At 45.8% G+C, this 72,089-nt stretch overlaps 2 protein-coding genes across 6 annotated transcripts in view; one reads left to right on the top strand and one right to left on the bottom strand.

The window, feature by feature from the left end:
* Positions 1-23,001: 23,001 nt before the first annotated feature.
* LOC139562297 (putative ATP-dependent RNA helicase DHX57) lies at positions 23,002-45,080 on the bottom strand. 2 transcript variants are annotated; one of them, XM_071379874.1, is made up of 24 exons: positions 44,995-45,080; positions 44,301-44,369; positions 43,915-44,148; positions 43,407-43,739; positions 42,820-43,011; positions 41,468-42,632; positions 41,083-41,204; positions 40,659-40,854; positions 30,686-30,810; positions 30,384-30,517; positions 27,884-27,938; positions 27,564-27,781; positions 27,323-27,439; positions 27,045-27,141; positions 26,726-26,899; positions 26,261-26,461; positions 25,702-25,978; positions 25,334-25,429; positions 24,981-25,064; positions 24,743-24,880; positions 24,546-24,620; positions 24,329-24,463; positions 24,011-24,211; positions 23,002-23,822 (listed from the first exon to the last, which is right to left on the bottom strand). In XM_071379874.1, exons 3-24 carry the CDS (start codon positions 44,109-44,111, stop codon positions 23,679-23,681), a joined length of 4,476 nt encoding a protein of 1,491 aa, XP_071235975.1. In that variant the 5' UTR covers positions 44,112-44,148; positions 44,301-44,369; positions 44,995-45,080; the 3' UTR covers positions 23,002-23,678. The 2 variants fall into 2 exon arrangements, with proteins under 2 accessions (XP_071235975.1, XP_071235977.1); XM_071379876.1 differs by lacking the exon at positions 44,995-45,080 and adding an exon at positions 44,483-44,955.
* An 18,188-nt stretch (positions 45,081-63,268) lies between these two features.
* Positions 63,269-72,089, top strand: part of LOC139562593 (rho guanine nucleotide exchange factor 33-like) — a 14,821-nt gene continuing 6,000 nt past the window's right edge. For all 4 annotated transcript variants that reach the window (XM_071380399.1, XM_071380402.1, XM_071380401.1 and 1 more), the window contains exons 1-7: positions 63,269-63,451; positions 64,713-64,756; positions 69,127-69,291; positions 69,602-69,723; positions 69,832-69,965; positions 70,194-70,316; positions 70,498-70,624. In XM_071380399.1, the coding sequence (XP_071236500.1) occupies positions 63,430-63,451; positions 64,713-64,756; positions 69,127-69,291; positions 69,602-69,723; positions 69,832-69,965; positions 70,194-70,316; positions 70,498-70,624 (737 nt within the window). In that variant the 5' untranslated portion in view covers positions 63,269-63,429. The remainder of the gene's footprint in view (positions 63,452-64,712; positions 64,757-69,126; positions 69,292-69,601; positions 69,724-69,831; positions 69,966-70,193; positions 70,317-70,497; positions 70,625-72,089) is intronic.

Consider the following 72,089-nt stretch of genomic DNA (forward strand, 5'->3'; position numbering starts at 1 on the left):
CATTAATACTCATATATTAACACTTATATAAAAATGACTGGAATATTTCAATTTTGGAGAATCTCTTATACAATGGGTTAAAGTTAGGTATAGTAACCCTAGGTGTAAAATAGTAAATAATGTTTACTTCTCAGAAAGTATTTAACTGTCAAGAGGAGTAAAACAAGGTTGTCCACTATCAGCATATGTATTTATTATGGCCATCGAAATGTTAGTTATTAAAATCAGATCCAACATTAATATCAAGGGGTTAGAAATCCAGCGCTTAAAAACAAAGGTGTCATTGTAAGATGATGAATCATGTTTTCTTTTAAATCCACAATTTGGATTCCCCCACAGCCTCATAGAGTATCTAGATAATTTTTATAACCTTTCTGGATTACAACCAAATTATGATAAGTGTGCCATATTATGTATTGTATCACAAAAAATACAACTTTTACATGACTGTGTAGTTTACCAATAAAATGGTTTGATGGTGAAGTGGACATACTCTGTATTCATATCCCAAAAGAAAGCAATGATCTCACTACATACATTTTAATAGAAAGTTAGCAAAAATAGATAAGATCTTGCTACCATGGAAAGGAAAATACCTGTCTATTTGTGGAAAAATCACCCTGATTAACTCTTTAGTCATATCCCAGATTACCTATTTGCTTATGGTCTTGCCTACACCTAGCGACTTGTTTTATAAATTATATGAGCAAAAAATATTCATTTTATTTGGAACAGCAAGCCAGACAAAATTAAACGGGCCTATTTATAGAATGAATATGAATTCGGAGGGCAGAAATGATTAAATATTAAAGCATTAGACCTATCAGGCTTCAGTCATACAAAAGTTATTCTTAAATCCAAACTGGTTATCTAGCAGATTAGTAAGAATGTCTCCCCCAATGTTCAAGAATGGCCTTTTTCCCTTTATTCAGCTTACAACCTTTCACGTTTGGTTTTTTAAATGAAATCTTCTCCAAAATATCGCTATTTTTAAAACAAGCCATATAAAGTTGGTTGCAATTTCAGTTTAATCTACCAGAAAAGACAAAACAAATATTATGGTTAAACTCAAAAATGTGACTTGTTTCCGGAAACTAGGCGTAGGTCGTGTGTCACTACTTTCTTTTTGGCAGAAATGCATTCTGGAACATGTGAACGTTCATGTGCCTAAATAACAAACTTGTATGCCATCTGTAAATATGAATACAATTGTTAAATTATGAGCCTAGTTGGTTTAGCCACAGAAAAAGTAAGCAACTTCCCGCTAGCCATGATTGGCTGAGATAATGAGTGGGCTGGACATGCTGAGAGATGAGTTTGGATTGGTCTGCCATGTACCACGCTTCTGTCTATAACATGAGCTGGTCAGTATGTGTAGGTAATCCTTTCTAGCGCTGTTTTTTCGAATGAGACCACGTAGTAGAACTGCATAAGTGTTGCTCTCCACTTTCTGGAGGACAGAGTTTTGAAATCGGTGGAATTAAAGTATGATAGCTAAGGAGATGGAGAAAATTCTGCGTTTGATTGCAAATATGCAGAAGCAGACGAAAAGAGAACACACAGAAGACTGTTGTATAAAACACCTGTCTCCGGATTACATCTTCAAACTAAGGGCAACCATGGCATCCGTGACAGAGAGGGAGAAGCGTCTATCCATATACAGTTGAAGCCGGAAGTTTACATACACCTTAGCCAAATACATTTAAACTCAGTTTTTCACAATTCCTAACATTTAATCCTAGTAAAAATTCCCTGTCTTGGGTCAGTTAGGATCACCACTTAATTTTAAGAATGTGAAATGTTCGAATAATAGTAGAGAGAATACTTTATTTCAGCTTTATTTCTTTCATCACATTCCCAGTGGGTCAGAAGTTTACATACATTCAATTAGTATTGGGTAGCGTTGCCTTTAAATTGTTTAACTTGTGTCAAACCTTTCGGGTAGCCTTTCTTTTGATTTTCCCATGATGTCAAGCAAAGAAGCACTGAGTTTGAAGGTAGGCCTTGAAATACATCCACAGGTACACCACCAATTAACTAAAATGATGTCAGTTAGCCTATCAGAAGCTTCTAAAGCTTCCTGTTTAAAGGCACAGTCAACTTAGTGTATGTAAACTTCTGACCCACTGGAATTGTGATACAGTGAATTATAAGAGAAATAATCTGTCTGTAAACAAATGTTGGAAAAAATACTTGTGTCATGCACAAAGTAGATGTCCTAACCAACTTGCCAAAACTATAGTTTGTTAACAAGAAATTTGTGGAGTGGTTAAAAAACTAGTTTTAATGACTCCAACTTAAGTGCATGTAAACTTCCGACTTCAACTGTATGTGTGTGTGTGTGTGCAAGGGTGAGTGAGTGTGCATGTGTCTTCCTATGAAAAATGCATGATGTGATGCAATTTGTTGTGATGATGACAATTATAATTTATATCATGCAATTGCAGTGTTCTTGCAGGAAAACAGTCAAATGGGTTATAGAGTCAGACCCCCGAGGTGGAAAAGGAATGATGAATATGACTGATTACAACTCTATCTGAGCTCTATAATATCAAACATGACAGATCTTCTCCAATAAAAAATAAATAAAACAAAACATATTGTTTTAAAACTTGTAGACAGAAAACTAGGACGTCTTTTGACTTTAACAATCTTTCTGTTGTTAAATATTCGCTGCAGGGCCTCCCGGGTGGCTGTGCCACCAGAGACTCTGGGTTCGAGCCCAGGCTCTGTCGCAGCCGGCTGCGACCGGGAGGCCCATTGGGCTGCGCACAATTAGCCTAGCGTCGTCCGGGTTAGGGAGGGTTTGGCAGGCAGGGATATCCTTGTCTCATCGCGCACTAACGACTCCTGTGGCGGGCCGGGCGCAGTGCACGCTGACCAGGTCGCTAGGTGTACGGTGTTTCCTCTGACACATTGGTGCGGCTGGCTTCCGGGTTGGATGCAAGCTGTGTTAAGAAGCAGTGCGGCTTGGTTGGGTTGTGTTTCGGAGGATGCATGGCTCTCAACCTTCGCCTCTCCTGAGTCCGTGCAAGAGTTGTAGCGATGAGACAAGACAGTAACTACTAACAATTGGATACCATGAAATTGAGGAGAAAAAGGGATAATTAAAAAAAAAAATATTCGCTGCAGAATTCAAGGGCACTATTAAATCTGTGCAAGACAGACCTGAATATGCTAAAAGACTAACCACAGACATCTGACAACCCGGACAGAACTATAGAAGACAGAACTATAGAAAGGCTTTTGGGTCGGCACTCTCTTATGTGGAGGTTACTGAAATTATTCACATTCAAAAACTCATTTTTCATTTAAAAAAGGTTGACCCTGTTGCTGCAATCCAGGCTGTATCACAACCGTCCGTGATTGGGAGTCCAATAGGGCAGCGCACAATTGGCCCAGCGTCGTCCGGGTTTGGCCTGTGTTGGCCGTCGTTGTAAATAAGAATTTGTTCTTAACTGACTTGCCTAGTTAAATAAAGGTTAAATACATTTTTTAAATAAAATTAAAATGAGGCCACATTTTTATTTTCTGTGTATTTTCCTGAAGTTACAGTGCAGCTCAGGAAAATCAAGGTAATCATGTAGAAGAGACTGTACCCCTCTACACAGTGCACTTATGGCCCAACAGGGCTCTCAGCGGAAGACTGATTACACCCTGGTGCTCTACAGAAAGGTTAAGAAAGTGTATCCCGCCCACTGCCATGCCTACAGACATTCAGGCTTTTATCAACAGCAGGTCGCAGTCATCATGGCACAAATACATTGATCACGCACTACCTAGACACCGGAGTTGCTCTTTTGCACACTAGTCCAGTACTGTACTTTTTACTTGTCTACGTACAACCTTACGTCCCTTTGGGGATTAATAAAGTATAATCTCAACTCATCTGAGTGAGAGAGTTGATCATACTGTAGTCATGTTGACATCTACACTACAGTACTATACTGCACAGAAATATAAACGCAACATGTAACAATTTCTATGTTTTTACTGAGTTACAGTATAAGGAAATAAATAAATGAGGCTGTAATCTGGGCAGGGGTGCAGCCATGGGTGGGCCTTCGAGGGCATAGGCCCACCCACTTGGCAGCCAAGCCCACCCATTGGGGAGACAGGCCCAGAGAACGGGAGAGAGAGAGAGACTGCCAGTTCCTTAATGTAGCTATTGGCTACAGCCAAAACACTAAGGAACTGGCAGTCTCTCTCTCTCCTTCTCTCTCTCTCCTTCTCTCTCTCACTGTTTTCTTCTTTTGAATTATATGTAGCCTAATATTTAAACACTTACCTAAAGTGGGCAAAGGGGAACACTTGGAATGCACTAATTTGAAATATGTAGTTAGGCTGCTATAAGGTATTATATATGCCAAAACATTTATTCACTGATTTTCTTCTGATGTCTAATATATGTGCTTATTCTAACACTACCGGGATGGGTAACACCTTATTTTAAGGGTCCGTAATAAACCATTTATAAGACATTTATAAATTGTGTGTTCACCATTTATTAATAATTTACTAATCATTAGTAGAGTATCTTTGCAGTCCCTAATCTAAAGTGAGTGCTATTAATTTGGGAGACCAGTGCAATTTGTCAGAAAAAGATGGGCATGCCATTGGTAGACATTCCTGCTGTACCTGGTAAAATAACAAGCACACAACATAGGATGTTTAAGGAAATATATATACACCAGTGGAGGCTCCTCAGAGGAAAAAGTGGATGACCATCCTCCTCAGTGAATTTCATTAAAAAAACAGCTAGCTTCCATCCTCCTCTGGGTACATTGACTTCAATACAAAACCTAGGAGAATCATGGTTCTCACCCCCTTCCATAGACTTACACAATAATTATTAGTAATAATTAGTTCTTGCAGCATGAACTGACAAAGGATCAGAATTAATCTAGTATGGAAAGCATAAGCTACAGCTAGCTAGCACTGCATAAAATGTGGTGAGTAGTAGACTTAAAAAGAGAGAGAAAAACAGTAGTTTAACAGTTTTCAACAAATTCATTTCTTTAAAAATGAAGGAGGAGCAAGAGAGAGAGAGAGCGAGCTAGCTGTATTTCGTCAAAAAAACGTACTTAGCTAGCAAATGGAGCTAGCTAGTTTAGCCTACTCAAACACCCAGCTCAAACAGAGGGATGCTATGTTAGCTAGCTGGCTATGACTATCCAACACTGTAACTCCTCCAAGTCAAGGTAAGCTTTTGGTTTTTGTTAATTTATTGTCCCCGTGGCCTGCCGATGTAACTGCTAAACTGCTTACTGACTGTACACTGTTCTGCATGATTGTAGCAGGTTACCTAACACGTTAGTTAAATTAGCTATGTTTACTATGGTGTTACTTTAACTAATATGGTGACAACGATGTGGGCTGTGTGTAGAGGTTATGATATGAAGGTTTGGCTTGGAAAGGTTTTGTTGCCTGGTCACAGACAGCTGATGTGTTGTGCATTGAAGTCCACAAGCGAAGGGAAAAGGTGAGAGGAGGAGAGCGCATAGATGCAAGAAGGAATACAACAAGCTGTTTGTATGTGGCTATTAAAGTGAACTGTTTGCTGTGATCAGGGGTGCATTAATTCCACTGATTCTGTTCTGTTCTTTAACGGAAGCAAACAGAATAAAATGGGGATAAACATACCTCTTGTTTGCAACTGTTGGACGAATGATTACAGCCTAGATCAGCTAGATGCAAGCAAGAGTGTGCAAGGTGGTATTGAATGTGTCACTGTCTGTCCATGTGTCACTGTTGCCTCAAATCTTTCTCTCGACCTGTGTGAACCTACATTGTAAACTTTCATTCATAAACTAGGTTGTAGCAACCACATGATGGGTACAGGGACAATTTGAGTATCATGTAGTAGCCTATATCTATCAATGTTACATTGAACTGGGTGAATGAATATGAATGACAGTCATCTAATATGCTGTAATATAACTAAGGCCATCCTCATAAAAAGATCTGTGTCCTCCCGCATCTTAAATGACACCGACTGCCACTGATATACATGTGTAAATAACTAGCTTACCAACATTTATACATGTGGGAGTAAGGATTAATAGTGATAGTGAGCAAACAGTTTGTAAATGCCTTATAAATAGTTTACTAAGTACCCTTGAAATAAAGTGTTACCTTAGGATGTTGCTGGGTCCAGCACAAGCAGTGTGGTCCCCTGGTCTTCTGGTCCCAGTGATGCTAGGCATAGCACAGACATCTCAGCTGTAGTGGATGTAGGGGGAAAACAGAGAGGGGGGGAGACACTGACACATGTACTGCCAGTTTTGTAATATTTTGGCTCTACATTATATATGTAATAGTAATTTACCCTTAGGATATACCCTTAGTATGACACCTAGGCACTTGTATTTGCAATTTAAGTAGTTAGGCTTTCATAAGGTATTATGTGCCAATGGTCATCTATTAGCCATTTATTCAGTGATCTTTTTAAATGTGTTTATTCGTTCACAACTAGGATGTTGCTGGGCCCAGCACAGGCAGTGTGGTCCCCTGGTTTTCTGGTACCATTGCTGTGGGAAAGAATGTTAGGCTTATCAGAGACAGCTCAGAGGTGAGTGCAGTGGAGGTAGAAAGAAAACAGAGAGACGACACAGATGTACTGCCAGTCTGTCTGTCCGTCTGTCTGTATGTCTGTGATTCTCCTTGTTCTCTTCTGTTGTCACTCTGTCTGTCTTTGCTTCTCCTTGTGCTCCCCTGTTGGCAGTCCGTCTGTCTGTCTGTCTGGCTCACGAGGACGCAGTTCAGGAGCCTCATCCATGCCAGTGTTACGCTACTACAACATTATGAAACCAGTCACAATCCAGGGCGACTCCAGCCAAAGTGGACTTGGATGCTGCCTCATGCAGGAAGGCCAGCACGTTGCGTTTGCTTCAAGAGCTCCCACCCCCACTGAACAAAACTATCCGCAAATTGAAAAAGAGTGCCTCAGCATCCTCTTCTCCTGCCAGCTCTTCCATCACTACTTGTATGGTCATGAGCTGATCACCATTGAAACTGGTCACAAACCGCTCATTTCCATTTACAGTAAACCTCTCTTCAATGCTCCCAAGAGGCTTCAAAGCACACTCCTGACTCAAAGCTACAGCACACTGAGCAGGGCAACAGCACAATGTATAGGCAGAGGCATGGCCTATTTGCGCCAAGCACGCAAAACATTATACTGGCCAAACATGCAGGCAGAAATAAAGACTATTTCAGTAGCTGTACCACATGCAACAAGTACACTTATGAACAACAAAAGGAAACCATGATGTCTCACAAACTGCCCACAAGGCCCTGGCAGATCGTTAGCATGGACTTATTCAGCCACAGACAAAAAGACTATCTTCTCATCGTTGATCACTACTCTGACTTTTGGGAGATTGAACTGCTCCCTGACTTGTCTGCAGAGATGGTCATAAAGTGCTGCAAGGCACAGTTCGAAAGGTAAGGCCAGCCTGACAAGGTCATCACGGACAATGGCCCACAATTCACCACACAGTTCAAGCGTTTCGCCTCAGAATGGGAGTTTAACTACGTGACCTCCTCACCAAGGCACCCAAAGGCAAATGGCAAGGCAAAGTCAGCTGTCAAGATGGCAAAACACCTATTAAGGCCTTGCATGACAGACATGGACCCCTGATAAAAACCTGTTACACAAGGCCTTGCATGACAGACATGGACCCCTGATAAAAACCTGTTCCACAAGACCTTGCATGACAGACACAACCCCTGATAAAAACCTGTTCCACAAAACCTTGCATGACAGACATGACCCCTGATAAAAACCTGTTACACAAGGCCTTGCATGACAGACATGGACCCCTGATAAAAACCTGTTCCACAAGACCTTGCATGACAGAAACAACCCCTGATAAAAACCTGTGACACAAGGCCTTGCGTGACGGACACAACCCCTGATAAAAATCTGTTACACAAGGCCTTGCGTGACGGACACAACCCCTGATAAAAACCTGTTCCACAAGACCTTGCATGACAGACACAACCCCTGATAAAAACCTGTTCCACAAGACCTTGCATGACAGACATGACCCCTGATAAAAACCTGTTCCACAAGACCTTGCATGACAGACACGACCCCTGATAAAAACCTGTTCCACAAAACCTTGCATGAAAGACATGACCCCTGATAAAAACCTGTTACACAAGGCCTTGCATGACGGAAACGACCCTTGATAAAAACCTGTTACGCAAGGCCTTGCATGGCAGACACGACCCTTGATAAAAACCTGTTACACAAGGCCTTGCATGACGGAAACGACCCCTGATAAAAACCTGTTACACAAGTCCTTGCATGACGGACATGACCCCTGATAAAAACCTGTTACACAAGGCCTTGCATGATGGACACGACCCCTGATAAAAATCTGTTACACAATGCCTTGCATGACAAAAACAACCACTGATAAAAACCTGTTACACAAGGCATTGCATGCCGGAAACAACCCCTGATAAAAATGGACAATGACCCCAAACATGCTTCCAAAGTTGTGGCAAAATGGCTTAAGGACAACAAAGTCAAGGTATTGGAGTGGCCATCACAACGCCCTGACCTCAATCCCATAGAAAATTTGTGGGCAGAACTGAAAAAGTGTGTGCAAGCAAGGAGGCCTACAAACCTGACTCATTTACACCCGCTTTGTCAGGAGGAATGGGCCAAAATTCACCCAACTAATTGTGGGAAGCTTGTGGAAGGCAACCCGAAACGTTTGACCCAAGTTAAACAATTTAAAGGCAATGCTACCAAATAATAATTGAGTGTATGTAAACTTCTGACCCACTGGGAATGTGATGAAAGAAATAAAAGCTGAAATAAATCATTCTCTCTACTATTATTCTGACATTTCACATTCTTCAAATAAAGTGGTTATCCTAACTTTTTACCAGGATTAAATGTCAGGAATTGTGAAAAACTGAGTTTAAATGTATTTGGCTAAGGTGTATGTAAACTTCTGACTTCAACTGTATTATTTCTTACATACAGCCAGGAAGAACTATTGGCTATCAGAGCGACATCAACAGATCCTTTGTTCGCACCACAACCCAGGGCATTGGATCTGATTCCAGAGGCTGACCCAAATCAATGTCGCTGCAGAAGAGGTAGACAGAGCGGTCTCCTGGTCAGACTTCGGAGCCGTGCGCACCACCTACCGTTTCCGAGTATTTTACTCGCCAATGTCCAGTCTCTAAGTAACAAGGTAGACTAAATTAGGGCAAGGGTTGCTTTCCAGAGAGACATCAGGGATTGTAACATACTCTGTTTCACGGAAACATGGCTCTCTCGGAGTCGGTACAGCCTCCGGATTCTTTATGACAGAAATTACAGAAATAAACATCTCTCTGGGAAGAAGAAGGGCGGGGGTGTATGCTTCATGATTAACGACTCATGGTGTAATCGGAACAACATACAGGAACTCAAGTCCTTTTGTTCGACTGACCTAGAACTCCTCACAATCAAATGCCGACCATATTGTCTCCCAAGAGAATTCTCGTCGGTTATTGTCACAGCCGTGTATATCCCCCTTCAAGCCGATACCACAACGGCCCACAAGGAACTGCACTGGACTCTATGCAAACTGGAAACCATATATCCTGAGGCTGCATTTATTATAGCTGGGGATTTTAACAAATACAATTTGAGAGCAACAATTTGATGCATACAAGGCCCTCCCCCGCCCTCCCTTCGGCAAATCTGTCCATGACTCCATTTTGCTCCTTCCGTCCTATAGGCAGAAACTAAAACAGGATGTACCCATGACGAGAACTATTCAACGCTGGTCTGACCGATCGGAATCCACACTTCAAGATTGTTTTGATCATGCGGACTGGGAAATGTTCCGGGCGGCCTCAGAGAATAATATAGATTTATACGCTGATTCGGTGAGTGAGTTTATAAGGAAGTGCATTGGAGATGTTGTACCCACTGTGACTATTAAAACTTACCCTAACCAGAAACTGTGGATAGATGGCGGGATTCACGCAAAACTGAAAGTGCGAACCAGCGCATTTAACCATGGAAAGATGACTTGTAATATGACCAAATACAAACAGTGTAGTTATTCCCTCCGCAAGGCAATCAAACAAGCAAAATATTGGTATAGGGACAAAGTGGAGTGCCAATTCAACAGCTCAGACATGAGACGTATGTGGCAGGGTCTACAGGCAATCACGGACTACAAAAAGAAAATCAGCCACATCACGGACACCGACGTCCTGCTTCCAGACAAACTAAACAGCTTCTTTGCCCACTTTGAGGATACTACACTGTCACCGACGCGGCCCGCAACCAAGGACTATGGGCCCCCCTCTCCTTCTCCGTGGCCGACGTGAGTAAGACATTTAAACGTGTTAACCCTCGCAAGGCTGCCGGCCCAGACAGCATCCCTAGCCGCGTCCTCAGAGCATGCGTAGACACCTGGCTGGTGTGTTTACGGACATATTCAATCTCTATCTACCCCAGTCTGCTGTCCCCACATGCTTCAAGATGGCCACCATTGCTCCTGTACCCAAGAAGCCAAAGGTAACTGAACTAAGTGACTATCACCCCGTAGCACTCACTTCAGTCATCATGAAGTGCTTTGAGAGACTAGTCAAGGATCATATCACCTCCACCTTACCTGCCACCCTTCAATTTACATACCGCCCTAATAGGTCCACAGACGATGCAATCGCTATCACACTGCACATTGCCCTATCCCATCTGGACAAGAGGAATACCTATGTAAGAATGCTGTTCATTGACTACAGCTCAGCATTCAACACCATAGTACCCTCCAAGCTTATCATTAAGCTTGAGGCCCTGGTCTCAACCCCGCCCTGTGCCATTGGCTCCTGGACTTCCTGATGAGCTGGCCCCAGGTGGTGAAGGTAGGAAACAACATCTCCACTTTGTTGATCCTCAACACTGGAACCCCACAAGGGTGTGTGTTCAGCCCCCTCCTGTACTCCCTGTTCACTCAGGTCTGCATGGCCATACATGCCTCCAACTCAATCATCAAGTTTGCAGATGACACAACAGTAGTGGGCTTGATCACCAACAACGACGATACAGCCTACAGGGAGGAGGTGAGGGCACTCGGAGTGTGGTGTCAGGAAAACAACCTCTCACTCAAGGTCAACAAAACAATGAAGATGATCGTGGACTTCAGGACACAGTATAGGGAACACCTCCCTATCCACATCGACGGGACGGTGGAAAGTTTTAAGTTCCTTGGCGTACACATCAAGGACAAACTGAAATGGTCCACTCACACAGACAGTGTGGTGAAGAAGGCGCAACAGCACAAACTAACACAGAGAGGCTGCTGCCTACATACAGACTTGAACTCATTGGCCACTTTAATAATTGGATTACTAGTCACTTTAATAATGTTTACATATCTTGCATTACTCATCTCATATGTTTAAACTGTATTTTATACCATATATTGCATCTTGCCTATGCCACACAGTCATCGCTCATCCATATATTTATATGTACATAATCCTATTCCATCCCTTTACATTTGTGTGTATTAGGTAGTTGTTGTGGAACTGTTAGATTACTTGTTAGATATTGCTGCACTGTCGGAACTAGAAGCACAAGCATTTCTCTACACTCGTATTAACATCTGCTAACCATGTGTATGTATGTGACCAATACAACTTGATTTGATTTGAAAATGCTGATTTTACGGGGTCTAGTTGACAAGATGACATACTGTCGTTATTCATTAATCTATCTATATCTATATATCTATACATCTATATATCTATATATCTACATATCATACTGAGATACAGTCTGTGTGTTTCAATATTCTTTTGTGGTTGTTTTTACCTTTCTGAAGCCCCTCAGTCCTCTATGGAGAGCGTTAGGTCCATTATTGATGGCCAGCTGATACTCCTTAACCATTAATCTACCTTTGGCGATCCTATTCGCTACCCGGCCTCACAACTGCAGACCACGTGTAACCACGCCACCCCAGGACCTCTACATCTTCACCTGCGGGATCATCTGAGGGGGGAGAGGGTGCAGAGGAGTATTTATGTCTGTAATAAAGCCCTTTTGTGGGGAAAAACTCATTATGATTTCCAGGGCCTGGCTCCCAAGTGGGTAGGCCTATGCCCTCCCAGGCCCACCCATGGCTGCGCCCCTGCCCAGTCATATGAAATCCATAGATTGGGGACTAATGAATTCATTTCTACGAACTGATTTGCTTATATAAACTGTAACTCAGTAAAATCTTTGAAATTGTTACATGTTGCGTATATATTATTATTTGGTGTAAATAAGGTGTGGCTTGTTCTCCATCCTCCCCTGATTCAGAATATACAATGTGTCATGGCATGCTTGGTTCAATTGCTATTAATAAGAGGAAACCGAATATCCAATATAAAACAAATGTTATCTTTGTGCTGAACCTAACTATATACCTACTGGCTCTCTAAAAAGTCAGGTAAACAATACTTTCTTGTGGATATTTATTTTCAAATTTCGAGCAGCTGAAGGACAAACCGCCCAGACAACTGGTAGAGTAAGTTTAAATGTGATTTTATTCAACATTCTGGCTTATAAGGTACATTTAAACGATTTTGCACACAAATGTCTCAGGCTTTATATACCAATTAATTGTGTATTACAGCATGATTAATAAGACTAGCTGTACCTCACCAAATGAGTTAATAGTACCCAGTGCCGTAGTGCCTCAGATTTTAAAATTCCCACACGGAACTGGTTAATTGTCGTCCAAGAGACAATGGACTATAAAAAAAAAACAGATGTTAGTAACGAGAAACATTGTTGCAAGTTCCAAATGATAACACGTGCGTAGCCTTCTGGTGTACAATTGTTCTGTTTTTATTGTTCTTTGAGTCCTTGTTGTATGATGTATTTATTGACGTCATCAGAACATTACAGAATATTAGTCGTTTTTTACATGAATTTAACAGGAGCGTGAGGTTAGAGTAGTAGGCCTACATATCAGTATATTTATTTGTAAGTAAACTTAAATGCATTTTCACACGATTAAGTAGACCCGCTGTCAATTGAATAATATAAATCTTATTCAGAGATTAAACTGACAGAACACAGAAATTAATCCATCTAATCTACGTCTGGTAAAACGAGGGGTGGGGGTGTGTGTCTTTTTGTCAATAACAGCTGGTGCGAGCTATTGCTCGCCTGAGGCAGAGTACTTTATGATAAGCTTTAGACACCACTATCTACTAAGAGAGTTCTCATCTATATTATTCGTAGCCATCTATTTACCACCACAGACCGATGCTGACACTATGACCGCACTCAACCAACTCTATAAGACCATAAGCAAACAAGAAAATGCTCACCCAGAAGCGGCGCTCCTAGTGGCCGGGGACTTTAATGCAGGCAAACTTAAATCAGTTTTACAACTTTTTACAAGAGGAAAAAAACCTTTAGACCACCTTTACTCCACACACAAAGATGCATACAAAGCTCTCCCCCGCACTCTATTTGGCAAATCTGACCATAATTCTATCCTCCTGATTCCTGCTTACAAGCAAAAACGAAAGCAAGAAGTATCAAAAGTACCCATGCCTTTTATGCTCGCTTCGAGGTAAGCAACACTGAAGCATGCACGAGAGCACCAGATGTTCTGGATGACTGTGTGATAACGCTCTCGGTAGCCGATGTGAACAAAAACTTTTAAACGGGTCAACATTCTCAAAGCCGCGGGGCCAGATGGATTACCAGGACGTGTACTCAAAGCATGCACGGACCAACTGTCAAGTGTCTTCACTGACATTTTCAACCTCTCCCTGACTGAGTCTGTAATACCTACATGTTTCAAGCAGACCACCATAGTCCCTGTGCCCAAGGAAGCGAAGGTAACCTGAATAAATGATTACCGCCCTGTAGCACTCATGTCGGTAGCCATGAAGTGCTTTGAAAGGCTGGTCATGGCTCACATCAACAGCATCCTCCTGGATACCCTAGACCCACTCCAATTCACATACCGCCGCAACAGATCCACAGATGACGCAATCTCAATCGCACTCCACACTGCCCTTTCCCACCTGGACAAAAGGAGCACCTATGTGATAATGCTGTTCATTGACAACAGCTCAGCGTTCAACACCATAGTGCCCACGGAGCTCATCACTAAGCTAATGTAACCGGTGCTGTACTGCACCGCTGTAGCTCTGTGTTGTGTGTGGTTGATTGAGACTGTAGACATGGACTTCGGAGATCAGGTTGTTTTAATGAATCAGAATTTACTCTCTGCATCCAAAACAAAAGACAAAACATTTGTAGACCACAAAAATGTCTCTCATAGCGCATCAAAATTATTTGCTAGAGTACAAAAATTAGTACAGCCTCTCTTTATTATGTATCAACAAATTTTTTACATAGATAAAACCACATACCTGCATCCAAAAGAAAAGATAAAACATTTGTAGAGCACAAATATGTTCTGCGAATCGTCGCTGGGATCATTCGAGGAGCTAGCCATCGTTCACACATACAATAGCTAGCTAATACCTTAGCTAGCTAGTAACCACATGTTGAATTCAGAATGTTAATATCATCCTAAAAAGTACAATTACAATTGCATCTTAACAATACCATCCACTTATGAGTAACCTCTAAATATACAACGTTATTCATGAACAAAACACTGTGTGTATGACTTTGTGCTTAAAGGAATCAAACTTTTCTGAAGACGACAGAAAAAGCGTGCCTACCTCTCATAGTGCATCAGAATGATTTGAGCAGAGCACGCAGGGCGAAACGTAAGTACACTACGTAAGTCCCCTATTCCCAGGATGCAGGCATGCATAATAACAAATAAACATGCTATATTAATATATAAACCTGGTGAAATTCACAAAGTACTTTAACAACTGTTACACTAAGGACCCTGGGACTAAACACTTCCCTCTGCAACTGGATCCTGGACTTCCTGACAGCCGTCCCCAGGTGGTAAGGGTAGGCAACAACACATCTGTCACGCTGATCCTCAACACTGGGGCCCCTTAGGGGTGTGTACTTAGTCCCCTCCTGTACTTCCTGTTCACCCACGACTGCGTGGCCAAACACGACTCCGACAGTATCATTAAGTTTGCTGACGACACAACAGTAGTAGGCCTGATCACTGACAATGATGAGACAGCCTATAGGGAGGAGGTCAGAGAACTGGCAGTGTGGTGCCAGGACAACAACCTCTACCTCAATGTGAGCAAGACAAAGGAGCTGATCGTGGACTACAGGAAAAGGCGGGCCGAAACAGGTCCCCATTAACATCAACAGGGCTGTAGTGGAGCGGGTCGAGAGTTTCAAGTTCCTTGGTGTCCACATCACCAACAAACTATCATGGTCCAAACACACCAAGACAGTCGTGAAGAGGGGACAACAAAACCTTTTCCCATCAGGAGACTGAAAAGATTTGGCATAGGTCCCTAGATCCTCACAAAGTTCTACAGCTGCACCATCGAGAGCATCCTGACCGGTTGCATCACCGCCTGGTATGGCAACTGCTCGGCAACTGACCATAAGCCGCTACAGAGGGTAGTGCGTACGGCCCAGTACATCACTGGGGCCAAGCTTCCTGCAATCCAGGACCTATATAATAGGCGGTGTCAGAGGAAAGCCCAAAAAATTGTCAGAGACTGCAGTCACCCTAGTCATAGACTGTTTTCTCTGCTACCGCACGGCAAGCGGTACTGGAAAGCGAAGTCTAGGACCAAAAGGCTCCTTAACAGCTTCTACCCCCAAGCCATAAGACTGCTGAACTATTAATCAAATGGCCAGCGGACTATTACATTGACCCCCCACCCCCTCCATTTGTTTTGTACACTGCTGCTACTCACTGTCTATTCTCTATGCATAGTCACTTCACCCCTGTGTTACTTTTTATTCTTTTAGATATTTTACTTTAGTTTATTTGGTAAATCTTTTCTTAACTCTTCTTGAACTGCACTGTTGGTTAAGGGCTTGTAAGTAAGCATTTCACAGTAAGGTCTACACTTGTTGTATTCAGCGCATGTGACAAATAACATTTGATTTGATTTGATTTAATGTGTTTACCAAGTTATCCTTTCCTGTAAATTACCTCATCAGTCGTTTTTAGTGTGTGCGTGTATGTGTGTGTGTGTGCCTGTACGTGCGTCTGTTGGGGTGAGTCCCAGATGCTCTTTTCTGATGGCCGTTATGGCAGCACATGTTTTAGGCAGCTGTGCTCTCGCAGGATCTAATCCCATGGTCCGCTGCATCTGCTTGATCTACTTTCCCTGTCGCTCGGCCATGCCTTCAGTCATCTCTCCACAAGACATTTACATAGACAAACAGACAGGGTGTTGAAGTGCCGTGAACAACAATGGGTTTTGACATCTCAACATCCACTTTAATGGAGAATGAGATGTCATGCCTGAGGGCCTTTTTTCCTGCCCACATGACAAAACAGACAAGTGCATTTCTACCATTCAACAGCACATGGAGACATTCTGAGGGTGGAGCAGGGTAAGTGGTGTTAAATCTCTACTCCCTTCCTCTCAGCAGCAGTGGTGTGATGGAGACAGAGTCCAAATGGGTTCAATTAAGATAATCATTATTTGAATCAGGTAGCAAACCACTCAAACGGAACAAACTCCTCTCAGACAGCCTTCTTCCTGAGACTGGGAAAGAGACAAACAACCTTCGGTCAGATAGCGAGGGAAGACTTATGTCTGAGCTAAGCATCAGACTGACAGATAGAGCACTGTCTCTTACTGAACACCAGCTAGTAACTGAGGATCATTTAGAAGTATGACAAATGCAATGATTCTCTAGGCATTGTGCTGATAACCTACATTCTCCCATCAAAGAATGGTCTGTGTTTCAAATGTCATTAATTATATGTACTGGATACATGTACATACATTTTCATACTGGTCCCCTGTGGGAATTGAACCCACGCCCCTAGCAACGCAAGTGCCACACTCTACCAACTGAGCTACACGGGACACGCATGGTACACTATACACAGTCCTTGTCCTTCTGGACAATGCAAAAACAATAAGAAATAATACAAGATAAGAATATGAACATAAAGTAAATAGCTCAGTAGAATAGAATAAGCATTTTAGCCTGAGCGTAAAATCCGGGAAGACACAATCATAGCTATCATAATAAGTCTGGTGTGTGTCTGTGTGTCTGTCTGTGTGTCTGTGTGTCTGTCTGCCTTTCTCTGTCTGATGTGTGTCTGTAACTACAGATATCTGTATGCGAACCATCAAAGAGAAAACTTTTTTTTAAATGGAGCTATCAGCTGAATCACAGTCTCAGAGTCTGAGCTGCAGCCCCTGCCATGATGCAGCCTGCTAATCCACCACTCACTGGCAGACTCAGGGGAGCAAGGACACCTTCATTTCACTTCATCACATGGATGGAGAATACTAATGTGTTGTGATTCAGCTATACTTACCAACAGGGAAAAAGGAGTCTGAATCACCGTTTCAGAGAAACCAATTAGAGCCTCTGGCAATGGAATTATGTGACAGAAAAACGAGTGCCCTTTAGAAAACACAGGCAGCATAGGAATCTGGTGTGCACTCAGAAGACTGCAGCAGTCTCTTTCATATTGGTATCTGATACATAGCAGTAAGCTTATTTCAAATAACTTCATACATACAGGACTGCCAACAGTTCCATTATCAAAATATGTGCCTTCATTAAAATACATCTTCCCCAGAGGTTGAAGTCTAGATAGACTATGTGTGGTTTTGAATGGACTGTCAGAGGAAAGGTTATTACAGCATGAAGGATTTATTTATGAATGAATCAGTACACAGATCTCTTACAGAGTATGTTGAAGAGATTTTACATTACCATGGGAAAAAAAAGTTTTTGCATGTTTTGGTCACAACATTTATTTCAATGGAAATGCATTCACTTGTGAACGAATAACTAAATGCTCTAGTAGTACAGTTCAGGGGTAAATAAAAGCTACCACAGAGTTTAGGTCAATGGCGCCATCTGTTGATAGGATGTGTTCATAACAGAACAACCCCATGGGGTTGTTGCCATGGGCGATCAAGTTCACATTCTGTTTTCATGTCCACCAATGAGCAGATGTCATGGAGTGCACATGCTCATATCTGAGCTCTAGTCACCTCATATTTTTGGGAAAATAACAACTCAAAGACAAACTTTGGAATGCAAGAATTTCTTTAAAAAAAACAAATATTGATAGAATAAATTCTTGATTCATGATTCATAAAAAATCAACAGCAAAAATAGAATTAATAGGATTTTTTTTATTTTTAGGATGTGAAATGGTGGGATTCTGCTCCTCTTCCGCCTGTCTGGAGGCCACACAGCCGTAGGTGACGCATACCCCTCTTACGAGACTTCTTATCTTTGCCTAATAAGTACAAAAATAGTGTTTTTAATACAACATGTGGTGTGTTAGTACATTTATGTCATCTGGACTTGCCCGTAGATCCATCTTCAATATACTCTCTGACTGAAACACATTTTTGCACATCTCCCTTCTGGGGTGTATTTATTACGTCTCACAACGGAAACCGTTAATCGTTTAAGAACCAAACGGAAGCAAACAGAGCAATAGGAACGAAACAGGGAGGGACCTACCTGAATTTGTCCAATAGAATCTCTCGTATTCGTTGAAAATCTTTTTCCGTTTGTACTAAACGGTTTATGTTGTTAAACGTTTCGTAACAGACAAAACATTTTGGAACAGAATTGGCGTAATCTAGGCAAATTTCTTCCGGAATACTCACTCATTGTGAGGGGATCCACAGCCGTGTCCACCTCTGGTTTGTAAAGAAAGAGCTATGCTCACGTAAAACCGCAAAAATATTTTGTTGCGTTTAATCATTTCATTATACTGGCCTTATAATTATCTTAATCATATATAAAAAGCTGATTGAATTGTAAATGGTGAATATTAAACTGTATACTTGTTTTAACACAGAGAAGTTCATGTGGTTTGTCCTCCACTTCATCGATGCCATGGGACAGAAAGTCGGTAGTGGCTGGTCAGCTTTGACTTCTGTGCAGGAAAGGGTGTCAACTATGGACAGCTTTGGCTTTGGTGTCTCTTGGATGTCACAAACCTCAGTGTTGTCATTGGGGATAGTGGCAACACACTGGGCACACCATGTCATTTCAATGTGGAAATGTGGGTAATATTTGGTTAATGAATGAAATGTCAAGCTTTATTCACCCACTCAAAAAGACAACCAGAAGTTTGTTGAATTCCCAATGTGTTATCACTATGCTTTCAACCATCCTAAAGCACAACCAAATTCCAATGGGAAAACAATATCAGATTTTTAGTTTAGTTGTCTTCTAAATGTGTTATCACTGCGCTTTTAACCATTTAAAAGCACAACAAAGTTTAAATGGCAATACAATGTCAGATATTTTGAACATGAATACAAATTCAAATCAAATTGTATTTGTCACATACACATGGTTAGCACATGTTAATGCGAGTGTAGCAAAATGCTTGTGCTTCTAGTTCCGACTATGCAGTAATATATAACAAGTAATCTAACCTAACAATTTCACAACTACCTTATACACACAAGTGTAAAGGAATTAATAAGAATATGTACATAAAAATATATGAATGAGTGATGGCCGAACGGCATAGGCAAGATGCAGTAGATGGTATAGAGTACAGTCTATACATATGAGATGAGTAATGTAGGGTATGTAAACATATGAAAGTGGCATTGCTTAAAGTGCCTAGTGATACATTTATTACATCAAGATGGCAAGATGCAGTAGATGGTATAGAGTACAGTATATACATATGAGATGAGTAATGTAAGGTATGTAAAACATTATATAAAGTGGCATTGTTTAAAGTGGCTGATACATTTATTACATCCATTTTTCCATTATTAAAGTGCCTAGAGTTGAGTCAGTATGTTGGCAGCAGCCCTCAATGTTAGTGATGGCTGTTAATGGCTGTTAAACAGTCTGATGGCCTTGAGATTGAAAAACAGCTTCTGTCTCTCGGTCCCAGGTTTGATGCACCTGTACTGACCTCGCCTTCTGGATGATAGCAGTGGCTCGGGTGGTTGTTGGCCTTCCTGTGACATCGGGTGGTGTAGGTGTCCTGGAGGGCAGGTAGTTTGCCCCCGGTGATGCGTTGTGCAGACCTCACTACGCTCTGGAGAGCCTTGCGGTTGTGGGCGGAGCAGTTGCCGTACCAGGCTGTGATACAGCCCAACAGGATGCTCTCGATTGTGCATCTGTAAAAGTTCTTGAGTGTTTTTGTGTGACAAGTCAAATTTCCATGCCCCAACAAATTGAGGCTGTTCTGAGGGCAAAAGGGGTGGGGGGTTCCTAAAGTTTGGTGACTTATAAGGGTATGGGTACATTTTATTTGCTGTGTTAAACCTAACCTTTGGAATGACTTCAATAGCAACAGTGAATATATTTAGTTATTAAGATGTTTCTCAATAATCGTTCTCACAATAGCACATTGGTAGTAGTCAGTAACAAATATATAAGATGGGCTTGGTTAAAACGCTGGATGGGAGACCAAAGGGATAGCTGTAGACAGATCAACTCTCCAGTAAGAGGTGCTGCCCAGCATATAGTATTTTCTTTCTAGTAGATATAACATTGAAGATCTTATGTTGTTTCAAAGTTACAAATTCATCATATTTTATACAAGGTTTGTGAAAATTGGTTCAGCTCATGAAACATGGAACTAACACTTTACATATTGCGTTTCTATATAATGCATTCGGACAGTAACTCCTTGACTTTTTCCACATTTTGTTATGTTACAGCCTTATTCTAAAATTGATTACATTTTAAAATCCTCATCAATCTACACACAATACCACAACCTCAAAACAAAAACGTAATTTTTTTTATTCTTGCGAAAACAGATGTCTTATTTTAAAAAGTATTCAGACCTTTTGCTATGAGACTTGAAATTGAGATCAGGTGCATCCTGTTTCCATTGACCATCCTTGAGATGTTTCTACAAATTGACTGGAGTCCACCTGTGGTCAATTGAATGGACATGATTTGGAAAGACGCATATCTGTCTATATTAGGTCTCACAGTTGACAGCTCCGAGACAGGATTGTGTTGAGGCACAGGTCTGGGGAAGGGTACCAAAAACATTCTGCAGCATTGAAGGTCCCCAAGAACACACTGGCGTCCATCATTCTTAAATGGAAGAAATTTGGAACCACCAAGACTCTTCCTAAAGGTAGCCGCAAGGCCAAACTGACAAATCGGGGGAGAAGGGCCTTGGTCAGGGAGGTGACCAAGAACCCGATGGTCACTCTGAATGAGCTCTAGAGTTCATCTGTGGAGATGGGAGAACCTTCCAGAAGGACAATCATCTCTGCAGCACTCCACCAATCAGGCCTTTATGGTAGAGTGGGCCGATGGAAGCCACTCCTCTGTAAAAGTTTGCCAAAAGGCACCTAAAGACTCTCAGACCATGAGAAACAAGATTCTCTGGTCTGAATAAACCAAGATTGAACTCTTTGGCCTGAATGCCAAGCGTCACATCTGGAGGAAATGTGGCACCGTCCCTATGGTGAAGCATGGTGGTGGCAGCATCATGTTGTGCGGATGTTTTTCAGCGGCAGGGACTGGGAGACTAGTCAGGATCGAGGAAAAGATGAACGGAGCAAAGTACAGAGAGATCCTTGATGAAAACCTGCTCAGGACCTCAGACTGGGGCGAATATTCACCTTCCAACAGGACAACGACCCAAAGCACACAGCCAAGACAACGCAGGAGTGGCTTCAGGACAAGTCTCTGAATGTCCTTGAGTGGCCCAGCCAGAGCCCGGACTTGAACCCGAGCGAAAACCTCTGGAGAGACCTGCAAATAGCTGTGCAGCAACGCTCCCCATCCAACCTGACAGAGCTCGAGAGGATCTGCAGAGAAGAATGGGATAAACTCCCCAAATAATGACGTGCCAAGCTTGTAGCGTCATACCCAAGAAGACTCGAGGCTGTAATCGCTGCCAAAGGTGCTTCAGCAAAGTACTGAGAAAAGGGTCTGAATACTGGTCAATGTGATATTTCAGGGTTTAAAATATATATAAATTAGCAATCATTTCAAAAAAACTGTTTTTGCTTTGTAATTATGGGATATTGTGTGTAGATTGATGAGGGAAAAAAACAATTTAATCTATTCTGGAATAAGGCTGTAACGTAACAAAATTTGGAAAAAGTCAAGGGGTCTGAATAGTTTCTGAAGGCACTGTATTTGTTCAGTGTACATTGGATATGAAAAAAGTAATCAACGTAAATTGTTGAGGGTGAAATTTAAACTACAAGATTGTCATCATTGTAACTAAAGAGGCAGCAGCTGATTTTGCTATGCATCTAATGCAGAGTTCATATGCTAGTCAGAAATAGGAATCTCTAAATTGTCTGACTTGCTGATTCGTTGAAAGCGTCACATGTATAACTAACTACAACCAGTTAGCAAGTTGGAAATGTCAGTTTCCTAGTTCCAACTAGCACGTGAATGCAGCATTTGGGTAGATAATGTCCACAGTTGAATCAATAAGCTGGTCATCTGTGAAACTCCCATCCAGCCCTTTTAGAGCAGACTCCTCACTTGTCTTGTCAGGCTCTCTAAATGCATGTTTTAGGTCTGGAACTGAAGCAACATGTACAGTGGATGGTGTCCGGGAGACAGAAATGGATCTGTACCATCTACAGCTGCAGTCATCGCCTTTTTGACATTCAGCACAAAAGGCGTCAATGCTATTGCCTCAGAGGTTGGCAGTGTCAGGGCCTTGGCCAACAATAAGCTGTGTCTTAGCTGGTTATTCCAACCTGAGTGTGAAAATATATAAAAACACAGGGAAAATCAAGTCTGACAGCATTGTGCCTTTAAAAATGTGTCAACTTTTAATACAGCAAAATGTAGATATAAAGTGGAAGACTTCACAATGTCTACAACGTGATTGTGCTTAAACAATTGAACAACTAAAAAGGACTACATAAATTCACCCACACAACTTATTTTTTTGTTTTATTTTCAGTTGTAATATTCATCAGACTAAAGTTAGTCACTGAAGCTGATGAGACATTGTTTATAAATTCTTTGGCAGCTTTTTACCAAATTGTCTACATTTCAATGAGCCCTTTTAATAGTGATGGCATGATTTTTACATCAGCGTGTTAATTTTATCTATATAAATGTACAGAAAGACAATAATGCAGAAGCTCTTAGAGCTCTATTTACATTTCAGTCAATCATGCATTAGTTATATCTAAATACACACAAAAGCATAAATGTGCAACCATTTTCAGTACGGGAATCCAATATGGACTCAAATGCTATTTTTAGTTGTGTGCAAGAAAGGCACAACCTATAATAAAACGCAACTTGAGTTTTCCATATATACAGGAAATGTGGCCAAAATATATATACACAATCAATGGCAAATTACCATTTCAGTTAAATAACCTTTTTAGCAATTCAGTTCAAATTTAACAATCAACTCTGCCAAATCTATTGCACTTCCTATGACAGCAAAAACAGTGATTTCTGTATGCTTGTTCAGCAGCACTTGTATCATTGCAATGCTACCACCAATAAGACTTGATCCAATGTACTGTAAGACTGGAGGTGGGGAGCAAAGTATTCATCTAAAGACAAGTGCTGGGTGTGTAATGGAGGGGAGCCGGGTGGTTTACTGGGTGGTGATGAGCTTGACGATCATGTGGATGATACGGGAGCCTCTCGGACAAGTACACAGGTCCATGCTGGGGTTTCTGATCTTATCTTCAAGGAGCTGGTCCAGCTCCCAGCGCAGCTCCTTCACCAGCTCTGCCACCTGCAGCCACACACAGAAGATACTGCCGTCAGGAACACAGAGCTGATTGACGAAGAGCTTATTACTCATTATAATGGCCCAGTTCCCCCTGCCCTGAACACGTGAACTGACCAGGCTATAACTAGGGGCCAGGTAGCCAGGTCAGGATCTTAAATCGTCATTCTGAGAGTGATAACCAATCAGCTGACCTGGTGCGATGCTGCGGCGAACCGGATCCAGCCGTCGTCGAGGGAGATGACGAACTCTCCCTTCTGCAGCTCCACGTTGACCTGTCCCCCCCCAAACAGCACCAAGGGGTACACCGACACCATGCTGCAGTCTCTGATGAACACACGGCTTGTCTTCACCTTCTCATGGTACACCAGGTAGGGGCTGTCGTAGTGGCGCACCTGAAACCACCACACACAGGCACACACAAACTAACATGGTATCTATTGTGTGGTTGTTTAGTTACTGTAAAAGACTAGTGGTTGTCTCTGTACTTTATTCATGAGGCTGTGTGTTACCGTGTAGTTGACGGAGGAGGGGTGTACGTGGACACAGCCGTCATTCTTGGTCATGTAGCGCAACTCGTCTGCTTTGGGCTGCATCTTCACCGCTCCTTTACTGGTCTGCTTGAACTTCTCATGAGGAGACCTCACCTAGCACAGGGAAACACTGGCTTAGCTCAGGTACACATACAAGGACTGAGCTGTTGATCATGCTGGATGGGTGAAGGCTCACCTGTACTACATTGGGATACAGGGCAGCACAGAGCATGGCAGACATCAACCTGATGTTGTCAGAGTTGAGGTTGGCCTGTCCAAGAGTTAAAGGGGGAAATGATTCACTTAATGATTTATGAACAGATTTTATATAGCAATGCAGGATTTATATAATGGAGATTTCTTAGATATATATTTCTCAATAAAACATCCTACCTCACGGCCCGTAGCCTCCATTATACCATCAGTCCCTTTGGCAGCCATTCTCTCAATGACTCTAGCCTTCAGTCCCTCCTTGACGAAGCCAATGTCAGACAGCAGCTCTGTAAACTGCCTCTTCAGACTGGCTATCTCCTGCACACCAAAAAGCACATCTCAGACTCTTGCAAGTACTGTACAAAACATGGTAGTAATGCCACCTGTCAGGAGACGATGCCACAGAAGAGTATCTCACCTGTAAGCCCCGGCTAGACAGGAAGTTCTCTCTGCAGTACTGAAACCCGGCCTGATTCCCGTTTTTGGCTGCACCACACCAGCCCTGTGCAACGGCAACACATATTACCTTAGACAGTGACATATCCACTGCAGATCGTATGTATAGCTACTCTGTGTTTTAGATGGTTCTAAATATTGCATTGCCACTCAGAACCTGTTGATCTGTTTCTCAAGGCAAACGCAATTTTTCCATAGCTGGTTCAGCTAACATTTCAGTATTGAGTGAGTGTTATGGCATGTCAATATGGATGACATGGTTAGAGGATACACAGTGGAGTGGTTCAGGTCTATCCAGTATGTACAGCACAGCACCTTGTATGCCTGCAGCAGGGCCAGATGGTCACTGTTGGCCAGGGCATAATTCAGCTTCTTCTCATTGGCCTCCTCCCTCTTATCCCAAGGAGACACCTGGCCACAGGAAGAACACACCGCAGGAGAGGAGAGAAAGAAGGAAGCAGGAGAGGACACAGGAGAGGGGTGAGAACACAGGAGAGAGACTTGCGACTGTGAAAAACAAATGTTTTCTTTCCTTTTCAACATTCACAGAGTGAATCACAGGAGTTCACACTTCACAGTGACAATTCTTAATTATTGTTCCTTTCTTTTCAGTTAACGTTTCTACTCATTCCCAAGACCATTGGTAGGCTCAGAGCCACAAATGGTAGTTAGAGGTGGCTTACGAAGGGGGATTTGAAGGCCAGGCTGGCAGCGATGGTGAGGGCAGGGTCCAGGCAGCGAAAGATGGCACCAAACAGCATGAGTTTGCCAATGCGGACGTCCACAGGCAGACAGGCCAGGTGATAGCCCAGAGGGGTGAGCTTCTCGTCGGCAGTCAGAGCCCCCAGGTCCTGCAAACGCTGCTTGGCCGCATCCAGACTGCCCATGGCCGGGGGCTCAATGAGCCGAGAGAACACAGAATCCAATGGCCGCTCCGCAAACACATCCAGGATCTTAATCCTGAGAGGTGGAAGTGGGGATAAAGACAGAGATGGAGTTGGAGAAAGAGGGCATTTGGGAAATCTCCAAGTGAAAATGTTTACATTGGTGACAACACATCATGAGTTCCTACATTGAAAATGCAGGGAAGGTTCAAATGAATGACTGTCAGTGGTTAAATAAGGATCTACATGAGACAGTACCCGGTACATGAATAAATAACACCTAATTGGTCAGTTGAGAGCGCCACGAGAGGCACAGTGCTGTAGTTAGGGGACATGAATCCTGTTCTGCTCTGATTACCTGAGGCAGAGCTGCTCCAAGGGGACTCTCTGGATCTCTGGCAGCTGCTGCTCTGCCAGCTGGTGTTGGAAGCAGTGGCTGGTGAAGAGATGGAAGCAGACCCCTGAGGCCACGCGGCCCGCTCGCCCTCTCCTCTGCAGGGCGTTGGCACGGGACACCCACGACTCCTCCAGGCTCTCCATGCTCTTAGAGGCGTCGTAACTGAGGGGACAGACTGAGTCAGCGAAATAACACTCACATACCATCTGGTCCAATGTGTTTTATAAGCATCCTCACAGGCACAGTTATCAAGTACTTGGTCCCCTCCTTACGAGAGGTTAGTATAGAGAATATATGAGTTGTACCCATTAACAGAGTTTGAACTTATCCAATGTGCTCTCATTAGAATTTGACTGTAAAGGAAACCAGTTGAGCGTATTGGAACACAAAGACATCAGAGGGTTTAGAGGTCAGAGGTTATAGTACCTCTTCTCCTTCATCTTGCCTGAGTCTACCACGTAGACCACGTCGTCGATGGTAACGGAGGTCTCAGCGATGTTGGTGGAGATGATGATCTTTGTGACGCCCTCTGGTGGACGCTTGAACACAGCCTGCTGCTCCTCGTTAGACAGGGACGAGTGGAGTGGGTACACCACACACCTGGGACACACACACACAACTATATCCACAACAAACATAACCCATCTACAGCTGTACCACAAACACACCTGTAGAAAACCTAAACCCATCACAATCCCACACAAATCAGAATCTCATCCAGTACAGTGGCTATGTATTTCCTTACCTGGCTCTGTTCCGGTTGTTGAACATCCTGTTGGACTGGAGCTGCTCATAAAGAGTCTTAATCTCAGCCAGGCCCGGCATGAATACCAACACAGCACCTGGACAGAGCAGGACAGGGAAGGTTGTGTTGTTAATGTTGGTACAGGAGTATTAACACACAGGTACTGCATAACTGCATGGCCAAATGTTAACTCAATTGAAATCATATTGCTACACCTTTACTGTGCAACTATCCATCTGTCATTCCTAGTAATAATTATGTCTGTAGTGCTCGCTCACCTGGAGGGTAGCTGTGGTCCCCGTCCACAATATACTCCAGCACACTCTCCACCAGGTCCATGTTGATCTTATCCAGGTCCATGGCAGATATGGTCTTCAAGACAGATTTCTTGGTGTCTTTAAACAAACAAAAACATCCTGATTAACATTCTCCTCGCAGACAAAGTAGCAGTGCACTATATAGGGAATAGGGTTCCATTTCAGACAGTGTGGTGTATTTGGCAGAGGGGAGATCAGAAACCTTTGTATCGGACAGTGAGTTCCTGCAGGCTGAGCTGCTGGTCAGGGATGGAGTCTTTAATGAAGTCTTTTTTCTGGAGGTTCATGAAGGACCACATGTCGTCTCCCAGCTGGTCCACGGGGTCTTTGGCCCCCCCTCTGACCCCCTTACTGCCTGATGAGGACTTGTCCTTCCCCCCGCCCGAGCGCATGAACGGACTGCCATCCTCAATCACATACCTGGGAGGAGAGTAGAATGTACAGGTCAAACAAACCTGAAGAACAGAAACAACACCTTGTGTTTATGGTACAATATTTCAGGTTTGGGAGTGCGATATTTACCGGGTTTTGGCAATTGCATCTTCCAGGAAAAACTGGTCAACAGGGAAAGTGCGTCCTGGGAAACACAAGAGATCGTGACGTAACTACTGACTGGTCTAACTATACACTTTGTTATACACCTTGCCCTAAATACGCTAAGAGTCGTGGACTGTGATATGTTCCACATTGCAGCGAACAACAACATTGATGAAGACGCTGATTCGGTGAACGGGTTTATTAGCAAGTGCATCGGCGATGTCGTACCCACAGCGTCTATTAAATCATTCCCAAACCAGAAACCGTGGATTGATGGTAGCATTCGCGCAAAACTGAAAGTGCAAACCACTGCTTTTAGTCAGGGCAAGGTGACCGGAAACATGACCGAATACAAACAGTGTAGCTATTCCCGCCGCAAGGCAATCAAACCAGCTAAGCGTCAGTATAGAGACAAAGTGGAGTCGCAATTCAACGGCTCAGACACGAGAGGTATGTGGCAGGGTCTACAGTCAATCACGGACTATAAAAGGAAAACCAGCCCCGTCGCTGACCAGGATGTCTTGCTCCCAGACAGACTAAACAACTTCTTTGCTCGCTTTAAGGACAACACAGTGCCACTGACACGGCCCACTATCAAACCTGCGGGCTCTCCTTCACTGCAGCCGACGTAAGTAAAACATTTAAACGTGTCAACCCTCGCAAGGCTGCAGGCCCAGACGGCATCCCCAGCCGCGTCCTCAGAGCATGCGCAGAACAGCTGTCTGGTGTGTTTACGGACATATTCAATCAATCCTTATCCCAGTCTGCTGTTCCCACATGCCACCATTCAACATGGCCACCATTGTTCCTGTTCCCAAGAATAACCTCACACTCAACAAAACAAAGGAGATGATCGTGGACTTCAGGAAACAGCATAGGGAGCACCCCCCTATCCACATCGACGGGACAGTAGTGAAGAGGGTAGAAAGTTAAGTTCCTCGGCGTACACATCACGGTCAAACTGAAATGGTCCAACCACACAGACAGAGTGATGAAGAAGGCGCAGCAGCTTTACACTTGTGTGTATAAGGTAGTTGTGAAATTGTTTAGTTATATTACTCGTTGGATATTACTGCATTGTTGGAACTAGAAGCACAAGCATTTCGCTACACTCGCATTAACATCTGCTAACCATGTGTATGTGACCAATAAAATTTGATTTGAGTCTTCAAGGATGTGGACGGAGTGTGCTGGGGTAGAGGGTGTGTATCAGTACCTGGTATGTGGACAGAGTGTGCTGGGGTAGAGGGTGTGTATCAGTACCTGGTATGTGGACAGAGTGTGCTGGGGTAGAGGGTGTGTATCAGTACCTGGTATGTGGACAGAGTGTGCTGGGGTAGAGGGTGTGTATCAGTACCTGGTATGTGGACAGAGTGTGCTGGGGTAGAGGGTGTGTATCAGTACCTGGTATGTGGACAGAGTGTGCTGGGGTAGAGGGTGTGTATCAGTACCTGGTATGTGGACAGAGTGTGCTGGGGTAGAGGGTGTGTATCAGTACCTGGTATGTGGACAGAGTGTGCTGGGGTAGAGGGTGTGTATCAGTACCTGGTATGTGGACAGAGTGTGCTGGGGTAGAGGGTGTGTATCAGTACTTGGTATGTGGACAGAGTGTGCTGGGGTAGAGGGTGTGTATCAGTACCTGGTATGTGGACAGAGTGTGCTGGGGTAGAGGGTGTGTATCAGTACCTGGTATGTGGACGGTGTGTGCTGTGGTAAATGGTGTGTATCAGTACTTGGTATGTGGACAGAGTGTGCTGGGGTAGAGGGTGTGTATCAGTACTTGGTATGTGGACGGTGTGTGCTGGGGTAGAGGGTGTGTATCAGTACCTGGTATGTGGACGGTGTGTGCTGTGGTAAATGGTGTGTATCAGTACCTGGTATGTGGACGGTGTGTGCTGGGGTAGAGGGTGTGTATCAGTACCTGGTATGTGGACGGTTTGTGCTGTGGTAAATGGTGTGTATCAGTACCTGGTATGTGGACGGTGTGTGCTGGGGTAGAGGGTGTGTATCAGTACCTGGTATGTGGACGGTTTGTGCTGTGGTAAATGGTGTGTATCAGTACCTGGTATGTGGACGGTGTGTGCTGGGGTAGAGGGTGTGTATCAGTACCTGGTATGTGGACGGTTTGTGCTGTGGTAAATGGTGTGTATCAGTACCTGGTATGTGGACGGTGTGTGCTGGGGTAGAGGGTGTGTATCAGTACCTGGTATGTGGACGGTTTGTGCTGTGGTAAATGGTGTGTATCAGTACCTGGTATGTGGACGGTGTGTGCTGGGGTAGAGGGTGTGTATCAGTACCTGGTATGTGGACGGTTTGTGCTGTGGTAAATGGTGTGTATCAGTACCTGGTATGTGGACGGTGTGTGCTGGGGTAGAGGGTGTGTATCAGTACCTGGTATGTGGACGGTTTGTGCTGTGGTAAATGGTGTGTATCAGTACCTGTTATGTGGACGGTGTGTGCTGGGGTAGAGGGTGTGTATCAGTACCTGGTATGTGGATGGTGTTACAGTTGTTGTAGTACTGGGAGAAGAGGTCAGCGTTGAGGGTGGCACTCATCAGAATGATCTTCAGGTCTGGTCGCTGGACCATCAGATCCTTCAACACCAACAGGAGGAAGTCACTGAGGGAGAGGGACGGAGGGAAAGCGAGAGAGCGAGAGCGAAAGAGACAGTGGTCAAAAGCACGGGGAGGCTACTAGCACGATAGTGAGCGAGTCTGTATGCTGTTAGCTTTCGTGCTTATGCATACTAATAAGTATCTCACAGTGTGTATGTGTTTGATATCTCACCTCTCCTCTGTGCGCTCATGCACCTCATCCACTATGACATGAGAGATCCCTGTGAGGTCTGCCTCCCCCTCCAGCCTCCTCAGTAGAACTCCTGTGGTGCAGTACAGCAGCCTGGTGGCCGCAGACTGAGGGAGAGAGAGACACACACATGGGGGAAAGAGAGAGGTGGGGGGGGGAAATATATGAGAGCGAGAGAGAGAGAGAGGTGGGGGGGAAAATATGAGAGAGAGAGAGAGAGGTGGGGGGGAAAATATGAGAGAGAGAGAGAGAGGTGGGGGGGGAAAATATGAGAGAGAGATGAGAGAGAGAGAGAGAGAGAGAGGTGGGGGGGAAATATATGAGAGAGAGAGAGAGAGAGAGAGAGAGCGAGAGAGGTGGGGGGGAAAATATAGAGAGAGAGAGAGAGAGGTGGGGGGAAAATATGAGAGAGAGAGAGAGAGAGTGGGGGGAAAATATGAGAGAGAGCGAGAGAGGTGGGGGGGAAAATATGAGAGAGAGAGAGAGAGAGGTGGGGGGGGGAAATATGAGAGAGAGAGAGAGAGGTGGGGGGGAAAATATGAGAGAGAGAGGTGGGGGGGGGGGAATTTTTGAGAGAGAGAGAGGTGGGGGGGAAATATGAGAGAGAGAGGTGTGGGGGGGAAATATGAGAGAGAGAGAGAGAGAGGTGGGGGGGAAAAATGAGAGAGAGAGAGAGGTGGGGGGGGAAATATGAGAGCGAGAGAGAGAGGTGGGGGGGGAAATATGAGAGAGAGAGGTGGGGGGGGAAATATGAGAGAGAGAGGTGGGGGGGGAATATGAGAGAGAGAGGTGGGGGGGAAATATGAGAGCGAGAGAGAGAGGTGGGGGGGGAAATATGAGAGCGAGAGAGAGAGGTGGGGGGGGAAATATGAGAGCGAGAGGTGGGGGGGGAAATATGAGAGCGAGAGGTGGGGGGGGAATATGAGAGCGAGAGGTGGGGGGGGAATATGAGAGCGAGAGGTGGGGGGGGAATATGAGAGCGAGAGGTGGGGGGGGAATATGAGAGCGAGAGGTGGGGGGGGGAATATGAGAGCGAGAGGTGGGGGGGAAAATATGAGCGAGAGAGAGAGAGAGAGAGAGAGAGAGAGAGAGAGCGAGAGAGGTGGGGGGGAAATATATGAGAGAGAGAGAGAGAGCGGTGGGGGGTAAAATATGAGAGAGAGAGAGAGGTGGGGGGTAAAATATGAGAGAGAGAGAGAGAGAGAGGTGGGGGGGAAAATATGAGAGAGAGAGAGAGAGAGGTGGGGGGGAAAATATGAGAGAGAGAGAGAGAGAGTGGGGGGGGAAATATGAGAGAGAGAGAGAGAGGTGGGGGGGGGAAATATGAGAGAGAGAGAGAGAGGTGGGGGGGGGAAATATGAGAGAGAGAGAGAGGTGGGGGGGGGAAATATGAGAGAGAGAGAGAGGTGGGGGGGGGAAATATGAGAGAGAGAGAGAGGTGGGGGGGGAAAATATGAGAGAGAGAGAGAGAGGTGGGGGGGGGAAATATGAGAGAGAGAGAGAGAGAGGTGGGGGGGAAATATGAGAGAGAGAGAGAGAGGTGGGGGGGAAAATATGAGAGAGAGAGAGAGGTGGGGGGGGAAATATGAGAGAGAGAGAGAGAGGTGGGGGGAAAATATGAGAGAGAGAGAGAGAGAGGTGGGGGGGAAAATATGAGAGAGAGAGAGAGGGGGGGGGAGAGAGAGGAGAGGTGGGGGGATGAGAGAGAGAGAGAGGTGGGGGGGGGAAATATGAGAGAGAGAGAGAGAGGTGGGGGGGAAATATGAGAGAGAGAGAGAGAGGTGGGGGGGAAAATATGAGAGAGAGAGAGAGAGGTGGGGGGGGGAAATATGAGAGAGAGAGAGAGAGAGGTGGGGGGGAAAATATGAGAGAGAGAGAGAGGTGGGGGGGAAAATATGAGAGAGTGAGAGAGAGGTGGGGGGGAAAATATGAGAGAGTGAGAGAGAGGTGGGGGGGAAAATATGAGAGAGTGAGAGAGAGGTGGGGGGGGAAAATATGAGAGAGAGAGAGAGAGGTGGGGGGGGGAAATATGAGAGAGAGAGAGAGAGGTGGGGGGGGAAATATGAGAGAGAGAGAGAGAGAGGTGGGGGGGGAAATATGAGAGAGAGGTGGGGGGGGAAATATGAGAGAGAGGTGGGGGGGGGAAATATGAGAGCGAGAGAGAGAGATGGGGGGGGAAATATGAGAGCGAGAGAGAGAGGTGGGGGGGGAAATATGAGAGCGAGAGAGAGAGGTGGGGGGGGAAATATGAGAGCGAGAGAGAGAGGTGGGGGGGGAAATATGAGAGCGAGAGAGAGAGGTGGGGGGGGAAATATGAGAGCGAGAGAGAGAGGTGGGGGGGGAATATGAGAGCGAGAGAGAGAGGTGGGGGGGGAATATGAGAGCGAGAGGTGGGGGGGGGGAATATGAGAGCGAGAGGTGGGGGGGAAATATGAGAGCGAGAGAGAGAGGTGGGGGGGAAAATATGAGCGAGAGAGAGAGAGAGAGAGCGAGAGAGGTGGGGGGGAAATATGAGAGAGAGAGAGAGAGGTGGGGGGGAAAATATGAGAGCGAGAGAGAGAGGTGGGGGGGAAATATGAGAGCGAGAGAGAGAGGTGGGGGGGAAATATGAGAGCGAGAGAGAGAGGTGGGGGGGGAATATGAGAGCGAGAGGTGGGGGGGGAAAATATGAGAGCGAGAGAGAGAGATGGGGGGGAAAATATGAGCGAGAGAGAGAGAGGGAGGGAGAGAGAGAGAGAGAGAGGTGGGGGGGAAAATATGAGAGAGAGAGAGAGAGGTGGGGGGGAAAATATGAGAGAGAGAGAGAGAGGTGGGGGGGGAAAATATGAGAGAGAGAGAGAGAGAGGTGGGGGGGAAATATGAGAGAGAGAGAGAGAGGTGGGGGGGGAAATATGAGAGAGAGAGAGAGAGAGGAGAGAGAGAGGTGGGGGGGGAAATATGAGAGAGAGAGAGAGAGAGGTGGGGGGGGAAATATGAGAGAGAGAGAGAGAGGTGGGGGGGGGAAATATGAGAGAGAGAGAGAGAGAGAGGTGGGGGGGAAATATGAGAGAGAGAGAGAGAGAGAGGTGGGGGGGGGAAATATGAGAGAGAGAGAGAGAGGTGGGGGGGAAAATATGAGAGAGAGAGAGAGGTGGGGGGGGAAAATATGAGAGAGAGAGAGAGGTGGGGGGGGAAAATATGAGAGAGAGAGAGAGAGGTGGGGGGGGAAAATATGAGAGAGAGAGAGAGAGAGGTGGGGGGGAAAATATGAGCGAGAGAGAGAGAGGTGGGGGGGGAAAATATGAGCGAGAGAGAGAGGGAGAGAGCGAGAGAGGTGGGGGGGAAAATATGAGAGAGAGAGAGAGAGGTGGGGGGGAAAATATGAGAGCGAGAGAGAGAGGTGGGGGGGGAAATATGAGAGCGAGAGAGAGAGGTGGGGGGGAAATATGAGAGCGAGAGAGAGAGGTGGGGGGGGAATATGAGAGCGAGAGGTGGGGGGGGAAATATGAGAGCGAGAGAGAGAGGTGGGGGGGAAAATATGAGCGAGAGAGAGAGAGAGAGAGAGAGAGATGAGAGCGAGAGAGAGAGGTGGGGGGGAAAATATGAGAGAGAGAGAGAGAGGTGGGGGGGAAAATATGAGAGAGAGAGAGAGAGGTGGGGGGGGGAAATATGAGAGAGAGAGAGAGAGAGAGGTGGGGGGGAAATATGAGAGAGAGAGAGAGAGGTGGGGGGGGGGAAATATGAGAGAGAGAGAGAGAGAGAGAGAGAGGTGGGGGGGGAAATATGAGAGAGAGAGAGAGAGGTGGGGGGGGAAATATGAGAGAGAGAGAGAGAGAGAGAGGTGGGGGGGGAAATATGAGAGAGAGAGAGAGAGAGAGAGAGAGGTGGGGGGGAAAATATGAGAGAGAGAGAGAGAGGTGGGGGGGGAAATATGAGAGAGAGAGAGAGAGGGGGGGAAATATGAGAGAGAGAGAGGTGGGGGGGGAAATATGAGAGAGAGAGAGAGAGAGGTGGGGGGGAAAATATGAGAGAGAGAGAGAGGTGGGGGGGGGAAATATGAGAGAGAGAGAGAGAGAGGTGGGGGGGAAAATATGAGAGAGAGAGAGAGGTGGGGGGGGAAAATATGAGAGAGAGAGAGAGAGAGGTGGGGGGGAAAATATGAGAGAGAGAGAGAGAGGTGGGGGGGGAAAATATGAGAGAGAGAGGTGGGGGGGAAAATATGAGAGAGAGAGAGAGAGAGAGAGGTGGGGGGGAAAATATGAGAGAGAGAGAGAGAGAGGTGGGGGGGAAAATATGAGAGAGAGAGAGAGAGGTGGGGGGGAAAATATGAGAGAGAGAGAGAGAGAGGTGGGGGGGAGAAATATGAGAGAGAGAGAGAGAGAGGTGGGGGGGAAAATATGAGAGCGAGAGAGAGAGAGGTGGGGGGGAAAATATGAGAGCGAGAGAGAGAGAGGTGGGGGGGGAAATATGAGAGCGAGAGAGAGAGAGGTGGGGGGGGAAATATGAGAGCGAGAGAGAGAGAGGTGGGGGGGAAAATATGAGAGCGAGAGAGAGAGAGGTGGGGGGGAAAATATGAGAGCGAGAGAGAGAGAGGTGGGGGGGAAAATATGAGCGAGAGAGAGAGGTGGGGGGGAAAATATGAGCGAGAGAGAGAGGTGGGGGGGGAAAATATGAGCGAGAGAGAGAGGTGGGGGGGGAAATATGAGAGCGAGAGAGAGAGGTGGGGGGAAAATATGAGCGAGAGAGAGAGGTGGGGGGGAAAATATGAGAGAGAGAGAGAGGTGGGGGGGGGGAAATATGAGAGAGAGAGAGAGAGGTGGGGGGGGAAAATATGAGAGAGAGGTGGGGGGGGGGAAATATGAGAGAGAGAGAGAGGTGGGGGGGGGAAATATGAGAGAGAGAGAGGTGGGGGGGGAAAATATGAGAGAGAGAGAGAGGTGGGGGGGGGGAAATATGAGAGAGAGAGAGGGGTGGGGGGGGGGAAATATGAGAGAGAGAGAGAGGTGGGGGGGAAAAATATGAGAGAGAGAGAGAGGTGGGGGGGAAAATATGAGCGAGAGAGAGAGGTGGGGGGGAAAATATGAGCGAGAGAGAGAGGTGGGGGGGGAAATATGAGCGAGAGAGAGAGAGGTGGGGGGAAAATATGAGCGAGAGAGAGAGGTGGGGGGGGAAATATGAGAGAGAGAGAGAGTGGGGGGGGGGAAATATAGAGAGAGAGAGAGAGGTGGGGGGGGAAATATGAGAGAGAGAGAGAGAGGTGGGGGGGGAAAATATGAGAGAGAGGTGGGGGGGGGGGAAATATGAGAGAGAGAGAGAGGTGGGGGGGGAAATATGAGAGAGAGAGAGGTGGGGGGAGAAAATATGAGAGAGAGAGAGAGGTGGGGGGGGGAAATATGAGAGAGAGAGAGGGGTGGGGGGGGGGGGAAATATGAGAGAGAGAGAGAGGTGGGGGGGAAAAATATGAGAGAGAGAGAGAGGTGGGGGGGAAAATATGAGAGAGAGAGAGAGGTGGGGGGGAAAATATGAGAGAGAGAGAGAGAGAGGTGGGGGGGAAAATATGAGAGAGAGAGAGAGAGGTGGGGGGGAAAATATGAGAGAGAGAGAGAGAGGTGGGGGGGAAAATATGAGAGAGAGAGAGAGAGGTGGGGGGGAAAATATGAGAGAGAGAGAGAGAGGTGGGGGGGAAAATATGAGAGAGAGAGAGAGAGGTGGGGGGGAAAATATGAGAGAGAGAGAGAGAGGTGGGGGGGGGAATATGAGAGAGAGAGAGGTGGGGGGGGAATATGAGAGAGAGAGAGAGAGGTGGGGGGGGAATATGAGAGAGAGAGAGAGAGGTGGGGGGGAATATGAGAGCGAGAGAGAGGTGGGGGGGAAATATGAGAGAGAGAGAGAGATGGGGGGGGGGGAAATATGAGAGCGAGAGAGAGAGGTGGGGGGAATATGAGAGCGAGAGGTGGGGGGGAATATGAGAGCGAGAGGTGGGGGGGGATATGAGAGCGAGAGGTGGGGGGAGGAATATGAGAGCGAGAGGTGGGGGGGAAAATATGAGAGAGAGAGAGAGGTGGGGGGGAAAATATGAGAGAGAGAGAGAGGTGGGGGGGGAAATATGAGAGAGAGAGAGAGAGAGAGGTGGGGGGGGAAATATGAGAGAGAGAGAGAGAGAGGTGGGGGGGAAATATGAGAGAGAGAGAGAGGTGGGGGGGGAAATATGAGAGCGAGAGAGAGAGGTGGGGGGGAAATATGAGAGCGAGAGAGAGAGGTGGGGGGGGAAATATGAGAGCGAGAGAGAGAGGTGGGGGGGGAAATATGAGAGCGAGAGAGAGAGGTGGGGGGGGAAATATGAGAGCGAGAGAGAGAGGTGGGGGGGGAATATGAGAGCGAGAGGTGGGGGGGGGGATATGAGAGCGAGAGGTGGGGGGGGAAATATGAGAGCGAGAGAGAGGTGGGTGGGAAAATATGAGCGAGAGAGAGAGAGAGAGAGAGAGAGAGAGAGCGAGAGAGGTGGGGGGGAAATATATGAGAGCGAGAGAGAGAGAGCGGTGGGGGGGAAAATATGAGAGAGAGAGAGAGAGGTGGGGGGGAAAATATGAGAGAGAGAGAGAGAGGTGGGGGGGAAAATATGAGAGAGAGAGAGAGAGGTGGGGGGAAAATATGAGAGAGAGAGAGAGAGGTGGGGGGGAAAATATGAGAGAGAGAGAGAGAGGAGGTGGGGGGGAAAATATGAGAGAGAGAGAGAGAGGTGGGGGGGGAAATATGAGAGAGAGAGAGAGAGGTGGGGGGGGAATATGAGAGAGAGAGAGAGAGAGGTGGGGGGGGAATATGAGAGAGAGAGAGAGAGGTGGGGGGGGGAATATGAGAGCGAGAGAGAGAGGTGGGGGGGGGAATATGAGAGCGAGAGAGAGGTGGGGGGGAAATATGAGAGAGAGAGAGAGGTGGGGGAGGAAATATGAGAGCGAGAGAGAGAGGTGGGGGGGGAATATGAGAGCGAGAGGTGGGGGGGGAATATGAGAGCGAGAGGTGGGGGGGGAATATGAGAGCGAGAGGTGGGGGGGAAATATGAGAGCGAGAGAGAGAGGTGGGGGGGAAATATGAGAGCGAGAGAGAGAGGTGGGGGGGAAATATGAGAGCGAGAGAGAGAGGTGGGGGGGGAAATATGAGAGAGAGAGGTGGGGGGGGAAATATGAGAGAGAGAGAGGTGGGGGGGGGAAATATGAGAGAGAGAGAGGGGTGGGGGGGGGAAATATGAGAGAGAGAGAGGGGTGGGGGGGAAATATGAGAGAGAGAGAGAGGTGGGGGGGGAAATATGAGAGAGAGAGAGAGGTGGGGGGGGAAATATGAGAGAGAGAGAGAGGTGGGGGGGGAAATATGAGAGCGAGAGAGAGAGGTGGGGGGGGAATATGAGAGCGAGAGGTGGGGGGGGAATATGAGAGCGAGAGGTGGGGGGGGAATATGAGAGCGAGAGGTGGGGGGGGGGAATATGAGAGCGAGAGGTGGGGGGGAAATATGAGAGCGAGAGAGAGAGGTGGGGGGGAAATATGAGAGCGAGAGAGAGAGGTGGGGGGGAAATATGAGAGCGAGAGAGAGAGGTGGGGGGGAAAATATGAGAGAGAGAGAGGTGGGGGGGGAAATATGAGAGAGAGAGAGGTGGGGGGGGAAATATGAGAGAGAGAGAGAGAGAGTGGGGGGGAAAATATGAGAGAGAGAGAGAGAGGTGGGGGGGAAAATATGAGAGAGAGAGAGAGAGGTGGGGGGGAAAATATGAGAGAGAGAGAGAGAGGTGGGGGGGAAAATATGAGAGAGAGAGAGAGAGGTGGGGGGGAAAATATGAGAGAGAGAGAGAGAGGTGGGGGGGAAAATATGAGAGAGAGAGAGAGAGGTGGGGGGGAAATATGAGAGAGAGAGAGAGAGGTGGGGGGGGAAATATGAGAGAGAGAGAGAGAGGTGGGGGGGGAATATGAGAGAGAGAGAGAGAGAGGTGGGGGGGGAATATGAGAGAGAGAGAGAGAGGTGGGGGGGGGAATATGAGAGCGAGAGAGAGAGGTGGGGGGGGGAATATGAGAGCGAGAGAGAGGTGGGGGGGAAATATGAGAGAGAGAGAGAGGTGGGGGAGGAAATATGAGAGCGAGAGAGAGAGGTGGGGGGGGAATATGAGAGCGAGAGGTGGGGGGGGAATATGAGAGCGAGAGGTGGGGGGGGGAATATGAGAGCGAGAGGTGGGGGGGAAATATGAGAGCGAGAGAGAGAGGTGGGGGGGAAATATGAGAGCGAGAGAGAGAGGTGGGGGGGAAATATGAGAGCGAGAGAGAGAGGTGGGGGGGAAAATATGAGAGAGAGAGAGGTGGGGGGGGAAATATGAGAGAGAGAGAGGTGGGGGGGGGAAATATGAGAGAGAGAGAGGGGTGGGGGGGGGAAATATGAGAGAGAGAGAGGGGTGGGGGGGGGGGAAATATGAGAGAGAGAGAGAGGTGGGGGGGGAAATATGAGAGAGAGAGAGAGGTGGGGGGGGAAATATGAGAGAGAGAGAGAGGTGGGGGGGGAAATATGAGAGCGAGAGAGAGAGGTGGGGGGGGAATATGAGAGCGAGAGGTGGGGGGGGAATATGAGAGCGAGAGGTGGGGGGGAATATGAGAGCGAGAGGTGGGGGGGGGGAATATGAGAGCGAGAGGTGGGGGGGAAATATGAGAGCGAGAGAGAGAGGTGGGGGGGAAATATGAGAGCGAGAGAGAGAGGTGGGGGGGAAATATGAGAGCGAGAGAGAGAGGTGGGGGGGAAAATATGAGAGAGAGAGAGGTGGGGGGGGAAATATGAGAGAGAGAGAGGTGGGGGGGGGAAATATGAGAGAGAGAGAGGGGTGGGGGGGGGGGAAATATGAGAGAGAGAGAGGGGTGGGGGGGGGGGGGGAATATGAGAGAGAGAGAGAGGTGGGGGGGGAAATATGAGAGAGAGAGGTGGGGGGGGAAATATGAGAGAGAGAGAGAGGTGGGGGGGGAAATATGAGAGAGAGAGAGAGAGGTGGGGGGGAAATATGAGAGAGAGAGAGAGAGGTGGGGGGGAAAAATATGAGAGAGAGAGAGAGAGGTGGGGGGGAAAAATATGAGAGAGAGAGAGAGAGGTGGGGGGGAAAAATATGAGAGAGAGAGAGAGAGGTGGGGGGGAAAAATATGAGAGAGAGAGAGAGAGGTGGGGGGGAAAAATATGAGAGAGAGAGAGAGGTGGGGGGGAAAATATGAGAGAGAGAGAGAGAGGTGGGGGGAAAATATGAGAGAGAGAGAGAGAGGTGGGGGGGGAATATGAGAGAGAGAGAGAGAGGTGGGGGGGGAATATGAGAGAGAGAGAGAGAGGTGGGGGGGGAATATGAGAGAGAGAGAGAGGTGGGGGGGGAATATGAGAGAGAGAGAGAGGTGGGGGGGGAATATGAGAGAGAGAGAGGTGGGGGGGGAATATGAGAGAGAGAGGTGGGGGGGGGATATGAGAGAGAGAGAGAGAGAGAGAGAGAGAGAGAGAGAGAGAGAGGGGGGGGATATGAGAGAGAGAGGTGGGGGGAAATATGAGAGAGAGAGAGGTGGGGGGGAAATATGAGAGAGAGAGAGAGGTGGGGGGGAAATATGAGAGAGAGAGAGAGGTGGAGGGGAAATATGAGAGAGAGAGGTGGAGGGGAAATATGAGAGAGAGAGGTGGAGGGGAAATATGAGAGAGAGAGAGGTGGGGGGCAAATGAGAGATAGAGGTGGGGAATATGAGAGATAGAGGTGGGGAATATGAGAGATAGAGGTGGGGAATATGAGAGATAGAGAGAGAGGGGGGGATATGAGAAAGATGGGGGGATATGAGAGAGGGAGAGGGGGGATATGAGAGATAGAGGGGGGAATATGGGAGAGAGGGAGCAAGTGTAATTCAAGTTTTTTTTTTTTTAACTGCTTTAACTAGAATGCAAGGTTATGCATGTGAGCATGTGTACAACATTGAGTTCCACTGACCCTGACGGTCTCCAGGCGGATCTGGTAGCCCACTGAGTTACCGAGGCGTTCTGCCCGCTCCTGTGCCACCCTCTCAGCCACGGAGATGGCAGAGATACGGCGGGGCTGGGTGCAGATGATGTTAGCCACCTGGTCAGTAGGCCCACTCAGAGATGCATCCAGAATGAACTGAGGGATCTGGGTGGTCTTACCACACCTGTACAAGACCACCACAAAGACACCAGATATTAACACCAAACACAGAACACTGGAAAATGCAACATCTCTAGTAACATCTGTGGCATTCCACACAAACAATTGTCTATAACTAATTATTAGATTTTACTTTCCAGATTGATGCAAATACTGAAAATGGTCCTAGAAATATTCCATATTGGCCACAGTGTGCTGTGCTGCAGTGTACTCAGGCCTGTCACTGACTCACCCAGTCATGCCACTGACCACCAGCACCTGGCAGTTGTCCAACAGGTCCAGGATGTTCTCCTTCTCATTCCAAGCAGGCAGCTTCTGTCTCTGCTGCAACATGGAGGTGAAGCGCCTGGATGACTGGCAGAGAAAGGAACAGCAACAGGGGATTAGATGGAGAAAACAGAACAGACATTCACATATCATCATTAGGGAGCGAGCTTTTTCATGACTACATGTTTTCAGGCGTATGGATATGGCCATGACTAGTATTGGACAGGACTGATGAATCGCAAGTCTCCCATACCACCAATAGATGGAGCTAAATAGCATAAGACAGGCTGTTTACATGTCCCTCCTGTACTGTAGTAACAGCCCAGAATGAAGTACATTCTCTACTCTACCTGTTTTGTCCTGAACTCTCGACACAGTTTTGCGTTCTCCTTTTGCTGGCTCCCTGTCCTCTCTTCATGTCTCTTCACCATCTTCTTCCTCAGGTTGACATAGCTCTCGGTCTCAGGAACCACTACTTCTTCCTCATCATCCTCCTCCTCCTCCAAGTCTTCTGTGGCCTGCTGTATCCTGTGGCTGCTTGTTCTGTTAGTCGGGGCAGTTCTGCTGTTGGCGGTGCTGTTGTTAGTTGGGGCAGTTCTGCTGTTGGCGGTGCTGTTGTTAGTTGGGGCAGTTCTGCTGTTGGCGGTGCTGTTAGTTGGGGTAGTTCTGTTGGTGTTCGTACTACTCTTGCTCTCCACATGTAATGCCGTGTTGCTCCTCCCACTCTTGCCCTTCGTCATGGCAACAGCAGCAGGGGGTGGAGCCACTACCACAGGGGGCAGGGAGCTGTATTTATGATGCGTGACTGACAGCAGCTCCTTCATGGTGGCCTCGTCCTCGCAGCAAGTGATCAGGGTGTAGACCACGGGCTCACCCTCCTTCGCTGCAGCCAAGGCCTCCCCGAAGAGATGCTCTGTGACACTCAGCCTGGCTGCGGCCCCTATGGTCTCATCGTTAGTGCTGAAGGCTACGACAGGGGCCTGGAAGGGGTAGCGGTTCCCTTTAGGGAAGCGGACCTCCAGCTCATACTCTGGAGAGGAGTAGCTGCTGAACCCAGGTTGGCTGGCTCCCACAGGGTCTTGAGGGCCCGAAGCTGTTCCCTTGGTGGGCATCTGGTGCTTATACTTGCACTTAGCTCCAAACCTGCAGCCGGCACCCTTTAGGTAGAAGCTGCAGACGTCCCTAATTTGAACGGAGTCGTCGGTGCGAGCAGATGCGTTTTGTTTTCCTCCTGCAATGTCGGCTAGGAAGTCAGGGTCCAAAGTGACAGTCCAAACGCTGTTGGCGATGCGCTCGGTGAAGCGGTCGCCGTAGATTGCGGTGAGGGCCAAGGCCTCCTCCTGTCTCTGGGTGAGGCACTCGTCCATGGGCGCCCCTTGGAGGCCATCGGGGGAGACAGCTTTGGGGCCGTAGCGCTCGGAGAAGACCTGGAGGAGCAGCTGTTCCATGGTTGCTCCCACCTCCCCAACACCTGCCTCCAGGGCCTGCTTGCTGCGCTCCCGGTCGAAACCATACCTACACACAACGCCGAGGGAGGGATGTTAGAAACGACACATCAAGACATGACACATTCATCAAAATGACTGGAAGCAACCCCCTTCATAAACAATTTAAAAAATGTCACTAAATATCCCACCCTGACATATCATTAGAGCTGAGATGGGTACAGAAGGTTAAGTCTGAATCTAAGTGGTGTTGATACCTGCAGAGCTTTCCTATGGCAAACAGTCCTATGACTGCTTCGGGAGTGGGCCGCCGTTCATCCTCAGAGTCAGGATCATAGACGGGGCTCTCTGCACTCTCAACAGGCTCATCATGGGTGTTCCAGAACTGCCCTTCCTCCCGGTAATCCAGCTCATCATACTCCTCCTCTTCCTCATACTCATCTTCTTCACTGAGAAAGGACAGGTGGGTTAAGATCACGTGATGTTATTAGTCTATTCGGGTCAACAAGGTGACACCTGATACATCCCAGTGCAACTAAACAAATCTCTGCCGAGAAGAAAACACCATCCCTGAAGACAAACCAATTATTCTAATATTATACAGTCCCCCAGTGTTCTAAAGGCACCCCAGTGTCCTAAAGGCACCCCAGTGTCCTAAAGGCACCCCAGTGTCCTAAAGGCACCCCAGTGTCCTAAAGGCACCCCAGTGTCCCAAAGGAGTGTTCTAAAGGCACCCCAGTGTCCTAAAGGAGTGTTCTAAAGGCACCCCAGTGTTCTAAAGGCACCCCAGTGTTCTAAAGGCACCCCAGTGGACAGTCTCTCACAGTATGTTTTGAGAACTCACTCATATGGCTCGTCGTCGTAGTCCTGGGTCTGCAGCTCTCTCAGCAGCTCTTTCACCTGCTCCTGGTTCTCATTTGTCATGAAGATCTTCTGCATGGGCATGTTGCCCATCATCTCAGGCCTGAGGCGAGGCCTGTCTTCATCCAGCAGCCTAGGCCGAGGTCTCTCGCTAATTAGGGACTTGGGTAAACCCCTACCATTAACCTTTCCCCTACCCCTATCTCCGCCACCTCTACCCCTCCCTCCACCAGTGCTCCTTCCCCTTCCTCCTCTACCTCTGCTGCTACCCCCGCTGCCCCGGCTGCTCCCACCCCTTCCTCTGCCCGAGGTGGGCCTGTGGATAGAGAAAGAGAGATGAGAGAAATAAGTTAATTATTCAGGCTTATTCCACATTTCAAAGGATCAGAGCAAGCATGACTACTCTAGTAGCTAACTAATTATCTTAAGATGAATGCTCAGGATAAGAGTGTTGGCTAAATTACTAAAATGTAAATGTAATTACACTGTACCTGGTTGAGCGACTGGGTCCAAAATCAAGGCTGAAATCGTCACCGTCATCCCAGCCACCACTAGCTGCCTTTCCACCTCCTCCTCCTCCTCCTCCTCCTCCCCCTCCTCCTCCTCCTCTTCCTCTCCCTCCTCCTCCTCTGGGCTTGTTAAATCGCCCTCCACCTCTGTTGGGCTGCCCCCTCCTTCTTCCACTCATTTCACGTCTCTTTCTGTAATCCAAAGTACAATCACACCTGAAGAGAACAAAAGCAGACAAATCAAGAGGTACATTATTAGTGCTGTGGTGTCAACCCTGCTCAGGGTTGGCAAGCATCTTGAGTTAAAATTTGTGTCTATTTCATGAATAAGGTCAACACAAAACTAAGTGCATAGTCACCACACATACCTTCAATGCAATGGCATTTGACACCTGCTTCTGACCTGTGCTGAATGAGAGGAAGATACTGTAGTCGACCTGTATAGAGAGAGAGATGCAGTCTAATACCAGATGTAGTTTGCAACGAGCCTTTGACTATTCAATAGCATAACACATTGCCAGGTAACTATGTTATTATGCGCCGGACATACTTCTTGTATTACTGTAGCACTCGGTTGTTTTGCAGTTGCTGACTTCACTTCCTACTCTGGGCTTCAGTTTTTAGTTCAATGACACATACGGCGCCGGTGGCCATAATTATACAAGGCACGGTGACGGTGCCTTAAAAGGGAGAACCGGGTAGCTAAAGTTGTTCTTTCTGGCTGACAAAACACGTTTACATCGTGTTTAGTTCATAAAACGCAATGGGTTGTGGGCAAACGAGATAATTGATTCGAATGACTCAACAGTACACTTAACAGTCAGCTTGTACTGAAGATGGCTAGTCAGTAGCCATGCTATGTTAACGTTAGCTAGCTAAATAGTTAGCCTAGCTACCGGTAGGTCGGTAGAACACATTGTTTATTTCTTTATGGGCAAGAGGGCATTAAGTGAAAGCTTTTGCTTAAAAAAAACGTACTATCTACGAACGGTCGAGGAAAAAAATACATAAGAGAAACAAATAACAGGTTATTTAGCCAGAGACCGAAGAACATGTACAAACCTGACACAAAGCTGATCGGTTCACCGGCAAATTCAGCTTCTCTCTCATTGGTTAATGAATCAGAGGTCAAAGTTTTTTTTCCGGTGAGAGTTGTATAACTTTAGAGTTGCCATGGTAACATAACGTTTAGGGAAGTGCAGAGTGCAACAAAATCAGCTGGACCAGCACGAAAAAAGAGAGTAAGATATAGTCATGTTTGAACTAGCAACACATCCCAAATGTGTAGACTGGCTTGACAGCCAGACAGACAGCTAAAGTTAGCAAGCCAGCTAATGACTCAACATTAAGTAACTTGTCAAAGCATCACAAAAATGTCAGGTGAGTTGCTAGCCAAGTAAAACTCTACGGTGTACTTGACGGTCAGTTGATGTGAAGTACATCGTGGAGTTAAGTTTTACTGGCTAGTTAGCTATCTAGCTACCACAGGAGGTTGGTGGCACCTTAATTGGGGAGGATGGGATCGTGGTAATGGCTGTAGAAGAATAAGCAGGATGGTATCAAATACATCAACCACATGGTTTGATGCCATTCCATTCACTCTGTTCCTTATAATGTCATTATTAATTAAGGGTTTTTCCTGCAGAGAAGAAAGGAAAGGCCACAGAAAGCAAAGGTAAAGACCAGACTTCACAGACCATCCTATGTATATCCTAAATATTGTACATTTTTGTGCTTTAGGCTAACTATTATCCTATGTATCAGCTTATGTTTTGAACTCCAATCATATATTTCATTTCAGAGGAACGCAGTTTGAAAGTATCCTATATTTTCCAGAATGGTGACAGATATGGGAAGTCATCATATCATATTGACACAGTAACATTAGATTTTTGTTTCGAACTGTTAGAACCACATGTTATAACCAGCTACATTGTGGGCTGTCATCACCAGAAGGTGAGTGCTGCAGGTCCACAGAGGAATATGTGTTGAGGAGTGGCATAGGCAAACATGGTTTCAGGGTGGGTACTTTGCTGTGAGTGGACAGTGCTCCCTCTATTCCATATGAAGGCAGAGGGACTCTGGAGCATCCCTCTGGGGCAATGTATGAAGGGGACTTGTACCACGGCACTGGGACATACAGATTCCCTGATGGGACCAAATATTGCAGAAGCAAGAACAGGTAAACCCATGACTTTAGCATGTTCACTTTTTCCTGTCATATGTAGATATAGGCTAGAAGTGGATGTTAGGCTAGGCCTATGGCTAACTATGGCTCTATTTGTTGTTTTTGACTAGGTTGGAGGGTGATGGGAAGTTCACAGATTCTCAGAGACTTGTTTGGACTGGAGGCATCCACAACAAGGCAGCTCCTGGCTTGAAACTTAAACTCATCATGTAACCCATGACATGATGTGAGATAACATAACTCTAATTCATCCTTTATTTCTTACATTTTATGAGCATTTATTGAATATACAGTTAAAGTCGGAAGTTTACATACACTTAGGTTGGAGTCATTAAAACTTGTTTTTCAACCACTCCACAAATTTCTTGTTAACAAACTATAGTTTTGGCAAGTCGGTTGGGACATCTACTTTGTGCATGACACCATTCATTTTTCCAACAATTGTTAACAGACAGATTATTTCACTTAAAATTCACTGTATCACAATTCCAGTGGGTCAGAAGTTTACATGCACTAAGTTGACTGTGCCTTTAAACAACCTGGAAAATTCCAGAAAATTACGTCATGGCATTAGAAGCTTTTGATATACTAATTGACATCATTTGAGTCAATTGGAGGTGTACCTGTGGATGTATTTCAAGGCCTACCTTCAAACTCAGTGTCTCTTTGCTTGACATCATGGGAAAATCAAAAGAAATCAGCCAAGACCTCAGGAAAAGAAATTGTAGACCTCCACAAGTCTGGTTCATCCTTGGGAGCAATTTCCAAACTTCTGAAGGTACCACGTTCATCTGTACAAACAATAGTACGCAAGTATAAACACCACGCAGCCGTCATACCACTCAGGAAGGAGACGTGTTCTGTCTCCTAGAGATGAATGTACTTTGGTGCGAAAAGTGCAAACCAATCCCAGAACAACAGCAAAGGACCTTGTGAAGATGCTGGAGGAAACAGGTACAAAAGTATCTATAGCCACAGTAAAACGAGTCCTTTAGCGACATCTGAAAGGCCACTCAGCGAGAAAGAAGCCACTGCTCCAAAAACGCCATAAAAAGCCAGACTACGGTTTGCAACTGCACATGGGGACAAAGATCGTACTTTTTGGACAAATGTCCTCTGGTCTGATGAAACAAATAGAGCTGTTTGGCCATAATGACCATCGTTATGTTTGCAGGAAAAAGGGGGAGGCTTGCAAGCCGAAGAACACCATCCCAACCGTGAAGCACAGGGGTGGCAGCATCATGTTGTAGGGGTGCTTTGCTGCAGGAGGGACTGGTGCACTTCACAAAATAGATGGCATCATGAGGATGGAAAATTATGTGGATATATTGAAGCAACATCTCAAGCCATCAGTCAGGAAGTTAAAGCTTGGTCGCAAATAGGTCTTCCAAATGGACAATGACCCCAAGTATACTTCCAAAGTTGTGGCAAAATGGCTTAAGGACAACAAAGTCAAGGTATTGTAGTGGCCATCACAAAGCCCTGACCTCAATCCTATAGAACATTTGTGGGCAGAACTGAAAAAGGCATGTGCGAGCAAGGAGGCCTACAAACCTGACTCAGTTACACCAGCTCTGTCAGGAGGAATGGGCCAAAATTCACCCAACTTATTGTGGGAAGCTTATGGAAGGCTACCTGAAACGTTTGACCCAAGTTAAACAATTTAAAGGCAATGCTACCAAATACTAATTGAGTTTATGTAAACTTCTGACCCACTGGGAATGTGATGAAAGAAATAAAGCTAAAATAAATTATTCTCTCTACTATTATTCTGACATTTCACATTATTAAAATAAAGTGGTGATCCTAACTGACTTAAGACAGGGAATTTTTACTAGGATTAAATGTCAGGAATTGTGAAAAACTGAGTTTTTGGCTGAGGTGTATGGAAACTTTCAACTTCAACTGTACATAACACATATTCAAAATAACAAAATTAGACTCCAGTGAGAGGGAGATTTGAAAGGCACCTAATAAAACGGCACATACAATGTCCTTGTATTTCCCATAAAACTCCTGCAATGAGTCTCTTCATGGTCTCTTCAAGATTTCTGCCTGTAGCAAAGACTGAAGTAGTCAGTGAGTATATGACGGTGTGGTAAATGCCTCATGGCACCATGCAATGAATGAGACATTTCTCTTACTTTGAGTCACACAGCCAAAAGTCCTCATTAGAGGTGATGAAACACAGTCAGTGTGTCTGTGTAAGCCTCAGTTAACCAATGCTACAGTATATAGAGCTTTTTCCACTACTGCAATCTTTTAATAATGCACTATGCATACATCTCTCCGCCATTTCCTTGTTGCTAAAATTCTAATAGTTCGCCTAGTTTCAGTTTTCATGACAAAACAAGCAGTCATTGTGTAGAGAATCATTGTGCCTTCTAAACCGCTGTGAAATAACTTTTCCATAACCAAAAATGTTTTATTTTCAGCTGTTTGAAACTGGTGTACGAAACCGAAAGTAAAAGAAGCAAATACTAAATTTAAGAACGGGAAGCTTAGAAATAGTGCACACAGAACAGATCTACCACTTATCAGACTTTGCGAATGACAGATCTATAACTCATATTTCTATGTGAATTTGGTCAGGTCGCCCAAAAAGTTATATATTGCAGCTTTAACTGTTTATAATCAGCAAAGTAATCTAGATCAGTGGAGGAATCCATCAATGAATATTCTGTTTCTGGAATGCCAACAAGAATGTATTTTTACTTCCACCATTTACCATGACACAGTAAAGTGTGTGGTAGAATGTATACCATGTATACAGTGTCTATGCTTAATGTCTGCATTTGGTGTTAACTTTGTTCGCCAAATTCAGTTATGTGACGAATTTCTCAATAACATGTGTGTTGGTTATGCCTATAATTGTCTTCAGTAAATCATCAAACATCTGCTGAGAGAGCATAGATAACTTTGTTTCCTTTTATTTTGGAGTTTGGAGTTAAATTGTTTCTGGCTGGGCCTTTCTCAGAGAAAGAGGACTGGATATGACTTTGCCTACGCTTAAGTTCACGAATGTTGGTCCTTCCCCCTTTCAGCTAGCTTGGAGTGCCTGGGTCTGTTGATATGGGTGTGGAGGGGAGGGCTGGGGGTGGTTTGTGTGGTTTGTGGTTGGAGGGGTGGGAGGTAGCATGGCACATGTACTGCATCACCCATCCATCGTATCAGATCGGAGGAGAACATGCCCATACCTCCATACGCTTATCAGGGTGAGTGAGAACAGCACTCCACAAACACACAAAGAATGAGAACATTGTTCACAGGAAGGCCTTGATTTGTGGGAATAGTGTGACCTTCATTGAAACACGCATCTCTTGTTGAGCGTCTGAACTAGCTTTTCATCCCCAGTGGTCCTGTGCTGCAGCCTTCCAAGCACAAGGCAAGAACTTGTGACACTGGTAACAAGGCTATGTTACATAAGGAGGGGCAACACACACAACTCCCTGATTTCTTGGAAAACAACCAGCTAGCACATGTGGTTCCTTGGAAGTTGTGGGAATGTATGTTTTTGGTTTCACACAATTGCATTTTATTGATATCCTGGAAATTGTAAATATCCCAGATCATCCATGGCCTGCATACTCACCAGACATGTCACCCATTGAGCGTCTTTTGGATGCTCTGGATCGACGTGGACAACAGCATTTTCCAGTTCCTGCCCATATCCAGCAACTACGCACAGCCATTGAAGATGAGTGGGACAACATTCCACAGGCCACAATCAACAGCCTGATCAACTCCATGCGAAGGAGATGTGTCGCACTGCATGATGCAAATGGTGGTCACACCAGATACTGACTGGTTGTCTGATCCATGCCCTTAACTTTTTTTTAAGGTACGCTACATGACCAGAAGTATGTGGACACCACCTTGTCGAACATTTCATTCCAGAATCATGGGCATTAATATAGAGTTGTCCCCCCCCCCTTGCTGCTACAACAGCCTCCACTCTTCTGGGAAGGCTTTCCACTAGATGTTGGAAGATCTGCGTTCTAATTCATGCCAAAGGTGTTCGATGGGGTTGAGATCAGGGCTCTGTGCAAGCCAGTCAAGTTCTTCCACACCAATCTCAACAAACCATTTCTGTATGGACCTCGCTTTGTGCACGGGGGCATTGTCATGCTGAAACGGGAAAGGGCCTTTCCCAGACTTTTGCCACAAAGTTTGAAGCACAGAATCGTCTAGAATGTCATTGTATGCTGTAGCATTAAGATTTCCCTTCACTGGAACTAAGGGGCCTAGCCCGAACCATGAAAACAGCTCCAGGCCATTATTCCTTCCTCCACCAAACTTTACAGTTGGCACTATGCATTTGGGCAGGTAGCGTTCTCCTGGCATCCGCCAAAACCAGATTTGTCTGTTGGACTGCCAGATGGTGAAGTGTGATTCATCACTGCAGAGAATGCGTTTCCACTGTTCCAGAGTCCAATGGCAGTGCGCTTTACACCACTTCAGCCGACACTTGGCATTGCGCATGGTGATCTTAGGTTTGTGTGCGGCAGCTCGGCAATGGAAACCCATTTCATGAAGCTCCCGATGAGCAGTTCTTGTGCTGACGTTGCTTCCAGAGGCAATTTGGAACTTGGTAGTGAGTGTAGCAATCGTTTACAGACGGTTATACGCTTCAGCACTCGGCGGTTCTGTTCTGTGAGTTTGTGTGGCCTACCCAGTGGTGATTTTAGCATGTTAATCTTGGTGGGGCAAACAAACAAAAACAATTGGGGATGCATGCCAGCAAAGCCACTACACAACACTACACAACACTAAACAATACATTAATTGCACTATAACGGTGACAAACGGTGCCCACAAACTATTAGTGCCTACATAAAGCTGTCCCAACAGCAGATTACCACTGCTACACCTGGCTATCAGCGGAGCCTTGTCTGGCAGCATAACAGTTAATTCAGCCTCATTTACTGCCTTTTAAAAAAACATAGCTGATATGGCTGACTTGTGGTTTCTACTGACAATTGAGATGTACAAACTATGGCATAAGGAGACGACAAGCGGATAAGAGGCAATCCGTAATTTCGATTAAGACATTAATGAGAGAGTTAGGACGGACGTAGTCAATATAACTATTTGTTCAGCACTTTTGAAATTTACAGCGACAGAATTCAGAACATGGGCCGTTCTTACAGTGTTCTCCCTGTACACCAAGTCAGAACCGTAGGATAAATAAAGGGGGCATATAAGCAGACAATGAAAGCACTTACAATATTTGATTATTACATTTGTCTTTAACAGGTTATAGGCTACATGTAAGAGGGGAAATATACCAAATTATTAGGGAGAGGCAGCTTACTACACAACATACATACACTTAGTATTACTTTCTTAGCTACAGTATACACATCTCCCTGGCATATTACATAATTTATGCAGCAGCATACAAGACATTTATAGACTCACCTTGTGCTGTGCTCACTTGAACAGGAAGGTGGTGCGGCGGTCCTTCGTGGGCAAATTTTGTCATCAAATTCTGGTATTCTCTGGATTTATGGTGCTTTCAAGACAACTGGAAACTCAAAAAAAAACAAGGTTGAATCATGATGACGTCAGTGATCTTCAGGTCGTAGCTCTAGAAAGAGGCCCGAGTTCCTGACCTACAATTCCGAGTTTGATGACCGTTCAAAATGTATTTTCCCAGTCGGAGCTAGTTTTTTCCCCAGAGTTCCCAGTTGTCTTGAAATCACTGAGGTCAGATATCCCAGTTCCGAGTTAACAGTTGTTTTGAGCGTAGCAGAAATCATGCTGGATTGACAGCATGGCCAATGTTTATCATTTTAAGCTTGGAAAAGAGACCCTTAAACCCAGAATAGAGACCACACACCCACTCCACTGAATAGCAGGCTATTCATGATTGCTTTGCAATGCTTACAGTTAGCCACTGATTCCTTCAAAACCACTCATTGTTGAATTTGCGATTTCCAACTTGTTGTGTAATGTTTATGTCCAATGGCCGATGAGCACCGATAAGTTTTATGTATAATTTTTCTTCATATGACAAGGATTAAAAATAATTTGCCAGTAGATTGTCAACTTGATTCATGATGATGACTGCTAAGATTTTGAAAGTATGATGTTGACATGATCAGTCCATGGTTGGGTACTTCTAATGTAACTCTATGGAGCTCTACCCTTAGATTTGGAGGTGACGAAGTGTCCCCATGAGTGACAGAACACTGATCCAATCACGGTGCAACTAGAGAACATTACCAACCCCTGCGTATTTTCCACTGGCTGCCCCACCACCACAGAAAGCACTGAGCTAGGCTGAAACACTTCTATTTTGGAGCTGCCTTTCTCAAGAAAGCAAAAAGAGACCATGTTTGTATGCAGCTTTATTAACTGAAATATATTTATTTTTTACATTGTTTGCAAACTGATATGTGACATGCAATACAGGCAATTTGTATGTATTTTCTTTCTGAAAATGTTGGGCTCAAAACAGGTGGTCGGGAAAGCTCTAGCAGGGCAGAAATTTTATGAACTGTCTTGTTGGAAAGGTGGCATCCTATGACGGTGCCACATTGAGAGTCATTGAGCTCTTCAGTAAGGCCATTCTACTGCCAATGTTTGTCTATGGAGATTGCATGGCTCGGTGCTCGATTGTATACACCTGTCAGCAACTGGTGTGGCTGAAATAGCCGAATCCACTAATTTGAAGGCGTGTCCACATACTTTTGTATATATAGTGTATCTGTGACCAACAGATGCATATCTGTTTTCCCAGTGATGTGACATCCATAGATTAGGGCAGCGTTTCTCAAACTCTGTCCCTGGGACCCCAAGGGGTGCACTTTTTGGTTTTTGCCCTACCACTACACAGCTGATTCAAATGATAAAAGCTTGATGATTAGTTGATTATTTGAATCAGCTGTGTAGTGCTAAGGCAAAAACCAAAACTTGCACCCCTTGGGGTCCCAAGGACCAAGTTTGGTAAACCCTGGATTAGGGCCTAATGAATTCATTTCAATTGACTGATTTCCTTATATGAGCTGTAAAATCTTTGAAATTGCTTCATGTTGCATTTATATTTTTGTTCAACGTATATGCTTTTAAATAACATTCGTAAAATGTTCTCTGAACATTATTAAAGTTTCTTGTGGTTTTTATGGAACGTTTTCTTAAACTTCTTATGGATAGGGGGCAGTATTCGGAAGTTTGGATGAATGAGGTGCCCAAAGTAAACTGCCTGTTACTCAGGCCCAGAAGTTAGGATATGCATATAATTGGTAGTATTGGATAGAAAACACTCTAAAGTTTCCAAAACTGTTAAAATAATGTCTGTGATAATAATGGTAACTTCCGGCGCCGAAAAGAGATGGCCGCCTCGCTTCGCGTTCCTTGGAAAATATGCAGTATTTTGTTTTTTTATGTGTTATTTCTTACATCGGTACCCCAGGTAATCTTAGGTTTCATTACATACAGTCGGGAGGAACTACTGAATATACGATTAACGTCAACTCATCATCGTTCCTACCAGGAATATGACTTTCCCGAAACGGATCCAGTGTTTTGCCTTCCACCCAATACAATGGATCTGATCCCAGCCGGCGACCCTGTGCGACGCCGTAAAAGGGGCAAACGAGGCGGTCTCGTGGTCAGGCTTCGGAGACGGGCACATCGCGCTCCACTCCCTAGCATACTACTCGCCAATGTCCAGTCTCTTGACAATAAGGTTGATGAAATCCGAGCACGGGTAGCATTCCAGAGAGACATCAGGGATTGCAACGTGCTCTGCTTCACGGAAACATGGCTAACTCAAGAGACGCTAACGGAGTCGGTGCAGCCAGCTGGTTTCTTCATGCATCGCGCCGACAGAAACAAACATCTTTCCGGTAAGAAGAGGGGCGGGGGGGTATGCCTTATGATTAACGAGACGTGGTGTGATCATCATAACAACACACAGGAACTCAAGTCATTCTGTTCACCTGATCTAGAACTCCTCACAATCAAATGTCGACCGCATTATCTACCAAGGGAATTCTCTTCAATCATAATCACAGCCGTATATATTCCCCCCCAAGCAGACACATCGATGGCCCTGAACGAACTTTATCTGACTCTTTGTAAACTGGAAACCACACACCCTGAGGCTGCATTCATCGTAGCTGGGGATTTTAACAAGGCTAATCTAAAAACAAAACTCCCTAAATTCTATCAGCATATCGATTGTGCTACCAGGGCTGGAAAAACCCTAGATCATTGTTATACTAATTTCCGCGACGCATATAAGGCCCTCCCCCGCCCCCCTTTCGGAAAAGCTGACCACGACTCCATTTTGTTGATTCCAGCCTACAAACAGAAACTAAAACAACAAGCTCCCGCGCTCAGGTCTGTTCAACGCTGGTCCGACCAATCTGAATCCACGCTTCAAGACTGCTTCGATCACGCGGATTGGAATATGTTCCGCATTGCGTCCAACAACAATATTGACGAATATGCTGATTCGGTGAGCGAGTTCATTAGGAAGTGCATTGACGATGTCGTACCCACAGCAACGATTAAAACATTCCCAAACCAGAAACCGTGGATTGACGGCAGCATTCGCGTGAAACTGAAAGCGCGAACCACTGCTTTTAACCAGGGCAAGGTGACCGGAAGCATGACCGAATACAAACAGTGTAGCTATTCTCTCCGCAAGGCAATCAAACAGGCTAAGTCCCAGTACAGAGACAAAATCGAGTCGCAATTCAACAGCTCAGACACAAGAGGTATGTGGCAGGGTCTACAGTCAATCACGGATTACAAAAAGAAAACCAGCCCCGTCGCGGACCAGGATGTCTTGCTCCCAGACAGGCTAAACAACTTTTTTGCCCGCTTTGAGGACAATACAGTGCCACTGACACGGCCCCCTACCAAAACCTGCGGGCTCTCCTTCACTGCAGCCGAGGTGAGTAAAACATTTAAACGTGTTAACCCTCGCAAGGCTGCAGGCCCAGACGGCATTCCCAGCCGCGTCCTCAGAGCATGCGCAGACCAGCTGGCTGGTGTGTTTACGGACATATTCAATCAATCCTTATCCCAGTCTGCTGTTCCCACATGCTTCAAGAGGGCCACCATTGTTCCTGTTCCCAAGAAAGCTAAGGTAACTGAGCTAAACGACTACCGCCCCGTAGCACTCACTTCCGTCATCATGAAGTGCTTTGAGAGACTAGTCAAGGACCATATCACCTCCACCCTACCGGACACCCTAGACCCACTCCAATTTGCTTACCGACCCAATAGGTCCACAGACGACGCAATCGCAACCACACTGCACACTGCCCTAACCCATCTGGACAAGAGGAATACCCATGTGAGAATGCTGTTCATCGATTACAGCTCAGCATTTAACACCATAGTACCCTCCAAACTCGTCATCAAGCTCGAGACCCTGGGTCTCGACCCCGCCCTGTGCAACTGGGTCCTGGACTTCCTGACGGGCCGCCCCCAGGTGGTGAGGGTAGGTAACAACATCTCCACCCCGCTGATCCTCAACACTGGGGCCCCACAAGGGTGCGTTCTGAGCCCTCTCCTGTACTCCCTGTTCACCCACGACTGCGTGGCCATGCACGCCTCCAACTCAATCATCAAGTTTGCGGATGACACTACAGTGGTAGGCTTGATTACCAACAACGACGAGACGGCCTACAGGGAGGAGGTGAGGGCCCTCGGAGTGTGGTGTGAGGAAAATAACCTCACACTCAACGTCAACAAAACAAAGGAGATGATTGTGGACTTCAGGAAACAGCAGAGGGAGCACCCCCCTATCCACATCGACGGGTCAGTAGTGGAGAAGGTGGAAAGTTTTAAGTTCCTCGGTGTACACATCACGGACAAACTGAATTGGTCCACCCACACAGACAGCGTTGTGAAGAAGGCGCAGCAGCGCCTCTTCAACCTCAGGAGGCTGAAGAAATTCGGCTTGTCACCAAAAGCACTCACAAACTTCTACAGATGCACAATCGAGAGCATCCTGTCGGGCTGTATCACCGCCTGGTACGGCAACTGCTCCGCCCACAACCGTAAGGCTCTCCAGAGGGTAGTGAGGTCTGCAGAACGCATCACCGGGGGCAAATTACCTGCCCTCCAGGACACCTACACCACCCGATGTCACAGGAAGGCCATAAAGATCATCAAGGACAACAACCACCCAAGCCACTGCCTGTTCACCCCGCTATCATCCAGAAGGCGAGGTCAGTACAGGTGCATCAAAGCAGGGACCGAGAGACTGAAAAACAGCTTCTATCTCAAGGCCATCAGACTGTTAAACAGCCACCACTAACATTTAGCGGCCGCTGCCAACATACTGACTCAACTCCAGCCACTTTAAAAATGGGAATTGATGGAAATTATGTAAAAATGTACCACTAGCCACTTTAAACAATGCCACTTAATATAATGTTTACATACCCTACATTACCCATCTCATATGTATATACTGTACTCTATATCATCTACTGCATCTTGCCATCTTTATGTAATACATGTACCACTAGCCACTTTAAACTATGCCACTTTATGTTTACATACCCTACAGTACTCATCTCATATGTATATACCGTACTCTATACCATCTACTGCATCTTGCCATGCCGTTCTGTACCACCACTCATTCATATATCTTTATGTACATATTCTTTATCCCTTTACACTTGTGTGTGTGTATAAGGTAGTAGTTGTGGAATTGTTAGGTTAGATTACTTGTTGGTTATTACTGCATTGTCGGAACTAGAAGCACAAGCATTTCGCTACACTCGCATTAACATCTGCTAACCATGTGTATGTGACTAATAAAATTTGATTTGATTTGATTTGAGTATAACAGAGCTGATATAGCAGGCGAAAACCCGAGGAGAATCCATCTGAGATTTTTTTTTTGTTGAGCTCACCACTCATTATAATGGCTGTCTATGGGAATATCAATGGAATACCTCCCAGATTGCAGTTCCTAGGGCTTCCAGTAAATGTCAACAGTCTTTAGAAAGAGTTTCAGGCTTGTTTTTTTGAAAAATTCGCTAGAATTCGAAGTTTTTCTAGGTGGCTCCCATTTTGGCTGTAGTGGTGAGGGCGCGCACTTCGTTATTTATCTCCGCTAATGAACATACTATTCTCCGTCTTAAATTATATTGTTTATTTACATATTAGGGTACCTGAGGATTGATTAGAAACGTTGTTTGTGTAGGGAGTGCGTACTGGCGGCAGAGAAGTCAGGCGCAGGAGAGCAAAAACTGATTTACAACGGCGCAGTTTAATAAACAAAATCACCGTACACAGAACAATAAATCAATGGGTAAACAAAACCCGGTACATACCAGGGTGACGTGTGAGCCCATAATAGATCAACCGGTCACGAACAGCAGACGGGACGTACAGACGCCCAGCGGGACACTGGATGGGAGCGGGCTCTGCACGTAACGCCTGCTCAATGTCCGTGTCCAGCTCCCACACTACCGGTGCCACCAGGCAGGAGGCGGGGAGTATGGGAGTGGGATCCATGGGCCGCCGGGACAATGCGTCTGCCTTCACGTTCTGGGAGCCTGGTTTATAGGAAAGGGTGAACACAAAACGGGTGAAAAACATGGCCCACCTTGCCTGGCGAGGGTTCAGTCTCCTCGCTGCCCGGATGTACTCCAGATTGCGGTGGTCAGTCCAGATGAGAAAAGGGTGTTTAGCCCCCTCAAGCCAATGTCTCCACGCCTTCAAGGCCTTGACGACAGCCAACAGCTCCCGGTCCCCCATGTCATAGTTTCGCTCCGCCGGGCTGAGCTTCTTCGAGAAGAAGGGGACGAAGTGTCCCCATGAGTGACAGAACACTGATCCAATCACGGTGCAACTAGAGAACATTACCAACCCCTGCGTATTTTCCACTGGCTGCCCCACCACCACAGAAAGCACTGAGCTAGGCTGAAACACTTGTATTTTGGAGCTGCCTTTCTCAAGAAAGCAAAAAGAGACCATGTTTGTATGCAGCTTTATTAACTGAAATATATTTATTTTTTTACATTGTTTGCAAACTGATATGTGACATGCAATACAGGCAATTTGTATGTATTTTCTTTCTGAAAATGTTGGGCTCAAAACAGGTGGTCGGGAAAGCTCTAGCAGGGCAGAAATTTTATGAACTGTCTTGTTGGAAAGGTGGCATCCTATGACGGTGCCACATTGAGAGTCATTGAGCTCTTCAGTAAGGCCATTCTACTGCCAATGTTTGTCTATGGAGATTGCATGGCTCGGTGCTCGATTGTATACACCTGTCAGCAACTGGTGTGGCTGAAATAGCCGAATCCACTAATTTGAAGGCGTGTCCACATACTTTTGTATATATAGTGTATCTGTGACCAACAGATGCATATCTGTGACCAACAGATGCATACCTGTGCCTTCTTCGAGAAGAAGGCACAGGGGCGGAGCTTCGGTGTCGTACCCGAGTGCTGAGAGAGCACAGCTCCTATCCCAGCCTCGGACGCGTCCACCTCCACTATGAACGCCAAAGAGGGATCCGGATGGGCTAGCACGGGAGCCGAGGTAAACAGAGCCCTCAGGTGACTTAAAGCCCTGTCCGCCTCAGCTGACCACTGCAAACGTACCGGGCCCCTCTTCAGCAGTGAGGTAATGGGAGCCACTACCTGACCAAAACCCCAGATAAACCTCCGGTAGTAGTTGGCAAACCCTAAGAACCGCTAGCCCTCTTTTACCGTGGTGGGAGTTGGCCAATTACGCACGGCTGAAATGCGGTCACTCTCCATCTCCACCCCTGAGGTGGAAATGCGATACCCTAGGAAGGAGACGGACTGCTGGAAGAACAGGCATTTCTCAGCCTTGACGTACAGGTCATGCTCCTACAGGCGACCAAGCACCCTGCGTAACAGGGACACATGCTCGGCGCCTGTAGCGGAGTAATATCAGAATGTCATCAATATACACCACTACACCCTGCCCGTGCAGGTCTCTGAAAATCTCGTCTACAAAGGCTTGGAAAACTGATGGCGCATTCATCAACCCGTACGGCATGACGAGGTACTCATAGTGCCCTGAAGTGGTACTGAAAGCCGTCTTCCACTCGTCTCCCTCCCGGATACGCACCAGGTTGTAAGCGCTCCTCAGATCTAGTTTGGTGAAGAAGCGCGCCCCGTGCATTGACTCAATCGCTGTGGCTATGAGCGGTAGCGGGTAACTATACCTCACCGTGATCTGGTTCAAATACCCGATAGTCAATACATGGGCGCAGACCTCCTTCCTTCTTCTTCACAAAAAAGAAACTCGAGGAGGCGGGTGACGTGGTGGACCGAATGTACCCCTGACGCAGGGATTCGGAGACATATGTTTCCATAGCCTCCGTCTCCGCCTGTGAGAGGGGATACACGTGACTCCTGAGAAGTGCAGCGTCTACCAGGAGATTTATCGCACAATCTCCCCGTCGATGGGGTGCTAATTGAGTCGCCTTCTTTTTGGAGAAGGCGAGAGCCAAATCAGCATAATCAGGGGGAATGCGCATGGTGGAGACCTGGTCTGGACTTTCCACCATAGTAGCACCAACGTAAACCCCTAAACACCTCCCGAGCACTTTTGCGACCACCCCGTGAGAGCCCTCTGTGGCCAAGATACAGTGAGGTCATGACAAGCTAACCAGGGTAGGCCTAGCACCACGGGAAACACAGGAGAGTCAATAAGGAAGAGACTAATTCTCTCCTTGTGACCCCCCTGCGTCACCATGCCCAGAGGAGCGGTGGCCTCCCTAATCAACCCTGACCCTAATCGTCGACTATCTAAGGTGTGAACGGGGAAGGGCACAGCCACGGGAACAATAGGGATCCCTAAACTATGGGCGAACGATCTATCTATAAAATTCCCAGCCGCGCCTGAATCGACAAGCGCCTTATGCTGGGAATGCGGGTAAAACTCAGGAAAAGTGACATACACAAACATATGTGCAACAGAGGGCCCAGGTGTCGGCTCACCTGGGGTGACGCCAGACCGCCCTGCCTGCTGCCTTGATACCCAGAGGAACCAACCCGGCACCAACCGGCAGTGTGACCTCTGCGGCCACAGATGGTGCCCTAGCTGGAACCCCCTCCGGTCTCCCTGCGCACCGCCCCTCCCAGCTCCATGGGTATCAGTGCGGGGGGATGGAACCAACAGACCCCGGTCTGAACGTCCACGGGTAGCCAGCAGGTTATTCAGCCGGATGGACAGGTCCACCAGCTGGTCGAACGTGAGGGTGGTGTCTCTGCAGGCCAACTCCCGACGGACGCCATCGCACAGACTGCAGCGATAATGGTCGATCAGGGCCCTGTTGTTCCATCCCGTGCCGGCAGCCAGGGTTCGAAACTCCAGGGCGAACTCCTGTGCGCTCCTTGTCCCCTGCCTCAGATGGAAGAGGCGTTCACCCGCCGCTCTACCCTCGGCCGGGTGGTCGAAGACGGAAGCGGCGGGTGAACTCCTCAAACTGGTCCACTCCAGGGTTTTCCCGGTGAGGCACGAGGTGAGGGCGGACACCCTCTCACGGCCCGAAGGAGTCCAGCTGCAACAGGAACCCCTGGCAGTTCGCAGCCGTCCCATCGTATTCCTGGGGAAGGGAGAGACGAATCCCACTGGGTCCAGGAGAAGGAGGGGCGCCTAGTGCAGACCCCGGTTGTGCTGGTGGAGGCGCTGGGAGAACTCCCTGTCTCTCCCAGCGGTCCATTGTCTGGACAACGCGGCCCATGGCAGTGCCAAGATGGTGGAGCATACCTGCGTGCTCCCGGACGCGCTCCTCCACCCCTATACCCGGGGTACCTACTCCTGCTGACTCCATAAGTGAGGTCCGGAATTCTGTAGGGGGTTCGTACTGGCGGTAGAGAAGTCAGGCGCAGGAGAGCAAAAACTGATTTACAACGGTGCAGTTTAATAAACAAAACCACCATACACAGAACAATAAATCAATGGGTAAACAAAACCCGGTACACACCAGCATAACGTGCACAAGCACTACAATAAACAATTCCGGACAAGGACATGGGGGGAAAACAGAGGGTTAAATACACAACATGTAATGATGGAATTGAAACCAGGTGTGTGGGAAGACAAGACAAAACAAATGGAAAATGAAAGGTGGATCGGCGATGGCTAGAAGACCGGTGACGTCGACCGCCGAACGGCGCCCGAACAAGGAGAGGGACCGACTTCGGCGGAAGTCGTGACAGTTTGACTTGTTTGGACGGAGATTATTGGTAACTTTTGGGATTCATTTGTATGCATTTTGAACGAGGGAAACCGGTGGATTACTGAGTCAAGCGCGTCAACTAAACTGACTTTTTTGGGATATAAAGATGGACTTTATCAAACAAAAGGGCCATTTGTTATGTAGCTGGGACCCTTGTGATTGCAACCAGAGGAAGAACTTCAAAGGTAAGGGATTTATTTTAGCGCTATTTCTGACTTTCGTGATGCCTCTGCTTGGTTGGAAAAATGTTATGCTTTTGTATGCGGGGCGCTGTCCTCAGATAATCGCATGGTGTGCTTTCGCCGTAAAGCCTTTTTGAAATCTGACAAAGCGGCTGGATTAACAAGTTAAGCTTTTAAACAATGTAAGACACCTTGTATTTTCATGAATGTTTAATATTACGAATTTTGAATTTCGCGCTCTGCAATTTCACCGGATGTTGTCGAGGTGGGGCGCTAGCGGCACGCCTATCCCAAAGATTAATGTTCTCTGAACAATTTGAGAACATGACTTTAAATAAAACCATGAGGAAATGTTATCAAATCAAATCAAACCTTATTTGCCACATGCGCCGAATACAACAAGTGTAGACTTTACCGTGAAACGCTTACTTACAATCCCTTAACCAACAGTGCAGTTATCCTGAAGTACTGAAATTCCCACAGAAGAACGTTGTTTCTTAATGTTCTCTGAACTATTTGAGAACATTCCCAATGTCAAACCAGTTGGAGAATGTTCCTAGAACATTACTCAAATTAAATATTACCGTGTTTGAACTTTTAGAAAACATTCTGTTAAAGTAATGAAATACCAAGAAAATAACTTTTTTTTTGTCAAGTTCCTTAAATGTGCTGAGAATGTGCGAATGCCAAGCAACTATCCTGCAACATTCACAGAAAGTTGTGGGAAGGTTGTATGCACGACCTCACCAAGCTCTAAGAAACATATGGTTCTCAGAACGTTATGTGCTAGCTGGGCAGCCAGCTGAGATTGGAATGATTGATGTTAACTCCTGGACAGTAGCAAAGGAGCCATATTAATGTACTTGTATATCTGAAATGACAGCTAAATGATAAATGTACTGTAAGAGACCAAGTGTGGATGTAAATGTATTCGTCCAAGATCACCCCTCATGTGGGCCTCCAACAAGTCACAGGCTCACTTGAATATGACCGAATGTGGAATGCATTGTTGCAATGGCCAAGAGTCGCATGCGCTCCTGCCTCGGCATGGTGTTCTCTTCAGAGTCAGATAACATCAGCCAAGCGTGACCCACCATGAATTCAACATTCAGTGAAATGGGAGTGTGAGATCTGAGAAACTGTGCCCGCTGGCATCACATAGTCACAGTGACGCACACACCACTGACGAATAATAACCTTACCAGCTACAGTAGAAACGTTCACCCAACTAGCAAGACTGACACCAATGACACACTCATGATTTACACAACGTTGGGGAAATAGGAATCCTTGTGTGTGTGTATGACTGACTCATAAACACATACACACAAACAAATATATGTGCAAATACACTACAACATCACGCGCAGTAGGCCTACTCAATTGCAAGCATAACACACAACACACATTGAAGCACATCATGCATCATTGTTTCAAACAGCAACATATACACAGTCTTTAAGTAAACTTGGCCAAATAATTGTATGGAATTACAGAGCCATATCCTGGCTACCTATTGCATGTCACTGTCCTGAGCAGACCAAATCCTATGTCACAGCTCTGTTTTAGTTATCTTTCCTACAAAATGTGACTTTCAGGGTAAGGGGAAATCGAATCAGCTGTCCAATTTTCTCCTCATGAAGGACTGTCAAAAGCCCTCTAGCTCTATCCCTCTCTTTCTTCTCTCTCTCTCTCTCTCTCTCTCTCTCTCTCTCTCTCTCTCTCTCTCTCTCTCTCTCTCTCTCTGTTGGACCTCTCCCGCCATCATTCCACAAGGGCCCTTTTTGTGTGAAGGATCATCAGACTCATGGTTTAGAGCGACGGATCGCAGGCCAGTGTTCAGGCGGAGGACAGAAAAGAGGAGTGCCTTGAACGCTAAAACTACACAACCCTGTTTGTTGACTAGGCAGGTGGGCACAGGAACCATGGAAAACGGCAAGTCAGATGGTAAATTCTGCTTCTATAACCAAGATGTCACATACGGTACAGGTATCACCAATATGGTTGATGGTTCTGTTTTTCTGATTTGGCGGTAGTCACAAAGTTCAGAGAGAGGCTACAGTAAACCACTGTTGTTGATAAATATCTTTGGTGTGCTGTGAGTAACAATGATTGTTGTATATCTTTTGAACTAGTTACTTGGCCAACTTAACAGTTTTTATGAAACAAGTTGTTGATGGACAATTATTGCAACAGTTGGTACGATATGGTTCTCAGAACATGCTAGCTGGGTACTGACTCTTAAGTATGATACAACCATTGGAAAGACTTACATTTTACTTGTACATTGGTTGTCATTAATTTTTATCTACAGTGTTCTTCTTTCAGGAGCTTTGCAGTATTACTGCTCAGAATATGTCATTCCAGCACAAGCTCAAATGCATAATGCATGACAAGCAGACATTTAAAATGACCTTCACAAGGCTGCTCGTAGTTTGGACATTTGGTATTTGAACAGAAACAGACTCTTAATACATTAGGGTATTTCCATTATGGCACAACTGTTTGATTGTCTGATGACACAGAGCCTTTTCTACCTTACCATTTCATGTAGAATTTCAGTGTTTGGGTAACTTGTAGTGGTTTTACTGTGCATAGGCTGCATAGAGAGACGTTGTGTTGGACATCCCACATGACCATATGATTTACTGTGCATAGGCTGCATAGAGAGACGTTGTGTTGGACATCCCACATGACCATATGATTTACTGTGCATAGGCTGCATAGAGAGACGTTGTGTTGGACATCCCACATGACCATATGATTTACTGTGCATAGGCTGCATAGAGAGACGTTGTGTTGGACATCCCACATGACCATATGATTTACTGTGCATAGGCTGCATAGAGAGACGTTGTGTTGGACATCCCACATGACCATATGATTTACTGTGCATAGGCTGCATAGAGAGACGTTGTGTTGGACATCCCACATGACCATATGATTTACTGTGCATAGGCTGCATAGAGAGACGTTGTGTTGGACATCCCACATGACCATATGATTTACTGTGCATAGGCTGCATAGAGAGACGTTGTGTTGGACATCCCACATGACTACATTATTTGCCTTTGTCACAGTCTATTCTCATATGTATCCTCAAAGAATGGTTTGTAACTGAGGATAATCTCCATAGTGATGTGTGAGTGACAGGGAGCTACTGTAAGTCCATAACGATGTGTGATTAACTGATGTTCTTGACTCCTAGAACAAGACCAGGAAATGGAGGAGGCCAACCTGGAGATTGCTCAGGTAACCCGCTCTATAGTCACCCCCCTTGCAAGAGACACTGCTGCCTATGAAGAGTATGTAGGATCAACACTACATTGTATTGTTTGTATATGGGTGTATTTAACATTTGTGTGACTGTCCTTGTCTATCAGTATTTTGTTACTTGTTATGTTTTGTGTTTTCTGTGGACCGCAGGAAGAGTAGCTGCTGCTTCTGCAAAAGCTAATGGGGATATGAATAAACACTGCCAGAGAAACGGAAATAGCTTTGACTACGGCCTGTCTCTAATCTTTATATGTACAGTACCAGTCAAAAGTTTGGACACACCTACTCATTCAAGAGTTTTTCTTTATTTTTACTATTTTCTAGTTTGTAGAATAATAGTGAAGACATCAAAACTATGAAATAACAGATGTGGAATCATGTAGTAACCAAAGAAGTGTTATTTTATATTTGAGATTCATCAAATAGCCACCCTTTGCCTTGATGACAGCTTGCACACTCTTGGCATTCTCTCAACCAGCTTTATGAGGTAGTCACCTGGAATGCATTTTAATTAAGAAGTATGCCTTGTTAAAAGTTAATTTGTGGAATTTCTTTCCTTCTTAATGCGTTTCAGCCAATCAGTTGTGTTGTGACAAGGTAGGGATGGTATACAGAAGATAGCCCTATTTGGTAACAGACCAAGTCCATATTATGGCAAGAACAGCTCAAATAAGCAAAGAGAAATGACAGTCCATCATTACTTTAAGACATGAAGGTCAGTCAATCTGGAAAATTACTTTAAGACATGAAGGTCTTAAAGTAAGTTTCTTCAAGTGCAGTTGCAAAAACCATCAAGCACTGTGATGAAACTGGCCCTCATGAGGACCGCCACAAGAGAGGAAGACCCAGAGTTGCTGCAGAGGATAAGTTCATTAGAGTTAACTACACCTCAGATTGCAGCCCAAATAAATGCTTCCCAACATCAACTGTTCAGAGGAGACTGTGTATATCAGTCCTTCATGATCGAACTGCTGCAAAGAAACCACTACTAAAGGACACCAGTAAGAAGAACAGACTTGTTCACGAGCAATGGATATTAGACGGTGGAAATATGTCCTTTGGTCTGATGAGTTCACAATCACCCGATCTCAACCCAATTGAGATGGTTTGAGATGAGTTGGACCACAGAGTGAAGGAAAAGCAACTAAAAAGTGTTAAGCACATGTGGGAACTCCTTCAAGACTGTTGGAATATAATCCCTCATAAAGCTGGTTGAGAGAAGGCCAAGAGTGTACAAAACTGTCATCAAGGCAAAGGGTGTCTACTTTGAAGAACCTAAAATATATTTTGATTTGTTTAACACTTTTTTGGTTACTACATGATTCCATATATGTCATTTCATAGTTTTGATGTCTTCACTATTATTCTACAATGTAGAAAATAGTAAAAATTAAAGAAAAACCCTTGAATGAGTAGGTGTGTCCAAAATGTTGACTGGTACTATATATCAATGGACTCGTATACAGTATGTTCTAACACCGTGCTACATAGATGTCAAATATCGTAACAGTACTGGACAGCTGTAAAGTACAATACAGTACACTGACAGTGTTGCATTGCTATTAGGTACAGTTGAAGTCGGAAGTTTACATACACCTTAGCTAAATACATTTAAACTCAGTTTTTCACAATTACTGACATTTAATCCTAGTAAAAATTCCCTGTCTTAGGTAAGTTAGGATCACCACTTTATTTTAAGAATGTGAAATGTTAGAATAATAGTAGAGAGAATGATTTATTTCAGGTTTTATTTCTTTCATCACGTTCCCAGTGGGTCAGAATTTACATACACTCAATTAGTATTTGGTAGCATTGCCTTTAAATTGCTTAACTTGGGTCAAATGTTTCAGGTAGCCTTCCACAAGCTTCCCACAATAAGTTGGGTGAATTTTGGCCCATTCCTCCTGACAGAGCTGGTGTAACTGAGTCAGGTTTGTAGGCCTCCTTGCCTGCACACACTTTTTCAGTTCTGTCCACACATTTTCTATAGGATTGAGGTCAGGGCTTTGTGATGGCCACTCCAATACCTTGACTTTGTTGTCCTTAAGCCATTTTGCCACAACTTTGGAAGTGTGCTTGGGGTCATTGTCCATTTGGAAGACCCATTTGCGACCAAGCTTTAACTTCCTGACTGAGGTCTTGAGATGTTGCTTCGATATATCCACATAATTTTCCATCCTCATGATGCCATCTTTTTTGTGAAGTGTACGAGTCCCTCCTGCAGCAAAGCACCCCCACAACATGAGGCTGCCAACCCCGTGCTTCACGGTTGGGATGGTGTTCTTCGGCTTGCAAGCCTCCCCCTTTTTCCTCCAAACATAACGATGGTCATTATGGCCAAACAGTTCTATTTTTGTTTCATCAGACCAGAGGACATTTCTCCAAAAAGTACGATCTTTGTCCCCATGTGCAGTTGCAAGCCGTAGTCTGGCTTTTTTTATGGTGGTTTTGGAGCAGTGGCTTCTTCCTTGCTGAGCGGCCTTTCAGGTTATGTCAAAATAGGACTCGTTTTACTGTGGCTATAGATACTTTTGTACCTGTTTCCTCGAGCATCTTCACAAGGTCCTTTGCTGTTGTTCTGGGCTTTGATTTGCCATTTTCGCACCAAAGTACATTAATCTCTAGGAGACAGAACACGTCTCCTTCCTGAGTGGTATGACGGCTGCATGGTCCCATGGTGTTTATGCTTGCGTACTATTGTTTGTACAGATGAACGTGGTACCTTCAGAAGTTTGGAAATTGCTCCCAAGGATGAACCAGACTTGTGGAGGTCTACAATTTTTTTCCTGAGGTCTTGGCTGATTTCTTTTGATTTTCCCATGATGTCAAGCAAAGGGGCACTGAGTTTGAAAATAAGCCTTGAAATACATCCACAGGTACACCTCCAATTGACTCAAATGATGTCAATTAGCCTATAGAAGCTTCTAAAGCAATGACATCATTTTCTGGAATTTTCCAAGCTGTTTAAAGGCACAGTCAACTTAGTGTATGTAAACTTCTGACCCACTGGAATTGTGATACAGTGAATTATAAGTGAAATAATCTGTCTGTAAACAATTGTTGGAAAAATGACTTGTGTCATGCACAAAGTAGATGTCCCAACCGACTTGCCAAAACTATAGTTTGTTAACAAGAACTTTGTGGAGTGGTTGAAAAACAAGTTTTAATGACTCCAACCTAAGTGTATGTAAACTTCCGACTTCAACTTTATATGTTATGTATGTACTGCTACGCAGTCTAAAGTAGTGAGCAGAGACAAGGTATTGTACACTTAATAGATCTGTACATCTGTAAAGAAGGTCAGCAGCCGTATTGAATCTGCAGCCTGATGACTTTCACATGATTGATCCACAGACTAGAAGAGAGGAGGGGAGGAGAGGAGAGGGGTGAAGAGGAGAGGAGAGAGGAGGAGAGGAGTGAAGAGGAGATGAGAGGAGAGTAGATGAGTGGCGAGGAGAAGAGAGAGGAGGAGAGGAAAGTAGATGAGAGGAAAGAAGAGGAGAGGAAAGGAGAGTAGAGGCGCAAAGGGGGGAGGAGTGAAGAGGACTAAAGTGGAGAGGAGAGAAGAGGAGAGAGGATGGAAGGAGAGGAACTGAGAGGGGCAGGCAGCAGCCTGAATCCCTGTCTGTTCACATGAGCTGATTCACTTATCTCTGCAGACTAAATTCAATAAATCTCCACATCCTAAGAACGGCCGCTACACTAGAGACAGAAAAAAGCTTGCCTCTAATGGGAGGGCAAAAAGGAGAAATTCGGACACTCTCCAAACAACAGCAACAATAAAGAAGATAAAGAGAATAATGTGACTCAGTGGAGAGCCTTGTTGGAAACAAACCCTGTGCCAAAATGAGCTGTGACCTCGCTGACCTCTAAAAGGGTAACTGCTGGGCCACACATGGCTGCAGTGAGAGATTCACAGACAGTACACTACAGGCCAGGAAGCTGCTGGTGAGGACTGCATGGGGAGAGCAGCGATCTCCAAGATGTTCAAATTACAGAGAAATGTTCAATAGGCTCACCGTCAGTCTCCGTTAACTCTCAACTCCCGTTTCTATTCTCCTTTTCTGTCCTGGTCCTCTGACATCTTATACCCCAGCACTCTCACCTTCACCCATCTTTTTTTCTCTCCTTTCCCCATCTTCCTTATCTCATCCTTCCTTTTCCTCTCTTTTCCTTGTCAAAACAGCTGCTCATTTCTCCAAGTAATTGATTCACCCCCACATACAGAACCAATGTAGTTACAGTGTGTTCTGAACATTCTGGAGACATTAGTAAGGTCACAAACAACCATCGATGTAGTAACTGTTGTTACATCCTAACCCCTAACCTCTGACCTGGTGTTCCAGCTGCAGGCCTTGGTGGTGGAGCTGCGTACGGGGCTGCAGGGAGTGTTACAGGACATGTCTGCGCTGCAGCAGAGGGACAAAGGTCTGGAGGAGAGGGCTCAGGGCCAGCAGAGCGATGTGGATGACAGGATCATGGGAATCAGGAACTCCCTCAACACATTTAAGGTACCCCACTTCCCACATGACTTGAACAAACCTCACTGATATCAGATACCAAATATGTGCCTGTTTGTCATTCTTCTCATACGATCAAATCAAATATTATTGGTCACACACATATTTAGCATATTTTATTGCGGGTGTGGCGAAACGCTTGTAAAGTGGACTACGGTGGACTACAGTCAAACCAGTAAGTCTCTAGCAATTCTAGCAGGATGCCTAAGTATTACAGTATGTTACTCTGTGGCACATGTATTGTGAACATAGCTAGATATCATAGTGATGGGATTGTGCTGTATGTCGTGATTGTGTTCAGGAGGACCTGAGCGGTGCTCTATCCCAGATCAAAGAGGTTACCAGCAGACAGAGAGAGCTACAGAAAGGCCTGGAGCTCCTCCAATCAGAGACCGGCAGAGAGATCCTGTCCGTTCAACAGAGGTACGTAACACTGACACACGTTGCATGCATGAACATTCACAGACACACATTGCATCATCACCTGACGTGAACTCACCACTCTCTGTTGCTTCCCCTTGGTTTTGTCAGGAAAAGCTCCAAAGGGGACTGCATTGGGGAGGGGCATGGGTGTCTCTCCAACCAGACAGAGCTCAATGTCATCCAGCATTACTTTGCCAGCCTACCCAGCGGCTCTCCACAGATGAGCACAGCCTCCACACAGAGTGAGTTATGCCTCTGAGGGACAGACATTCATAACCAGTCCTGTATGTGTCATTGATTGTACTGACTAGCTGGTCCTTAAAGACCTGTTCATGAAAGTCATTGAACGTACTTGCCTCAGCTGACTCAAATACCTGGGGGCTGTATAGGAATGTTTACATCACATGAAAGACAGTGGAATCGAATGGCAAATGCTTGTGTTTGCCCCATGTGTGTACTGTGTGGTGCAGCCTCTAACTCAGAGCAGGACGCAGCCAGTGGCCAGCCCCAGAGAGCTCAGTCCAAGTCTCCAGTGTGGAGAGAAAGGAAAGAGAGCCGAGACGACACGGATGCACAGAGCGTCCCAGAGAACGGTGAGTGACATCACCGCTGACGTTACACACGTCAGTGACTTATTCCCTTGTTACATTAGGGAGCCCTGCGTTAAATTATTTAGCAGTCAATATACAAATTCCCATTTAATACTGTAGGTCACCACGGTGTAAAAAGTATGTCAGTGTGGTGCTTCTTTTTCACTGTGTGTTTGTGTGTCAGGTAAGAGGCAGGTTGCTGCCCTGGAGCTGTTGGAGTCAGAAAGGGTATATGTGTCATACCTGTCTCTGCTGCTGAAAGCCAACATCACCTTCAACAGCTCAGAGGCCCTCCACACCAAAGACAAACGGTACTGTACCACTGATGGCTATTATTTACACATTTTACATAAGATCAGGTAGCAACACTGTGTCTGAACTGTTTTGTTCAAGTTCAAAACAGCAGAGCCACCAGACCGGTTTTACATATGTTCGAGCTTCATAAGAGCCAATTAACCTCTACGGGATCGCTACCCCCCCCCCATGGGACGGTTGAGCTATCGTGCGCTAATGTAATTAGCATGAGTTTGTAAGTAACAAGAAAATTTCCCAGGACATAGATGGGCAGAAAGCTTCACTTCTTGTTAATCTAACTGCACTGTCAAATTTACAGTAGCTATTACAGTGAAATAATACCATGCTATTGTTTGAGGAGAGTGCACAGATATGAACTTGAAAATGTATCAATAAACCAATTAGGCACATTTGGGCAGACTTGATACAAAATTTTGAACAGAAAAGCAATGGTTCATTGGATCAGTCTAAATCTAATTTGCGTCTAAACTGGAATAATACATTGTGGCCTTTCTCTTGCATTTCAAAGATGATGTATCTTTGTATTGTCTTTTACCAGATCTAATGTGTTATATTATCCTACATTAATTTCACATTGCCACAAACTTCAAAATGTTTCCTTTCAAATGGTATCAAGAATATGCATATCCTTACTTCAGGTCCTGAGCTACAGGCAGTCGATTTGGGTGTCATTTTAGGTGAAAATGGAAAACAAGTGTTCGATCCTTAAGAGGTTTTAATAGTGCACTATGAATTCAGATTTTGGGGTTAGGGTTTAATCGTGCACTATGACTCATGAAAGCAGAGGAAGTTAGAACTGTTTTCTCAACATTGACCTTGGTTCGGTTCATAAATATAACAAAGACTACCCTCGTCTTTGGCACACAGACACGCACTCATTGACACAGGGGCTTAAACAGGAGATACCGATCTAATTACAGTCAGAAGGAGGACATTATAAAAAAAGCGAGGAAAGGAAATGAATCTATTGAATAACGCAGCCATTCAGGCAAGCAGAGGCTTTTTAAAGGACTCCACAGAGATCTGACTTAATGTAATCCCTGTTTATCTGGAGTTCACAGAGACATCTGAGCACTACATTTTCAACTTTCAGAGAGGAGCTCTCCCCTAGTTACCGTATACTCAACTTTTTCCCTTTCCCTCATTAATAACCTCTGACCTTTGGAGTGTTTCTCTTCATCTGGTTAATCTCAATTAACACCAGTAAGCGCAATGAGTCATAACGTTTTTTTTGGTGAAACTGTTTGTCTTTCTGCTCACTGATGTGTGAGTTCATGTATTTGTTTGTAAGTATTGGGGGAGTGCCCGGTGGCAGAACAGTTGATCATGTGTGTTCTAAGGTAGGGAGTCTGTCACTCACAGTTCAACCATGAATACAACAAAAGATAAATTACTGCTACTATTAGCATGCTAGGACTGTTACTAACACTGTTATTACAGCAAAAACATTGGTCCATTTAC

This window comes from Salvelinus alpinus, chromosome 32 (genome assembly GCF_045679555.1).
Source record: "Salvelinus alpinus chromosome 32, SLU_Salpinus.1, whole genome shotgun sequence".
Lineage (NCBI taxonomy): Eukaryota > Metazoa > Chordata > Actinopteri > Salmoniformes > Salmonidae > Salvelinus > Salvelinus alpinus.

Bases quoted from the DNA above. Each gene is read 5' to 3' on its own strand.
- LOC139562297 (XM_071379874.1), bottom strand. From the start codon at position 44,111: ATGAGTGGAAGAAGGAGGGGGCAGCCCAACAGAGGTGGAGGGCGATTT. The intron at 40,855-41,082 runs GTGAGTCAGTGA...GGTCTTGTACAG, and splicing joins GTGGTCAGTGGCATGACTGG to GTGTGGTAAGACCACCCAGA. The intron at 25,430-25,701 runs GTAAGCCACCTC...TCCTGTGGCCAG, and splicing joins TGGCCTTCAAATCCCCCTTC to GTGTCTCCTTGGGATAAGAG.